Source organism: Eschrichtius robustus, unplaced genomic scaffold, assembly GCF_028021215.1.
Source record: "Eschrichtius robustus isolate mEscRob2 unplaced genomic scaffold, mEscRob2.pri scaffold_81, whole genome shotgun sequence".
Lineage (NCBI taxonomy): Eukaryota > Metazoa > Chordata > Mammalia > Artiodactyla > Eschrichtiidae > Eschrichtius > Eschrichtius robustus.
The window spans coordinates 275,540-347,628 of NW_027175690.1; the positions used below are offsets into that span (position 1 = coordinate 275,540).

Here is a 72,089-nt window from a genome sequence, read left to right on the forward strand (position 1 = left end):
AGCACTAATAGAGCTTTCAAGAAAATACGTGATTCTAAAGTTCAAAACACTCGTGAAAACAACTGGATACAGGACGGATGCGATAACCATTTACCTCCTCTTTCTTTTGAGTAGAATTCTCTACTTTTGCATCAGTACAGAGCCACCTGCAATAGACAATGTATCTACCAAACTTGTGACTAAGTAGAAGTCAATTGCGTATAAGGAGAACTGGTATGTGTTAATTCCAGAATGTGACCTTAAAAGGAAGAGGTGTGTACCTTTTCTGTTCTTTCTTAATTTCTTGTCTTTGCAATGCAGACATAATCTTTGGATTTTCACCAGCCATCTTGGATCATAAGTGGAAATTAAGTTTGAGAATGACAGAGAAACAAGGCAAAAAAAACTGCGGTCTCTAATGATTTTGGTACCAGGTTTGAGTTCAACCTGGAAGTCAGTTTGCTGGAAGTCAGTTTATCTAAGAAATACATGAATTTCTGTCACAGTTAAGCCATTGTTATTTTTGTTTTATTTTACGTGCAGCTGAACTAATTCTGAGATTGAAATAAAATTGTATTCTTAGCTATAAAAGTGTTTAGCATGAACAAATTGCACTACCATTAAAACTACTGGTTGCATTCTATGATACAAAAGCTCAAGTCTTTCTTCTATCATCCTGGTTTTATCTCTCTCCCACTCTGTTTCTTTCTATTCTTCACAGTATTTGGTTACATAGTAACTAATCAACAATAGGTTCACTGAATGAAGGAATGAACAAAGCGCATCTTGCACATAATGAGCTCAGAGAGACACATGCCTCCATTATGAATAAGGATTTCTAGCATACAATTGAAATTAAAAAAACTAAAATAAAATTGTGTACTGAAATTAATATTTTATTAAAAGGAGTGTTAACTTGCAAAAATAAATTCTTATATCCCCTTTTCCCTCTCATGAGATATGTGAATTTGAAAACAAAAAATGAAATTAGAGAAATGACATCAAAGCATTGACTCTTTTTTTTTTTTTTTACATCTTTATTGAAGTATAATTGCTTTACAATGGTGTGTTAGTTACTGCTTTAAAACAAAGTGAATCAGTTATACATATACATATGTTCCCATATCTCTTCCCTCTTGCATCTCCCTCCCTCCCGCCCTCCCTATCCCACCCCTCTAGGTGGTCACAAAGCACCGAGCTGATCTCCCTGTGCTATGCGGCTGCTTCCCACTAGCTATCTATTTTACATTTGATAGTGTATATATGTCCATGACACTCTCTCACCCTGTCACATCTCACCCCTCCCCCTCCCCATATCCTCAAGTCCATTCTTTAGTAGGTCTGTGTCTTTATTCCCATCTTGCCACTAGGTTCTTCATGACCTTTTTTTTTTTTCCCTTGGATTCCATATATATGTGTTAGCATACTGTATTTGTTTTTCTCTTTCTGACTTACTTCACTCTGTATGACAGACTCTAACTCCATCCACCTCATTACAAATACCTCCATTTCATTTCTTTTTATGGCTGAGTAATATTCCATTGTATATATGTGCCACATCTTCTTTATCCATTCATCCGATGATGGACACTTAGGTTGCTTCCATGTCCTGGCTATTGTAAATAGAGCTGCAATGAACATTTTGGTACATGACTCTTTTTGAATTATGGTTTTCTCCGGGTATATGCCCAGTAGTGGGATTGCTGGGTCGTATGGTAGTTCTATTTTTAGTTTTTTAAGGAATCTCCATACTGTTCTCCATAGTGGCTGTACCAATTTACATTCCCACCAACAGTGCAAGAGTGTTCCTTTTTCTCCACACCCTCTCCAGCATTTATTGTTTCTAGATTTTTTGATGATGGCCATTCTGACCGGTGTGAGATGATACCTCATTGTAGTTTTGATTTGCATTTCTCTAATGATTAAGGATGTTGAGCATTCTTTCATGTGTCTGTTGGCCATCTGTATATCTTCTTTGGAGAAATGTCTATTTAGGTCTTGGGCCCATTTTTGGATTGGGTTGTTTGTTTTTTTGTTATTGAGCTGCATGAGCTGCTTGTAAATCTTGGAGATTAATCCTTTGTCAGTTGCTTCATTTGCAAATATTTTCTCCCATTCTGATGGTTGTCTTTTGGTCTTGTTTATGGTTTCCTTTGCTGTGCAAAAGCTTTTAAGTTTCATTAGGTCCCATTTGTTTATTTGTGTTTTTATTTCCATTTCTCTAGGAGCTGGGTCAAAAAGGATCTTGCTGCGATTTATGTCATAGAGTGTTCTGCCTATGTTTTCCTCTAAGAGTTTGATAGTGTCTGGCTTTACACTTAGGTCTTTAATCCATTTTGAGTTTATTTTTGTGTATGGTGTCAGGGAGTGTTCTAATTTCATACTTTCACATGTACCTGTCCAATTTTCCCAGCACCACTTATTGAAGAGACTGTCTTTTCTCCACTTATATGCTTGCCTCCTTTATCAAAGATAAGGTGACCATATGTGCGTGGGTTTATCTCTGGGCTTTCTATCCTGTTCCATTGGTCTATGTTTCTGTTTTTGTGCCAGTACCAAACTGTCTTGATTACTGTAGCTTTGTAATATAGTCTGAAGTCAGGGAGCCTGATTCCTCCAGCTCCATTTTTCGTTCTCAAGATTGCTTTGGCTATTCGGGGTCTTTTGTGTTTCCATACAAATTGTGAGATTTTTTGTTCTAGTTCTGTGAAAAATGCCTGTGGTAGTTTGATGGGGATTGCATTGAATCTGTAGATTGCTTTGGGTAGTAGAGTCATTTTCACAATGTTGATTCTTCCAATCCAAGAACATGGTATATCTCTCCATCTATTTGTATCATCTTTAATTTCTTTCATTAGTGTCCTATAATTTTCTGCATACAGGTCTTTTGTCTCCTTAGGTAGGTTTATTCCTAGGTATTTTATTCTTTTTGTTGCAATGGTAAACGGGAGTGTTTTCTTAATTTCACTTTCAGATTTTTCATCATTAGTATATAGGAATGCAAGGGATTTCTGTGCATTAATTTTGTATCCTGCTACTTTACCAAATTCATTTATTAGCTCTAGTAGTTTTCTGGTGGCAGTTTTAGGTTTCTCTATGTATAGTATCATGTCATCTGCAAACAGTGACAGCTTTACTTCTTCTTTTCCGATTTGGATTCCTTTTATTTCTTTTTCTTCTCTGATTGCTGTGGCTAACATTTCCAAAACTATGTTGAATAATAGTGGTGAGAGTGGGCAACCTTGTCTTGTTCCTGATCTTAGTGGAAATGGTTTCAGTTTTTCACCATTGAGAACAATGTTGGCTGTGGGTTTGTCATATATGGCTATTATTATGTTGAGGAAAGTTCCCTCTATGCCTACTTTCTGCAGGGCTTTTATTATAAATGGGTGTTGAATTTTGTCGAAAGCTTTCTCTGCATCTATTGAGATGATCATATGGTTTTTCTCCTTCAATTTGTTAATATGGTGTATCACGTTGATTGATTTGCGTATATTGAAGAATCCTTGCATTCCTGGAATAAACCCCACTTGATCATGGTGTAGAATCCTTTTAATGTGCTGTTGGATTCTGTTTGCTAGTATTTTGTTGAGGATTTTTGCATCTATGTTCATCAGTGATATTGGCCTGTAGTTTTCTTTCTTTGTGACATCTTTGTCTGGTTTTGGTATCAGGGTGATGGTGGCCTCGTAGAATGAGTTGGGGAGTGTTCCTCCCTCTGCAATATTTTGGAAGAGTTTGAGAAGGATAGGTGTTAGCTCTTCGCTAAATGTTTGATAGAATTCGCCTGTGAAGCCATCTGGTCCTGGGCTTTTGTTTGTTGGAAAATTTTTAATCACAGTTTCAATTTCAGTGCTTGTGATTGGTCTGTTCATATTTTCTATTTCTTCCTGGTTCAGTCTCGGCAAGTTGTGCATTTCTAAGAATCTGTCCATTTCTTCCAGGTTGTCCATTTTATTGGCATAGAGTTGCTTGTAGTAATCTCTCATGATCGTTTGTATTTCTGCAGTGTCAGTGGTTACTTCTCCTTTTCCATTTCTAATTCTATTGATTTGAGTCTTCTCCCTTTTTCTCTTGATGAGTCTGGCTAATGGTTTGTCAATTTTGTTTATCTTCTCGAAGAACCAGCTTTTAGTTTCATTGATTTTTGCTATTGTTTCCTTCATTTCTTTTTCATTTATTTCTGATCTGATCTTTATGATTTCTTACTTTCTGCTAGCTTTGGGGTTTTTTTGCTCTTCTTTCTCTAATTGCTTTAGGTGCAAGGTTAGGTTGTTTATTCGAGATGTTTCCTGTTTCTTGATGTAGGCTTGTATTGCTATAAACTTCCCTCTTAGAAATGCTTTTGCTGCATCCCATAGGTTTTGGGTCGTCGTGTCTCCATTGTCATTTGTTTCTAGGTTGTTTTGATTTCCCCTTTGATTTCTTCAGTGATCACTTCGTTATTAAGTAGTGTATTGTGTAGCCTCCATGTGTTTGTATTTTTTACAGATCTTTTCCTGTAATTGATATCTAGTCTCATAGCGTTGTGGTGGGAAAAGAAACTTGATACGATTTCAATTTTCTTAAATTTACCAAGGCTTGATTTGTGACCCAAGATATGATCTATCCTGGAGAATCTTCCATGAGCACTTGAGAAGAAAGTATATTCTGTTGTTTTTGGATGGAATGTCCTATAAATATCAATTAAGTCCATCTTGTTTAATGTATCATTTAAAGCTTGTGTTTCCTTATTTATTTTCATTTTGGATGATCTGTCCATTGGTGAAAGTGGGGTGTTAAAGTCCCCTACTATGATTGTGTTGCTGTCGATTTCTCCTTTTATGGCTGTTAGTATTTGCCTTATGTATTGAGGTGCTCCTATGTTGGGTGCATAAATATTTACAATTGTTATACCTCCCTGTTGGATCGATCCCTTGATCATTATATAGTGTCCTTCTTTGTCTCCTGTAATAGTCTTTATTTTAAAGTCTATTTTGTCTGATATGAGAATTGCTACTCCAGCTTTCTTTTGATTTCCATTTGCATGGAATATCTTTTTCCATCCCCTCACTTTCAGTCTGTATGTGTCTCTAGGTCTGAAGTGGGTCTCTTGTAGACAGCATATATACGGGTCTTGTTTTTGTATCCATTCAGCCAGTCTGTGTCTTTTGGTGGGAGCATTTAAGCCATTTACTTTTAAGGTAATTATTGATATTTATGTTCCTATTTCCATTTTCTTAAATGTTTTGGGTTTGTTATTGTAGGTGTTTTCCTTCTCTTGTGTTTCTTGCCTAGAGAAGTTCCTTTAGCATTTGTTGTAAAGCTGGTTTGGTGGTGCTGAACTCTCTCAGCTTTTGCTTGTCTGTAAAGGTTTTAACTTCTCCATCAAATCTGAATGAGATCCTTGCTGGGTAGAGTAACCTTGGTTGTCGGTTTTTCTCCTTCATGGCTTTAAGTATATCCTGCCACTCCCTTCTGGCTTGTAGAGTTTCTGCTGAAAGATCAGCTGTTAACCTTATGTGGATTCCCTTGTGTGTTATTTGTTGTTTTTCCCTTGCTGCTTTTAATATGTTTTCTTTATATTTAATTTTTGATAGTTTGATTAATATGTGTCTTGGCATTTTTCTCCTTGGATTTATCCTGTATGGGACTCTCTGTGCTTCCAGGACTTGATTAACTATTTCCTTTCCCATATTAGGGAAGGTTTCAACTATAATCTCTTCAAATATTTTCTCAGTCCCTTTCTTTTTCTCTTCTTCTTCTGGGACCCCTATAATTCGAATGTTGGTGCGTTTAATGTTGTCCCAGAGGTCTCTGAGACTGTCCTCAGTTCTTTTCATTCTTTTTTCTTTATTCTGCTCTGCAGTAGTTATTTCCACCATTCTGTCTTCCAGGTCACTTATCCGTTCTTCTGCCTCAGTTATTCTGCTATTGATCCCGTCTAGAGTATTTTTAATTCCATTTATTGTGTTTTTCATCGTTGCTTGGTTCCTTTTTAGTTCTTCTACGTCCTTGTTAAATGTTTCTTGCATTTTGTCTATTCTATTTCCAAGATTTTGGATCATCCTTACTATCATTATTCTGAATTCTTTTTCAGGTAGACTGCCTATTTCCTCTTCATTTGTTAGGTCTGGAGTGTTTTGACCCTGCTCCTTCACCTGCTGTGTGTTTTTTTGTCTTCTCATTTTGCTTATCTTACTGTGTTTGGGGTCTCCTTTTCACAGGCTGCAGGTTCGTAGCTCCCGTTGTTTTTGGTATCTGTCCCCAGTGGCTAAGGTTGGTTCAGTGGGTTGTGTAGCCTTCCTGGTGGAGGGGACTATTGCCTGTGTTCTGGTGGATGAGGTTGGATCTTGTCTTTCTGGTGGGCACGTCCATGTCTGGTGGTGTGTTTTGGGGTGTCTGTGGCCTTATTATGATTTTAGGCAGCCTCTCTGCTAATGGATGTGGCTGTGTTCCTGTCTTGCTAGTTGTTTGGCATAGGGTGTCCAGCACTGTAGCTTGCTGGTCGTTGAGTGAAGCTGGGTCTTGATGTTGAGATGGAGATATCTGAGAGATTTTCGCAGTTTGGTATTACGTGGAGCTGGGAGGTCTCTTGTGGACCAGTGTCCTGAAGTTGGCTCTCCCACCTCAGAGGCACAGCCCTGATGCCTGGCTGGAGCACCAAGAGCCTTTCATCCACACAGCTCAGAATATAAGGGAGAAAAAAATAGAAAGAAAGAAAGAGGATAAAATAAAATAAAGCTATTATAATAAAAAATAAGAAAAAAAATTATTAAGAGTAAATGTATTCAGAAAAAAATTTTTTTTAATTTTTAAAAATAGATTTATTAATTTTTATAGTAAAAAATAAGAAAAAAATTATTAAGAAAAAAATTTATTAAGAAAATTTTTTTTAATTTTTTAAAATAAAAAATATGAAAAAACTTATTAAAAATTTTTTTTAATTTCTAAAAATAGAAAATAAGGAAAAAATTATTAAGAAAACAAATATTAGGAAAAAAATTTTTTTAAGTAAAAAAAAAAAAAAACGGACGGACCTAACCCTAGGACTAATGGTGAAAGCAAAGCTATACACACAAAATCTCACCCAGAAGCATACACATATACACTCACAAAAAAAGGAAAAGGGGAAAAATTAATATATCCTGCTCCCAAAGTCCACCTCTTGAATTTGGGATGATTCGTTGTCTATTCAGGTATTCAACAGATGCAGGCACATCAAGTTGTTTGTGGAGTTTTAATCCGCTGCTTCTGAGGCTGCTGGGAGAGATTTTCCTTTCTCTTCTTTGTTCGTACAGCTCCCAGGGTTCAGCTTTGGATTTGGACCCGCCTCTGTATGTAGGTCACCTGAGGGCGTCCGTTCCCCGCCCAGACAGAACGGGGTTAAAGGAGCAGCTGCTTCGGGGGCTCTGGCTCACTCAGGCGGGGGGAGGGAGCGGTACAGAGGAGGCGGGGCGAGCCTGCTGCGGCAGAGGCCAGCCTGACGTTGCAGCAGCCTGAGGCGTGCCGTGCGTTCTCCCGGGGAAGTTGTTCCCGGATCACGGGAGGCTGGCAGTGGCGAGCTGCACCGGCTCCCGGGAGGGGCGGTGTGGAGAGTGACCTGTGCTCACACACAGGCTTCTTGGTGGTGGCAGCAGCAGCCTTAGTGTCTCCTGCCCGTCTCTGGGGTCCGTGCTGATAACAGCGGCTTGCGCCTGTCTCTGGGGTCCGCGCTGTTAGCCGCGGCTCGCACCTGCCTCTGGGGTCTGCGCTGATAGCCGCGGCTTGCTCCCGTCTCTGGAGTTTGTCTAGGCGGTGCTCTGAATCCCCTCTCCTTGCGCGCCGCGAAACAAAGAGGCAAGAAAAAGTCTCTTGCCTCTTCGGCGGCTGCAGACCTCCTCTCGGGCTCCCTCCCGGCTAGCCGCGGTGCGCCAACCCCTTCAGGCTGTGTTCACGCCGCCAGCCCCAGTCCTCTCCCTGCGATCCGACCGAAGCCCGAGCCTTGGCTCCCAGCCCCCGCCCGCCCCGGCGGGTGAGCAGACAAGCCTCTCAGGCTGGTGAGTGCTGCTCGGCGCCGAGCTTCTGTGCGGGAATCTCTCCATTTTTCCCTCTGTGCCCCTGTTGCTGTGGGATCCGCGCTGGTAGCCGCGGCTCGCGGCCGTCTCTGGAGCTCGTTTAGGCGGCGCTCTGAATCCCCTCTCCTTGCGCACCATGAAACAAAGAGGCAAGAAAAAGTCTCTTGCCTCTTTGGCAGCTGCAGACTTTTTCCCAGACTCCCTCCCGGCTAGCACCGAAGCCCAAGCCTCAGCTCCCAGCCCCCGCCCGCCCCAGCGGCTGAGCAGACAAGCCTCTCGGGCTGGTGAGTGCTACTCAGCACCGATCCTCCGTGTGGGAATCTCTCCGCTTTGCCCTCCGCACCCCTGTTGCTGCGCTCTCCTCCATGGCTCCGAAGCTTCCCCCCCTGCCACCCACAGTCTCCGCCCGCGAAGGGGCTTCCTAGTGCCTGGAAACCTTTCCTCCTTCACGGCTCCCTCCCACTGGTGCAGGTCCCGTCCCTATTCTTTTGTCTCTGTTATTTCTTTTTTCTTTTACCCTACCCAAGTATGTGGGGATTTTCTTGCCTTTTGGGAGGTCTGACGTCTTCTGCCAGCGTTCAGTGGGTGTTCTGTAGGAGCAGTTCCACGTGTAGATGTATTTCTACTGTATCTGTGGGAAGGAAGGTGATCTCTGCGTCTTATCTTCCGCCATCTTGCCCCTACCCTCGACTCTTTTATTCACAATACAGAATACTTGTAATCAATAAATTATCATGGCCACAGGAAATCAGGTTCTTGCCTACCAGGAAAAATCTAGAATTACAAGCAAATGTCACAATAGCCATATATTTCTTTCTATTTCTCCTTTGTGTTCCTTACATCATAAGTCCTTACCCTTGGAGTCTAGTTTTAAAGATTTTTATATATGTGAAAGTATTCATGAACTACACATATATTTTTCTTTGACTTATTATTTTAAATTTACATATATTGTATCATACTGACATATCCTTTTTTTAACCTTTCAGCATTTCATCTTTCATAGGTTTATGTGACAAAATTATATACTGTGCTTAGGAATTCTATTTTTCCATAATGGTGACCTAAGTCATTTGGACTAATCACCCTCTAAAAAGCAACCAAGATAACTGCTTTAAAAAAATTAAAAATTACCTTAAAAACCATGATGAGCCAACAAAATAGAGTGGAAATTACTAGAGAAAATTCTAGGAGAAAAACTGAACCCAGAAAAGACAGGGGAAATACCAGTAACAAAATTAAATTTGCCCTAGGGTAATTTACTGATACCAGGAAATTTATGTTTATCATTTTTAATTTCATGGAGTAAGAGGAACAGAAGTCAATGCCTAGGACCCATCCAAGGTGGAGAGTTTTTTCAGAGGTGGTCCCAGCATTGCAATGGACATGAAAAGTACTCTACCCTCAGGCTTCGAATGAACCAAAAGTAAAACTGCCTTTTCTGAACCCAACTCCAGAAGACTGGAGGGAAGGTTGCCATAGCATTGCATGAAGCAGAATAAATTAAAAAGGAATAGAAATATAAAAACTTAACCCCGAGAATTTGTGGCCACTGCCCAGTCATTGTGAGGATTCACAGCCCAAGTTCCCATGACCTGGGTGTGTCAGGAAACCCCATGCTCTAAACGTAATTTAACGATATTGCCAAATAAAATGGTAGATGAAAAACTAAATTATCCCTGGAGGGAAGTATCTCCACTCTTTGCTTTGGGGAATCCTAATAAGTAATTTTACAAAGAGGAATGAGCAGCAAAATCAAAGGCAACCAAGTACACAAGGAAATAAACCCTTCCGAATGAGAACCTGGAGAAACAAGTGAAAGAATGACGTGGTGGCTAGGAGGCAAAGAAACAACTTAGGCTTGAGAATTCTAGTAAATTACTTGGCTGTGGCAACTGTCCCATGGTGCACACTAGAAGCAAATAGATCAGAAGCCTACTGAGTTTTTGAGGGAATTATATAGTCAAATGAAGAACCTGGACTTGGAAAGCTTTCAACTGTTCAAACTTTGGGTGCCCCAAATTTCATGTGCAGTAAGTGAGCTATGAAAGCTGTACATCCCCCAAAGAAAACATAGCCCCTAACCTCCATTCATGGTCATTTTGGAGTGGCCATGGAAGAAAATGAACAAGGAAGAACCTCCCTGGGGCAGATCCACAATACTAGTGACAAATGGTGTTGGCTACAATGAGACCTAGAGCAATGTAGAAATCAGAACATACAGGATTCCTAAGCCCTTACTGATATTCCACAGGTAGATATCAGCAGAGTTGGGCCAGCAGAGTTGGAAGTGCCGTGAAAGATCATTTAACACAAGAAATCTCACTCCAGCACCACTTTACATATTTATAGATTGATCTAATGGACAGTATGGAACACCAGTGTGACAAAGGTTTCCATGATTCTTTTTGAAATATCTATTCTTAATCATCTCCACTTTGGGTGAACCAGGTTTCTTTGTGTCCATGCCATCAGACTCCTTTCAAAAAGCTAAAACCATCTGCTAGCCACTACCTTAATCCTTTCAGAGGTCTTAACAAAGTGTGACGACATCACCCTTGAGTTAGTCTTTGCCCAGTGACTATGTCTTAGATTGACTCTAAATCCAAGCTTTTCTTAATTTTAGCTTCTATTATTGTTATTTGGAGAGGAGAACTAGTTCCATTTTCCTACCCTGAAAGTTTTGGACATTCTGGGCTCTCTATATTCTTTTCCAGTTCTATGTGCACACTGGTCAGTTATATTCTGAGTTTATCCCTTGTCTCTTATCAAACGTAAAAATAGGAAGCATTTATACTATTAAAATTCTGCCGCGAAACCTCTTTGCTCAGGGCCACAATTTCAATGGGTATATATCTGCCTTCCAAAGTATCTCAGGCAAGAGTGATATCTAATGTTTCACCACTGCAGGGTTGCCATTTTTCCAGCCTCCTTTAATAGATACACATTTTAGGATTTTTCACTTCTAAGTATAAATTTCTTAGTCAATATTTGCTGTAATAATAACTGTAAAACCTTAGTGGCTTACAAAAGCAAATATTTTCCTCTCTCTTAGGTTTGGAAATCAGCAGGAGGTTGGAAGGGGTTTTGCTAGGATTAGCTTCAGGTCTGGCTCAGGTTTCTTTCCCATGCCTTCTCTCATGCAGACAACTGGTGCACACTCCTCTCACGGTTGCTTACAGGATCAGAAGAGGCCATGCCAAATCAAGTAAGACATTTAAAGCCTCTACTTCCATTATGTTTGATAACATTCCATTGGCTAAAGCAAGTCATATAGTCTATCTCAACATCAGTGGAGTGGGGAAGTTTATTATGCCTCTTATACTGAGAAGTCACCTAGCAAAAGGTGTCCAAGTAAAACCTGTGAAATGGAAGGGGTGAGAATTATAACATTAATACAATCTATAAGAGAATGAAACAAAAACAAATATCCACTTTTAAAAAATTGCTGCCTCTCTGGCAGCCTGTTCCCAGCATCCCTTCCTCTGAGATTGTTCCTAGCATCCTTTCTCTGATGGAAAGTTCCTAGCAACTCTCTGACGGATGTTCCCAACATCCTTTCCTCTGAAAGTGTTCCATGGCATCCCTTCCTCTGAGAGTATTCCCTAGCAAGACATGGCCAGCTCCATGAAGGAGCCATATTCTTCTAGTGCTTTCTTCTAAATAGCAATAAACTTTTCAGTTCAAGAGTCTTTTCCAGGCCAACCCAGTCTCTGGTATCTCCCAAACAATGACTCAGAAGACAGTAATGGCCAGGGTCTTCCTAGAGGGGTTGTAGCAGGGGGTCAAAAGATGCCCACAATCCAACGTGGCAAATGAGTCAAGTGAACAACAACAATGGTGGGACCAACTTGCCTTGGGACAGATAATACTCCATGCTACAGACAACTTTATGAGGTAGAAATTGTTGTGCCCATTGTACAGGTGAGAAAACTCAGGCATGGAATGTTTAAGTAACTTGACAAAGTACTAGAAGCAGTCTTCAAACATAGACTGCAGTTCTAGAAAGTGCTCAGATGAAAAAGCCAATCTCAAAAGGTTACATGCTGTGTGACTCCATTATATAACATTCTTGAAATGAGAAAGTTGTAGAATGGAAAGTAAATTAGTGGTTGTCATGGGTCAGGGATGAGGAGGCAGGGAGGGGTAGCAGGAGGGAGATGGGTGTGGTTGTAAAAGGACAACAGGAGGGATCATTGTAGTGATGAAACTTGTACTGTATCTAGATTGTGGTGTTAAAGATGTGAACCTACACATATGATAAAGTTGCACAGAACTAAATAAATATGCAAACAAATTAGTACAAGTAAAACTGAAGAATCTGAATAAGATGTATTAGATTGTATGTTAATATCTTGGTTGTGATATTGTACAATAGTTCTGCAATACGTGACCATTGGAGGAAAATGGGTAAAGGGAACAGGGGGTCTCTCTGTGTTATTTCTTCAAAAAACTTGTCAATCTACAATGATCTCAAAATAAAAACTTTAATTTAAAAAAATAGAGTAACATATCAAATTTAGTATTTATCTAGAAGGACATTGGATATGTTGTAATGTAGTATGCAGAATTTGTTGTTGTTTCAATTTATCTAACAACTTTTATAAATTGTATTTTAAGGTGTTATACATGCTGTGAACTTCAACTAAAAAGTAAAAAAATAGTAAAAGTAAATGCATTTTAACTTTCCATAAAAAGAGTGTTCAGAAATTTAGAGAGAGAAACTCCTTCTTGCTGTTAGATCAAGGGAGGCTATCTTTTTTAAAAAATTGCAAATCACAAGTGTAACATATGTTAAAAAATGTAATGTTATAGGAAACAGCCAATGGAAATCAACATTTAGACAGGAATTCGCTATGGGTGAAATTTTTTAAAATAAAGAACTATGATAAAAACACCAAAATAAGTATTTTGGGAAATTAATGAAGTATAAACATGCATTAATAACTAAACTAAAATAGGGCAGGTATGAAGCACAGACTGTTAGATATAAAACAACTAGAAAACTTGGAAATGGATAATGGAATCATTTCAAATTGCAATCTCAATTAATTGTATTACCTCTATGGTGGACACAGTTTAAGAGAGAATCAGTGGATTGGAAGACCATATTTCATAGCAAAGAAGAAACAGATTAATATAAAATAGTTAAGACTTGTGGAACATTGGATTAGCCACATTTCAGTGCAGAAAACAGAAATCCCTTTGTTTCTTTAAAAAAAAAAAAAAAGCTGGGAAGGCTAGAAGTCAGAGAACCATTTTTGGACTATTGACTTCAAAGCCACATCACTGAAGTCATGAGCTGGAGCTCAGGAAGCTGCTGCTATACCACTATCTTTCACAACAGAGTTTTATTCCCATGAAGTTTGTGACTAGATAAGGAAAGTGGAAAATGGCCACCACAAACATTTACCTCTGTCCGCTCTTAGCTTTCTAGAAGTAGAAGCAGCAGGAATTTGGCCTATGCCTTCATTCTGACCCCCAAATACTGCTTTTACATGGTAGATGTCATTTGCCTCCAGACTCCCAGCTTCAGTGGAAACTGAGAAATACAGTTCTTTGGTTTCTGACCTGTTTTTAAGAATAACACTTTGAAAGAGGGTTAAGAGAGGAAATGTATATTTCTAATATAGATTTAGGATCAGTTTCTTAAAATCCCTGCTGGAATTATAGATTGATGTGTGAAGAACTGACATCTTATAATTGTGTCTTCCAATTCATGAAAATGATATATCATTTGTTCAGACCTATAATTTCTCTCAGCAAAGTGTTATAGTGTTCTCTGTAGAGTTCTTTCATATGTTTTGTAAAATGTATTTCTAAATATTTCATGTTTGGGATGCTAATGGAAATGGATTATTTTTAAATTTTCTTTTTCTAATTGTTCATTACTTGTACATAAAATTATAATTGTTTGTATATTAACATTGTATCCTGTGACCTTACTAAATTCATTTATTAGTTCTAGTATTTTCTATGTAATCATATCATTTGCCAATAAAGACAACTTTACTTCTACCTTTCCAATTCATTGACTTTCATTTCTTTTCCTTGCCTTATGGCACTAGTTAAAACCTCCAGTAAAATATTGAATAGAAGTAGTAGCGCAGATATCCATTCTTTGTTCCTTTTCTTAGGTAGAAAGCATTGAGTCTTTCACTGTTTAGTACAATGAAAGTTGTCGGTTTGTTAAAGATGTCCTTAATTAGATTAAGAAATTTCCCTTTTCTTAGCTTGCTGAGAGATTTTATCATGAATTGGTGTTGCACTTTATCAAACTTCTTCTGCATCTATTGAAATGATCATATGGTTTTTTCTTTATTTTATTAATATGGTGAATTACACTGGTTGATTTTTGGATGTTAAATCAACCTTTTACTCCTGGGATAAACTCGATTTGATCATGATGCACCATATTCTTTTATATATTGTTGGGTTTGTTTTGCTAAAATTTTGTTAAGGATATTTGTGTCTATTTTCATGAGGGATATTGGTGCATAGTTCTTTTTTCTGATGTCTTTGGCCTTATAAAATGAGTTTGGGAGTATTCTCTCTCCCTCTATTTTCTGAAAGAGTTTGTGTAGGATTGGTATAATTTCTTCCTTAAATGTTAGAATTTACCAGTGAAGCCATCTGGGCATAAGATTTTCTTTTTGGAAAGATTTTAAATGAAAACTCAAGTTTCCTGAATTAATATAGGGCTATTCAAATTTTGTATTCTTATTGGGTCAGGCTTTATAATTTGTGTCTTTCAACTAATTTGTTCATTTCATCCATTTTTTTTTTGTTGAATTTATTGGTATAAAGTTGAATTTATTGGTATTATCTTATTTTTCTTTTAATGACCACGCTCTGTAGTGAGTGATGTATTCTATTACATTATGATACTGGTAATTTTTGTCTTCTGCTTTTACTCTTTATCAGCCAAAATGGAATTTTATCAGTTATATTGATTTTTTTTAAAGACCTAACTTTTGATTTCATTTTTTTCCTATTATTTTTCTGCTTTCTATCTCAAAGATTTTTGCACTTATCTTTATCATCTCCTTTTTTTTTTGGACTTGATTTTCGTGACCTTAACACTTTGGAAGTATACAGGCTAGCTATTTTGCAGAATGGCCCTCAAACTGTTTTTTCTGATGTTTTCTTATAACTTGATCTAGATTATATATTTTTAGCAGGAATACCACACCCAAATGATGCTGAGTTCTTCTCAAGGTGTTCTATCAGGATCAACTTCATGTTATTTGTCCCATTATTGGTAATGTTACTTTTGATCAGTTGACTAATGTAGTGTCAGTAAGATTTCTCTTTCAATCTAGGCATTTACCCACAACCACTGTACTGAAAGAATTTTGGACAAGGCCACCAATAGCCTCCATATTATAAACCTGAAAGTTGAATATTCGTCTTCATCTTTCTTTCTTGGGTTCCCTGACACATGTTCTCCTATTGACGACTCCCAAATATATCAAGCCTGGACACCTTCTCTGAGCTCCAGACTTGTATTTTTGACTATTTATACAACATGTCCACTTTGATGTCTGAAAGGTATCTCAAATTTACCATGTCTAAAAACAAAAAAACAAACTGATCTTTCTGTTACAAAGTCTTCCCCTGCTCTGTAAGTGGCAACCTCTTCCTTCTTGTTGCTCAGGCTAAAAATCTTGGTGTCATCCTTGACTCCTTTCTTTTTAACTGCACACCTAATGCTTTAGCAAATCCTGCTAAACTTAACTTCAAAATATGCAACTTCAAAAGATGCATTCCCATCACTCATTTCTGGGTCCTTACCTCCCCACCCCAGAAACCCTCAGGATGCTTGGCTTGGAGACTTTGAGATTGTGAGCAACATCTGTCTTCTTTGTTGTTTACAGGAATCTTCTCTCTTCCTGGTTCTGCTTCTACCTCCCTCTCCACAGCTTAGTCTATGATGAAAGCATAGGATTTCAGAGAAAAAACAAAAAACAAGGAAGAGAGCCGTCTTTAAACTTCTTTAAGTTTTCTGCTTCCATTTTGTCATGAGGTTCCCATGGCAAGGAAGACCAAAATTTGGCTAGCTGCTTGGAATTGGGAGAGGAAAAACTACAGGGAAAAAATTTTAACATTTTAGTAAATTAATTACCCTACCGGAGTAAAAGAACAATTACTCTTTTTAAAGAATGTATAGGAGACCTGAGATGCAAGTAGTGACAAGGGGAAGCCAGGAAAACACCACCACCACCTCTCAACACTGAGGCATCTGAAGCCTGAAAATGAACCAGCCACCACTGGAATGGGCTGCAAAGGAAGCATCAACTTTAGGGAAGAGGCTGCTTTTAATTTAGGCAAGGGGGTGGAGGGAATACTCAAGGTGGGTGGGTGGAAAATGAGGCATTTCCACTTTGGGCATTAACCAAAAAACAGTCTCAGGGTGTGATAAGACAAAAACTACTAATGTTTAAGTGTTCCAAGAAATTTGATAGTAATTGTGGGTTAACAATTATAAAATGCAAATTTCTGTGGTGAGCAAGTATAATTTCTTACAACAAATAATTATCAGTCTCTAGAGTAAAGGCAATACAATCTTGGCAATTAAAGTATAATATTTAGGGGACTTCCCTGGTGATCAAGACTCCACGCTCCCAGTTCAGGGGGCCTAGGTTCAATCCCTGGTCAGGGAACCAGATCCTGAATGCTGCAACTAAGATCCTGCATGCCGCAACTAAAAGATCCTGCATGCAGCAACTAAAGATCCCACGCAAGGCAATGAAGATTCCGCATGCTGCAACTAAGACCCAGAACAGCCAAATAAATAATTTTTTTTTAAATAAAGTATAATATTATAGGAGAGCTTACCTTGGGAAAATATAGAACTATTCATAACAGGATACAAATAACAAGTCCTACAAGAAAATCCCACTACCCCTAACATACCTGTTCCTATTATTATTTTCTTCAAGGTAACTGGTTGTTAGATATTTTTTCAGCTTTTACCCTTATCTAAGTAATAAGATACAAAGGCTAACTCAATGTATTTTATTGTCAAAGTTCAATGCTTCCCAATATCTAAAATTCTTGCTACCATAAATTTTGACCATTGATTCCAACTTTTAATTTAATCACAGCAGAATAAACTATTTGGAATTTATAATTTTACTTTTACACTAAACACATGACATACCATAGTCCTCTCTCCAAGCCTTTCCTACTTTGAGCTTGCTGCACTATCTGCAGTCCCCAATCCTGCCATGTGAATCTCATCTACTTGTCCTTTGTCAATTTTCATCCTGTCCTGAATGGCTCTCAGCCCACCACTCAACCACTTAGCAAAGACAACTTAGGCACTCTGTATATTCTGTAAAAGTGTAACACTTACAACTCTACATTCTTTCTCTCAATAGGTGTTATCATTTTGGTCTTATAAGCAACGTGTGGGTAGATACTGTGTGGTAGTCATTTGGTAGCTTCAGCACCTAGCACTATAATCCGCACATAGTGGGCTCTCATGTATTTTTCTGAGTAACTGAATCAGTGTTATCCTTGCTACTACCCCAGGAAGCAGCAGATTGTCACAGAGTAAGCAGAGTAGGCCCTCCTAATTAACAAACGAATGAATTAATAGATGGATGTGCACCTATTTGCAGAACTCTTAAGGAAGTTAAAAGAATTTCCTAAAATTAGAAACTATTAGGAAATTACCATTAATCTTGTTAGTTGTGATGATAGTGGTTAGGTAGGAAAAAAAGTCTATTGTTAGAAATACATATTTAAGTATTTATAGTGAAATGCCATGATGCTAATGGAATTTATTTTAAAATACTTTAACAACAAAGTAGATGAAGCAATATGACAAAATAATTATTGTTAAATTTAGTTATGTATATATTCTAGTCTATTCCAACACAACATGTAATTGGCAAGATGACAAGAGCATATTAAGTATCTAGAAATTGATGTGATTGCCGTTTGGTAAGTCAATAACAAGTGATACATTAAAAGTAACTGAAAATGATTCACACTAGGATAACCAAAGGGCAGCGTTCTAAACTACTTATGAAAGGCAGGAAGGGACTCTCTTATTTATAAGTAAATTATTTACATTTAAGAAAATAAATGTCAAATACCACCTGAGACAAAAATGTGATCAATTATTTCTATTTAGGGAAAACAAATTTTTCTTTACGTATCTTCTTGAACTTTTTTGGTATACATGTAAAATCTAAATAAATATAAATTAAGTTTAATATTACAAAAGAATAAGATTTACAATTTGAATATGAACATCTCACTTCAGAAATATAGAATCTTTTCTTATATTAATATTATAATATATCTGGAGACCTTTAAAGACATTAAGTCAATAAAGACACCTTTCACCCTTTCACGGGGCTGTTTTTTTTTTTTTTTTAATTGTCTTAAGAACAAAATTATAGCTGATCTATCTGACAAATAAGGAGCTAATTCACTATCTGTGCTTGTATGACAAAGGAAGAATTATTCCTTCATTCTGTATTCCTCCTTTGTCACCAAATAACCCAAGAAACTCAACATTCTTGGGTGATCGGCATGCTTTTCCTTTAAAAAATTTTGCCAACTGATTCAGACTCATTTTAATGGAAAAAGAAAAGATGAAAATGCCTTTTTGTCAGGAAGGATTATTTTATAATGTTTCATCACTCTTGGGCAATTTTCCTTAGAAGAGAGTGGTTTATTTGTTTTCAATATCCAATTAATGTTTTTAATTTGTTGTGTCCTTTGTAAGTAAAAATAACATTACACATTTGGTGAAAAAAAATTCACTTTTTTCCTTTTCTTCTTGCTCACATTCTAAGTATCAACAAATCTCTCCACTTTCCCACACTTTTATGAAAGTAATCACTCTCAATCTTGTGAGTTCTTCTATTTTCAAGAGTCTTAGGAGTGCTGAGAACGTGATTCCAGGACAGATTCGTTTTTCCTTGCTTCGTGGACATTCTTATGCATCTTAAAGACAAGATAACACGCAAAACGAAGAACACTACCACATATACTGTGTCCACTCCACCAGAAAGTTCTACAAAACTAGAAATATTCTGTGTACTCATGTGCACTTTCTTCTCAACTCTTCTTTGGCTCAGTTAGCCAATGGTTACTAGCATCATAAGCAAAACTGTCAATGTCATACATATATGTCCTGAAAGTTAAAAAAAAGTTTAAATCAAAATAATTGTATTTACTGGTGATAAACATTAATTTTTTAGTTACTATGTGATAAACCATGAAAAAGAATTAGTTGGGTAATTTGGGGTGCAAAACAAATGCAAAATTAGTAAGTTATAGAGTATGGACAACCTTGGCCAGCACAGTATAGAGTTCGGTAGCTATAGCAATACCAACTAAAACATGACACTTAAGTTTTTAGTTTCTTGAGATTAAGTGGCCAAGCTGGATTCAACTAAGATACTTTCAGATTAAAAGTCAGTGAAAACTCCCTGGCATAGAAGAAAGTTTAATCAAAAGAAGACACCTAGAAGGTTTCACGGGTACATACATATTAAGTTAGTTTTGTGTGATAATTTTGCCTAACAACGTAAAACAGATAAGATCTGTAAACTTGACTTAGAAAAGACAGGTTAAAATAGATTTAATATTTCTTAAACACTGGAAACTTTAAAAGTCACCAAGCAAGACGGAGAAGCAAATACAATATGGGCCAATCATCTCATGATGCAAGTAGTCACAATGAAGGCATTCCTATTTGTAAGCCCTAATGTATCAACCTTTTGTTTTTTCCAGATATTTGTAGCATTGTGAGCATCCAATCATTTCAATAAACTGAGTACAAAGCACAGGATGAGATAATGAGTATACTGCTGAAGAGTGGAAGACTGAAGACATGTCATATTAATGAAAGATTCAATGTGTTAGTCACTCGTTCAACAAAGAAAAACAATTCTGACAATAACAAAGGTTTAAGCCTCTATTGTTCTTTAATAGTCACAGATAGATATCAAGCTAATTGTGTTAATGGACATTTTCCAAGATACAGAAATTGATTTTATTGAACCATATACCTGTTGTAAATTACTAGAAGGTCTTACTTCCGTAGCATCACCAGTCACAGTTAAATTATGAAACTTAACATTAAGTGCTTTGTTGTTCTCATGTGTGTAGTAAGAGCTGAATAGTAGAGAAGGAAAATACTGATTGAATTATAAAAGTTTAAGTTCACTCAAAAAGCAGTATCAGCATTTGCTTACAATCACATTCTTTTCATAAACTAAAATTTACCATATATATCCAACACTTCTAAAAGACGTAAATAAATCCTTTGATAGGCAAACACAAAGGATCACCAGGTGAAGGTACATTACACCTTCACATGCATTAACTTTTTCTCCTGTCTCATTAAGATCAAATTTTAATTAAATCAGTATGAAATTGAGAGAATAACCAGGAATGTATAAAGTTAGCTCTTACCCTCAACATCTTATACTTCCAAAATAAGGCAAGTGGAGTGTTTTTAAGTGCACATTAAAAAAGGCAAATTCTTTCTTAGAGGTTTGCATGAATTTCCTCTGATTCAGAAATAGATTAGGTTTACTGCAAAACCCCAATAAAATATAAAACAAATATTCCTTCCTTCTACATTTCAGCACTTTTCATTCTATTAAAAATATGATGGTCTATTATTTTACCAAAGTATCTAAAGAAACTAATGATAGCCAAGAGAGAGCCAAGAGGGAGCCAACTCATCACATTCCACCCCCCTCATCTACCAAGCCCCAGAGCAATGGTTTTAGAAGTAAATTAATAATGCTCCAATTCAAAAGGAGAGCTGGACCAAATGTAAGGAAGTAGAGAAGATTGGTGGTTTATTCTTTTTTCCAGAGTAGTTTTGCTGAGACTTCTGTACCAACCTAACTCACTTTATATGACTTAGAATTCTGTTCATTTATGCTGGGCTCTAAACCACATTCTTTAAAAGTTTCTGAAAAATCTGAAGAGAAAGTTATATTTTACTACATTTGCTCTTATAGCATCTAGAATATTTTATTGGCAGTAAACAAATATCTGTAAAAGCTATTAAAAAAAAAAAAAAAAACCCAGGACCTAATGGTCAAATATTTTTAGTAAAAGACTGAACCATTTAGTGATTTAAAGAACGTTTACATACTTTAGGTTATAATAGGCTTAAATAATATTGTTAAAGAGAAGGGAAAGAGCCATGGAGGGTAAATAGTAGATACCTCACATCAGCCAAAGAATTTAAATAGGCAATTTAGTGACAGCATTAAAATATAGTTGTTCTTAATTAAGTAATGAAAAAATAGGTATTAGGGCACTTCAGAAAGAATTCAAGTTTATATGAACTCCAGAATTAGTTTTCTGAGCAACAAAATCTACAAAACATAAGAGACTCAATTTAAATAATACTCTGTCTACAGGATACATCAGAGCCAACCATGACTTTATACTTAACACATGTAAATTCAATGCAGATCAGATGTTTCAAATACTGATTTTTTTTTTCTGTGTGTTGTTGTTTTATCACCTGAGTGCTTACCATGTGCCAAGTAAGGTTCTAACCTCTTTACAGATGGCAATTCATTTGATCCCATGAAATAGATACTACAATCCCATGAAGTAGGTACTATATTTCCCCCATTTTTACAAACGAGAAAATTGAGGCATAGAGAGGTTAAGCTGCTCACAGTCACATGGCATTTAAATAGTAGACCCGGAATTGGAATCAAGCAGTCAGGTTCCAGAGCCTGCCCTCTTAACCACTGGGCTGATTTTGGCTAGACTGGCATCTGTTAATAAATGCAATTTATTAATAGGCCTAGTCACAGGCAATTTAACAATATGTTAGAGTTTCTCTTTCTAAATTTTTTCACTTCTGTACAACACACAGGTACTCTCATAAATTGTACTGAGTAGAGAAAAAGGTGAGTTGATTAATAGATTGCAATGAGACTTTGGCTTTCAAATCAATGTCCTCATATATAATGAGAAATCTAAAAATTTTTTAAGACAAAAAGTCTGTTCATCCAGGATAGTAATCATAGACAAAAGGAATAAAGAGACAGCATATCAAAAAAATGCAATTAAGCTAAGAAAGTTATCTACTGGCATAGTGTCAAGTTTTACTGGAAAGAAGCTAAGAATAAATTTTTAAAAATCATCAGAATTTCTGCTCACCCTGATTTTCCACTGCCCCAGAAAATTTTGACTAGAATTATGGTACCAATTATTATAGTACCAGCAACACATCCTTGAGGGGGAAAAAATTTGATAAGACAGTTAATATAGAAACATGAACAATTATATATACAGTAGTTCACAGTGACAAACATATTGATTATGAGGCAAGTTAAAGAAAAAATAGGAGACATGAATTATATTTTGCTTGCTAGCTTATGTCACAAGTCTGACAGTAAAAACTGCATGTTATTTATCCTGTTTTCTTTCAAGGAAAGATGAAATATTTAGAATGAATTATCACAATGCTCAAATAAAATTTGACAGGTTTGAGAGAATTCTAAAGTGTTTCAATCCCACCATGCTTAATTTTAAATGATTTGATCATTGATTTAAATATGATGACTGTATTATATAATTTCAGCACTAGAAGGCATCTTGGAGTTCACGCTCATTTTGTAGATAATTAAATTGAGCCTCAGAAAGGTGAAGCGTCCATATGTGGTTAATGGGAAGGCCATTTACTTAGTTCATAAAGGTAACAGAGATGTAGGTATTTCTCCATCATAGGAAAGGTATCATCATCTGAGCACCGAGAGTAAAACATACTTTGCCTATCGAAATGCTTTTCAGTGTTTAGTCTGTTGCAGATAAAATTTCTTTTAGGAAAACTAATATTTACTTTCAAGATTAAATGCACTATTTTGAGTTGAGCAACAGAAAATAATTGGTTAAATAAGTTGAATAACAGCAAAAAACTTTTATACCTTGACTTTTACACATAAACATTCTTCTTAAAACCACCCATTGCCCTTTCCCCTCACCACCTTGGGTCTCCCTTTACCTCCCCACTCCACCCTCTAAATCCTTGAACTCTACTCTTTTGATCCGTACTACAAAGAAAATTATAGATGACACTTGAAAAGCAACTGAAGGTAATATGACTAACAAGTGTATCTGGTTCCAAATCAGCAAAATACTACAGATGTCGCACAACTGAATGGCCATGTCGATACATAATTTTAAAAACAGCTGTTTCCACCACAGGTTTTACACTATTTTACCCAATCAATTTCTTTATTTGATCCCTTAGCACCATAGCATTAGTTTGAAAAGACTGTACTCATAAAATAAATCACGGCTCCTCAAAAATTTGGGGTTTCTTTTCCTTTCACCACTTCCCATTAATCCTACCATTTTCAAATGATGCAGAAAAAACCCATTTTCAGTTTGAATGATAAATGAAAATAGAAAATTTTAAAGTGATCCAGAATGTCTGGATGACATAAGTTAGGAATATTCTTAGAACACTTATCAGTCCATATAAGTGATTCAGGAAGAAAGTGTGTGGAGGTTGATGTTTTAACAGAAAACCAGTGCAAACTACAGAAATTGAGAAATATAATTCTAAATAAATGATTCTGCAATAATTAATAATTAATGAGAGTATTATTTTGCAAATTAGAAACAAAGAAAACTTTAAAGTATAAAGGCAGTGACCTTAACATTCACCCAAAGGTGAATCAGTGTTAATTTAAGATTGGCACAACTTGAGCTACATGAAACTATAAAATATATATAAAATTATAAATGAAATTATGATTATGATTCCAATGTCTTTAATTATTCATTGAAGAGATCATAGGTAGGAAAATTACATAATTTTAGAAAATGCAAAAGGAGTGAAAGGAGTAGTTTAGTAATGTTCCCCATTATGTAGAATCATATTTACCTAGTACTTAAAACACTGCAAGGCAGTTTGTCACCTATTATCTCATTATCTCCCATAACTGGCATGGTACTTGTAAATAGTAAAGAGTGTTCAGTAAATATTTATTAAATTGCATTGCATGATATTCTTTTCGCAGATTAGAAAACTGAGACTGAAAATGAATAAGACAAACAGTTTATCACCAGAGAAAACTTATTTCTAACCTAACCCCTGGTTCACGGCATGATTTTAACTGTTCACAATATTCTCAATAAAAATACCTGAGATTACTCAAACAAAATTTGTATTAGATGGGTATTACATTAATATATAGAGTATCATTTCCATTCCCGAACAACCCAAGTCAGAACCTAACTACAAGATCTGGTATTATCAGATGAGGCTTGTCTCCTTTTCTGAAGAAATGTGGATTCATCCAGTCATTTCGAAAGGTCTCACTTATACATCTCATAAAGTGGAAATACAGTCTATATACTATGAAAAACTAAGAAAGCTATGAATAGGTTTTGTTCTTCCTTATAATCCTATTTAACATAAAAATATGTCAATAAGCATGTGATATTTAAAAGAAAGAGTATTTTAGATATTTCACTGAGCATTCTCTAATTTTTTCTTTAATATTCCTCCAATTGACCTATTATTTCTCACAAGGGATTTATGAATGTCACAGTATAGGATTTCAGCAATGGAGGGAAAAAAAGCAATACTTGTAAAGAATCAGGACTATCTTAATTGTCAAATTTGAGTTGTGCAGCTCTAGGAGAAGAATTTTTCTATCCTTTCAAGTACTTAGTGCTGAAGAAGCTAGTCATCTGCGTCTATTTAAGAGCCTAATAGCCGTGTGACCTTGAGCAAGTTAAGAATCTTGCAAAGCCACAGTTATCTCAGCTAAAAAGTGGGACATAGCTACATTATAGGATTGTTGTGAGAAGTAAATGAAATAATACATAGGCATATTTCAGTACAGTCCTTGTCACACACCAAACACACAAATATTGCTCTAATAAAGGACTGTTCTTATTCTTTGGTGTGGCCAGAGAGAATGATAAAATTATCAGAAATCCATCTTAGGAAAATAGTGATAAAATAAAAATGAATTCTTAGAGCTAGGATTTATTCAATTTTTAGCACTATGCTAGTAGTTTTCACACCCGTTATCTCATTAAGCTTCCAAGACTTTAAATAGGAATCATTATCACCATCTCATAAATGAGAAAATTGGGAGTCAGAGAGATTAAGTAAATCACTTGGGTTGAATTATTACTAAATGAAAAAAAAAATCCAAAAGAGGATTGAAACCAAGGTCTGACTGACTCCAAAGCACAAGTCTTTCTTTTATATGATATTGTTGACAAAAACAAAAACAAAAACCCCACAACTATATAGAGCATGTATTCTCAATGGGGTTGCTATCATCCCTAGAGGGGAAAAAAAAAATCTCACTTTTTTATGTATAAAGTACAGATGTGCATACAGTACATAAATAGATTTATATTACATCTGTAGTATTAATATTTCACAGGGATGATTAAGAAAAAATGCCTTAAAAGCTCCTTGAGGGGGAGAGGGTAATAATGAAAAAAATTTTTTTTTGAAAAACACTGATACAGAGCCAGCAGAGAATAGCTTTAAAAATCAAAATGCAAGCTTCACTGACATAGCAGATAAGAAAGTTCTGGGAAGAGCCGTCAGTCTCTACTTCTTAGCAGAATTAAATAGGAAAAATATTAAATACTTGCAAAGTTCTAATATCATTTGTATCATTCATGTGCACTGCAGTGCAATCAATAAAAGCAATTTCCTTGCAATAGAGTTTATCTTTAAAATGAGAAAAGTGACCTCATTCACAGAATACATTTAAGAAGTAAAAATATCAATAATTTTCAGGTTTATATTTTACAAGTATAGGATCCTAAAGAAAAATATTGTCATATATCTAAGAGCGAAGGAGTTCCTCTTTATTTTTGAGCACATGTTGGAATTAAACCTAACCCTAAGGGAAGGTTTCTGGGAAAACACACAGTATACACTTAAAGAATTTCAGAGAAAATAATAAGCACCTCAAACCTTCATTGAATGTCACTGAGCTTGTAAGAAAAAGCTCACCTATTAAATTTTTAAGCTCATCTATTAAAAATGTCATCAAATCATTAAATCATGAGATTTTCATTTAGAATACATTTATTGTTGTTTAAAATATAGAATGAACAAAGTGAATTCCAACTGTTGGAATCTTTCAAGATAAATCTTTTAGCTTAAAAGAGGTTCATTTAAAATATAAAAACTATAATAAATAACAATGAAAATAATAAAACAAGTACCTGCTTTCAGTTGTATAGTCCCTTGGCTAATTCATGCATGCATAAGATAGGAGACTTCAGCTTATTAACACATAGATCAAAAAATTCACTTTTTTATATTTTCCATTAGACATTACTTATCAATATATGCCTATTTATCTGTATTGCTTCTTAACAAACATTTCTTTTACCATCTTCTTTAGGAGTTTATTAATCTTCTTGTTAATGCATAACATCAAATAATTTATTTACGAACAAGAAAAGGACTAGACCAAGTGCTAGAAAACCAAGGACTAGACCAAATGCTGCAACACAGGTATGTTTTTGGCCTCATGCCTATAGCAACAGAATACTTTTTAAAGATAACTTTAAACCATTGACAGGGAAGGGAAAATAAAGAGGATATAACCAAAGGTAAGACCCTTTGTTTTACTTGGGATAAGACAGACATCTAGAAATGGTCAAGGAGTAGTTTATGATTAATTATAAAATACTTGAGGATAGAAACTGTATTGATAACTCTCTCCTCTTGTGGTTCTTTAGCCACTAGAATGAGATGTATTGAGACAACAGGCACGCAATAATACTTGATCAATTGGCCAAATGATTTGAAGTTGTCCTAAAATCCTTGGAACAAGAACATGGTGGGGAATACTTAGGAACATACCAAGTACCTGATGGTAGTACAAAACACATCGATAAAATGCATTTACCTGTTTTCTCTTTGGCACCCATAAACACTGTATTTTAATAGTATTCCTAAGACACTTAAAAGACAATATAATTTTCCAGGAACATAGATTACACGTCCGAAAGCGAGGACAAGTTCTGTTAACTGCCAGAGAGCCACACTTACCCGATGCAATGATGCTAGCAACTAAAGAAAAAAAAAGGGAAAGAATTACAAAAATAAAAATATTTTAAAGCATTGATTTGCTAGCAATTTAACAAATATATAAATTTATCAACAACTGTACTTGAAAGTTCAAAAGTAACTCAGATTTTCATAACTAAAAGAAATAATTTTAAATAAATTGATGAAAACAATTATACGTTATTAACTTAATCAAGTAACATATAAAGCAGTGCTATCTCTATTAAACAGAGTCAACACAATAAACATAAAATACGATAAAGAGTTATTGAATACTGAAACAAACACCATGTAAATTTGGTTGTATGACTTGATGGCAAGTCAAGGTTATTGTAAGGATTAATACTAACAAATGGAAGGTGCATGGTACATGACACTATGGAACACACTCAGTAAGTAGTAGCTACTATTATTTTTTCAATAAGAGCAAAAAAAGTAAATGATATTTAAAGGGTAAATTAATTGTATATGAGAGAAATTTGATCCCAAATATTTGTTTGCATTTTTATCATAATAATTGACTCAGGTTTAGGTTAAATTTGTTAAATTATCTTGTACTCTTGCAGAAAAAAATATTACAAAGTTAGCTCTATAACAAATTAATATAAAGTGAAACTTGTTTCTCTTTGCCTTGCCCTATTAAAAATTGGATGTATTCAACCTAAAACTTTTAGGCCCAGAGATGCCATAAAATTTTAAGAAGTCAGTAACCACATATGTGTTAAAATTAATGAACTGAATCTAAGTATATCAATATAAGCCACAAAAGCAACGTTGAGTGCAAGAAGTCAAGTTAAGTAATGAAATATATGACATACTGTTTAAATTATAAAAAATATACAAAACAATAATATGTACTACTTATGGTGATGTACATGTAGCATAAGAACAAAAACAGAGAGGAAACTTGCACAATGAGGTATTACCTCACACCAGTCAGAATGGCCATCATCAAAAAATCTACAAACGATAAATGCTGGAGAGGGTGTGGAGAAAAGGGAACCCTTCTACACTGTTGGTGGGAATGTAAATTGGTACAGCCACTCTGGAGAACAGTATGGAGGTTCCTTAAAAAACTAAAAACAGAGTTACCATATGATCCAGCAATCCTGGGTCTAGATCCAGAAAAGATGAAAACTCTAATTCGAAAAGATACATGCACCCCAATGTTCACTGCAGCACTATTTGCAGCCAAGACATGGAAGCAACCTAAAGGTCCATCAAAAGATGGATGGGGCTTCCCTGGTGGCGCAGTGGTTGGGAGTCTGCCTGCCAATGCAGGGGACACGGGTTCGGGCCCTGGTCCGGGAGGATCCCACGTGCCGCGGAGCAGCTAGGCCTGTGCGCCACAACTGCTGAGCCTGCACGTCTGGAGCCTGTGCTCCGCAACAAGAGAGGCCACGATAGTGAGAGGCCCGCGCACTGTGATGAGGAGTGGCCCCCGCTCGCTGCAGCTGGGGAAAGCCCGCGCACAGCAACGAAGACCCAACACAGCCAAAAATAAATAAAATAAATTTATATTAAAAAAAAAAAAAAAAAAAGATGGATGGATAAAGAAGATGTGGTACATATATATAATGGAATATTACCCAGCCATAAAAAAGAATGAAATAATGCCATTTGCAGCAATATGGATGGACCTAGAGATTGTCATACTGAGCGAAGTAAATCAGACAGAGAAAGAGAACTATCGCATGATATCACTTATATGTGGAATCTAAAAAAATGATACAAATGAACTTATTTACAAAACAGAAACAAACTCACAGACTTAGAACATAAAACTTATGGTTACCAAAGGGGAAAGGTTTGGGGGGAGGGATAAATTAGGAAGTTGAGATTAACATATACACACTACTATATATAAAATAGATAATCAACAAGGACCTACTGTATAGCACAGGGAACTCTACTCAGTACTCTATAATAACCTATATGGGAAAGGAATCTGAAAAAGAATAGATATATGTATGTATATAACTGAATCACTTTGCACCTGAAACTAACACAACACTGTAAATCAACTATACTCCAATATAAAATAAAAATTTAAAAAAAAAACAATAATATATACTACTTATGGTGACATACATGTAGCATAAGAATAAAAACACAGAGAGGAAGCTTGCAGTGATTGCCTTAGAGCAAGAGAAATGGGAGCAGGGAAATGTGCAAGGAAACTTTAACAGTAAGATCTGTAATGTTTAAGTTCCTAAAAATATTCAGGTAATGGCAAAATAGGCCTCAAGATAACGATTATTAAATGTATGAAATCATTATGAAAGTATGGTCATAATGTATAAAACACGATTCTAAAAAACACAACTATCTGATGCCACTGAAGAGTGATCAAAAGCAGGCAGGTTCTGTGACAAACCATAATGGAAAAGAATATGAAAAAGATATATATATGCATATATATATATATATATATATATATAACTGAGTCACTTTGCTGTACAGAAGAAATTAACACAACATTGTAAATCAACTATACTTCAATAAAAATTTTTTTAAGAAAGAAGGCAGGAATTGAAGTTCCCCTTTTAAAGAAGGGAACTCAATGGAGTGAGAGTTTGTGTATTTGTGGGTATTTGGCCTTTTACCTAAAGGAAAAAAGAAACATACAAAGGAAATTTCAACAATAATACCTGTAATGTTTTAAGTTCTTAAAGATTCTGGATAATAGCCAAATGAACTTGAGCATGGCAATTATGAAATCTGGACAAAATATTAAAAAAACAACAATAACAATGATTTGAAGGCATGGAAGAGCAAAGTAACTCAGACAGAAACTAATCAAAGCTGAAGAGCTCAGGCAGGGGGTAAGCTGCAGGGAGTGAGATTTGCATGGATGCAGCAGGGGGAAATCCCTAGGCCACTTGGTGCAGGGAGCAGAAAGCCACAGTCTCACTGGTTGGAGAAGTCAGAGAATAGAGTTCAGAATCGACAGGGCATCTGGAAAGTGAGGGGCTACCGATGCTCTATTTCTTGACATATGTGGTGGTTATACCAGTATTTGCTTTAGAAAAGTTATTAAGCCTTATATGTATATTTTACACAGACCAGGTGGTCTGAAACAGCATTAATTAGTAAGAGGGGTTTCATTCACTCAACAGGTTTTTCTGAAATCTACAGCATATTTTACTCTGCTTTCATGAAAACTGTCATTTAAAGAGTTAATATGAACTATTTCAAAGAACTCTTGTTTTTAATTACTTAGAAGACACTATTAAGGTGCTTTACCAAATTAGCAACTCTAGGGAATCTGGAGAGTTCCTTTAGCATGCTTGAGGGATGGGTCTCTGTCAATGAATCAGACCCAGAAATAAACCTTAAGGATTATACTATTTGGTTCTTTGAGGGGTCTTGAGGAATTCAGTGACTCCCTAAAGCTAACATAAAAAACAGAATTTCTTCACCGACCTTAATTTAGCATTGCTTTTATGGAGCCACAACATTTGTCTATATTACTGCAAAATGTTTCTTTCTTAAATGTGTGCCCTAGCACAATCCAAGTCTGCCTCTGAAGAAAGTCAGAACATCAGTATGAAGAAACTCTGCCTACAATAAACCAGAGACTATATAATCTTATAATCCCAATCAATTTGAAATTTCCACCATAGCACATAAAATCCATACTTGGAAACCTGAACAGAGTAGCCAACTGACCTGAAGGAGAGCTTCCTCCTCCTTTAGGTGGGCTTGTTGCATGAAAACGTGTTGTTGCCCTGGGAACAGCTGGACTCCTTGTTGCTGTAACATGAGCAGAGGTCAATCTTTGTGTTGCATGGAGACTCTTGGTCACTGGGGTATGTACAGCAGTGGACTTTTGTGTTGCTCTAAGATTCTGTGTAAGTGAAGATTTTGCCATGGTGAATCTTTGGGTTGTTGGTGTGGCCTGTGATGCAGAAGCATTTGCCATGATGGGATTCTGAGCTGCTGTAGAGACAGTGTTTGATATGGGGGAATTTGGGGCTGTTGTGGCTGAATCATTTGCTGTGGAAGGTTTCTGAGGAGCTGATGAGACTTCTGTAGCTGGAACATTTACAGTGGTGGGTTTCTGAGAAACTAGTGGGGACTTTGTAGCTGAAGAATTTATTTTGATGAGTTTCTGAGGAGTTGGTGGGGCTTCTGTAGCTGAAACTTTTACAGTGGTGGGTTTCTGAGAAACTAGTGGGGACTTCGTAGCTGAAGAATTTATTTTGATGAGTTTCTGAGGAGTTGGTGGGGCTTCTGTAGCTGAAACATTTACAGTGGTGGGTTTCTGAGAAACTATTGGGGACTTTGTAGCTGAAGAATTTATTTTGATGAGTTTCTGAGGAGTTGGTGGGGCTTCTGTAGCTGAAACATTTACAGTGGTGGGTTTCTGAGGAGTTGGTGGGGCTTCTGTACCTGAAACATTTACAGTGCTGGGTTTCTGAGGAGTTGGTGGGACCTTTGTAGCTGGAACATGTACTCTGGTGGGTTTCTGAACTGCTGGTGTGACTTTGTAAATTTGAAAAGTTTCTGTGGAGGAAAAATGTTATTTAAAAAATTAGCTAAATAATGCTGTCCAAGTTAAAATTTAGGAACCAATTGTTTGCTCTATGACTCTTCTCTTTCCCCACAAACAACTAAATATGATTTTTAGGAAACCAAGTATTCTCATGTATTTCCCAAAGAACTGAAATGCTATATTGTCTTTGCTTTGAAATAAATTATACCTTTAGGCAACTAAAGTGAATTTACACCCAAGTAGTGTTGAGGTTCTTAAAACTGTTTTCTATGTGAAAAAGGAAACCAAAGTCAGAGTTGGCAGTGATCTCATTCTGTGACACAACCCAAATAAAGATACTTTTTCTCATAAATTGTCTTCTTTCCCTCATGCCAAGACCAAAGAACGGCAGGATGCTACCTTGAACCAACAAAGATAATCACAACATAGTTACTTTTTCCAAAGCTTTCAGGACATGTTAGTGACCTTGGGAACTTGTTTTGTTTCACTTCTTTTTTAAAGCAATAAATTCAATTAGAAAAAAATAACGCCCTTTTTCTCCTCTTGTGTTGGTTACCAACTTTACATAGGTTAGTTTAGTTCCTCTTTGGATTTTAGGTGAGATAATAAATATCTGAAGTGAAAATTCTGTGAAGATCCTATTCTGAGAGTCACAAATCTAACATTAAAATTTTAGATCAGTGCCTGTTTGACTTTGGGTTGCTTATGCAATCTCCATCATAAGGCAGTAGTGAGCAGTGCCTAAGCCTGTTTGACCACATACTAGAGACTGTTGTCAACTTCTCTAAGCTTGTTTTCTCATTTGTAAAACGAGAATTGAAAACAATGTCTCTTAGTGCTTTTATCATTGCTTTAAGTTGCCAAAGTTTTGCTATGAGGTGCCTGGAAGTGGTTTTGGTTTTATTCTGCTTAGAGTCTTGAGAGCTTTTGGAATCTGTTGGTTGATGTATTTCATCAGTTTGGGAAAATTCTCAGTCATTATCTCAGAGTATTTCTTCTTTTTCCCTCCCTCTCTCTCTCTCTCCCCTCTTTTTTATCATATGTTAGAAGAGTTTAACATGTCTCAAATGTCTCTTAAATTTGATCTATATTTTACATTCATTTTTCTCTTTGTTCTCCAGTTTTAATTAACCTTTCTTTCAGTTCCCAATACTGTCTCCTGCTACATCCAAATCACTGTTAAACCTATCTATTGCGCTCTTAATTTTAGATATTATATTTTCCCATTGCAGAATGTCTATTTTACACTATTTTTATAGATTCCAATTCTCTGTTGAAGTTCTCTATTTATCTTTTCCATTAGCATCTTAAATATATTAATCACTTATTTTAAAGTCCTTGTCTGCTGACTCAATTATCCAGATCTTTTTTATTTGATTTTCATTTCTCCTAATTTGGTTATAATTTCTTGCTTCTTTCCATATCTAATAATTTTTTATTATATGCCATACAATTCAGATGATATGATCCACCAAAGGGAGGGTCTCCTTTTCTGATAGGCAGATTGGTTTGAAGTGATCACATCCTCAGCCTATGAGGGACTCAGCCTATGAGGGACTGATTCTGTAAGACTCAGTCTACTTCTGCTCTTGTCTCTGCTCCTTGGAAGTGGACCTTCTGGGTTTTTGATTTGACAGCCTGGTGGATCTTTGTTTCCTCAGCCCTGAGAGACTGCAGGAGAGCCAAGTCTGTCCTTCAGCAGTGCCCCAGTCCAGCAACGTAGGCTCCTTCCCCACACAGCTTCAAAATGAGCTTAAATGTCGTAAGGAGGACACTGGCTGTATGCTTGATACAAGCCTCTTCCTGTGATGGGTTTGTTGTCCAAATACCATAAGCTTGGGGTCTAGCTCCCCAGTCTCACCTGCACTCCCAGAAATCAGCAAATGGCTCTTGGGAAAAACTGGGTCAGCATTTGAGGACTTCCAATTTCCAGTGCATTATCCTAGCTCACCACAACTATTGAAAGCTTTGCTAGAGTCTCTCTTTCCTGGCAATGGTCTTTTATCTGGGTCAAGATGGATCCTCAGCCCAGATGGGCCTCAGAATGGTTTGCCTTCACTCCCTACCCCCAGGAATTTTAGTTCATTCAGCCCTAGTTGTTCCCCTGAGGGAACAACCTATGCCTTTAAAATATGATCTAAAAAAAAAAAATCTACCCAGGTTTTGTAGTTATTGTCATGGGAGCACTGGCCTGCCATGACTTCCTTGGGCATTACCATAGAGCTGTAAGCTCTAAATAACTGATGATTTAATAAAACAGGGGAAAGTAAACATGAAGTGGATCAAATGGCTAAATTTTAAAATATCAAAATTTACTCACAATTAAATGAATTCAATTAAATGAAATTTTCACCACTTATACTATCACATCTTCATATCATAATAACCATTTTCATTAATGGTGCAGAGAACAAGGATACAGTATTGGTGGGACAGTAAATTGGTACAGTTTCTTTGGAAACAATATTGTTAATGTTTCAAAAGTTTAGTTGCATATACCTTTGATATACAGTAATTACACTGCAAGGAATTTATTGTAAAAAATGTACTTGCACACATGTACAATGAACAGATATACAATAATATTTACTGTAGCACCTTTTGTAAAATAATTTTTTAAAAAACTAGAACAAAAACTAAATTCCCTTCAATAGGAGACTGGTTAAATAAATAATATATCCATACAATGAATATGATTTAAAAAAAGAAATATGTGTATGTATATTTATTTTCTAGAATAAAACACAAAAATTTGTAAACAGTGGCTACTTCTGAGAGTAGGACTGGAGGAGACTTTTACTTCTCATTTTATACAATCATCGACATTGTTTTAATATTACTTCACTATATTTATGTATACCATTTATATGAAAAAACTATTATTAACAAGCAATAGTATTTAAAAATTCATGCTAATAGAATTCAAGTATAATTATAAAAGTAGTATTTGCTTGAATTATATTGGCATTCAAATATGACACTGCTTAAATAAATGCCACCTCCTGGTCCTGTGCAATGTTATAACCCAGCTTCATTGATCTTCTAAATATCTCTTCAAAAATATACTTAAAAAGCAGTTCTAAAGATTCTGAGAGTACAGCCTAAGTATCAAAAAGCACTGAGGGAAGAAGAGGTCTAGAAAGATGAAGAAGAGAGCATTCTCAATAAGACAGAAATTCTGGAGGCAGAAAACAAATATAATATAATTCAATGAAGTCAACAGGTAGGCAAGAGTTTCTCTGCGTTGTCACACATATATAATCATTATCTAGATCCCTTAGTTCAATCTAAGATTCTCTCCCAATTAAATAAAATAAACCACTTTATACACTCTTTGTATAAACAAAGAGATATCTATATTAACTTACTGAAAGTAACATGGTAAGAAACAGCAAATTTAAGCTAATTCACTATAAACTTGAGACATATAATGTGTATGTGTGTGTGTGTGTATATACATATTCATAAAGGTCATGTGTATATTTATTTATTTATATGTTACCATATGTTCTCCACATCAGTGGTTCGTCCTTTTTGGAAGTCATAGACCCCTTGTAGAGTCTGATGAAAAACTGTATCCCCCAGAAGAATGCAAATACGCATACGTATAACATTTTACATTCATTTCTCAGGGAGTTCATAGATTCTCAGATGCCCATATATAGACCTAAGGGCAAGAATAAATCAGAAATATAACTCTGCAAACTGATTACCTTTGCATTCAGGTGGGGGGCCACTCCACTCTCCTTGGTCATCTTTTACAGTACAATAGATAGAGCTCTCTCCATGCAGGGTGAAGCCTTTCATACATTTATATGTTACAGAGTGTCTATATGCATAACTGTTTTGTTTCTCTTCAATCATTCCATGGTCAACTTCTGGTGGTTCTGGACATAAAATTTCTTTAAAAAAATCCCAACATATTTTAAATTAATTAAACTGGCAAAGTATTTTTATAAACAAGTAAGACTAAAATTTGTTAAAGATTTTATTTACAGAAAAAACTTATTCTTCTAAATTAAACATTTCATCTCAGAGGTGAGATGAAAGCAAGCCAGAGATTTCCATTTAGGGAGTAAATGGACTTGAGTTTAAACCTAAGATGTACCCTTCTTCTTAGAGCAGAGAAGAGGGCTCTGCTTTTCATTCCAAGGAGAAACGATGCCAAATGAAAGGAGTTGGGAATGTAAGTGGCAAGCTTGGGAAACAGGAATTTTGGATAGAGCAAAAGATTTTAAATGTCAGGATTAGACTTTGACTTTCAGGGTAAAATTTTTTAAGCATGTGTTAACTCTTGGCCTTTTATTTAAAGTAAATCTTACTAAGCAGCTGAATTTGTAAAACAAATACAAGCAGAGTATTGCTTGTTATATTATAAAAAGAAGCCTCTCCCTGGCAGTTACCCTGATAAAAAATTAAATGGTTCCACATTCTCTGGAGCCATGAAGTTGTTTTTCTTTCTCTCTTTTTTTTCCTAAGCAGGAAAGCAATGTGATCACATGTGAACATCAAATTATATTACACAAATACTCTTAAGTACCCAGAGAATACTAGCAATTTACGAATTACTTTTAGGCCATTGATCAAAGCAAGGAACAAGAACAAGTTAATCTGATTTACACTGGGCTGGGTGGGCGATGACAACACATATTACCATCAGTTCAGTTCCAACATTTTCTGAGCACCTAATACATACCCGGCATTGTTCTATAAATAGAAGTGCAAAACCGAATAAGATACAGTTCTTCTGTCTTAAAATACAGTGGAAAAAGACATTCAAAGAGATCATTTCAATACAAAATGGTGAGGATTATCACAAAAGCATGCACAGTGGTGTGGAAAGAGAGAAGAGGGACAGTTAACCAGCCTGGGGGGTCAGGGAAATCTTCTAAGAGAACTACAAGAATAGACCCTTAAGAAAAAAAAAAAAAAAACCTAAGCAAAAAAGGGGCTGAAGGACATTCCAGGCAGAGGCAGTGTCACAAGGAATGATGGGGGGCATGAAGAAGTCTGAGGTATCTGGACAGCTACAGAAGTTTGCAATGGATGAGGGCAAGACATAAGCATGGAGAAGCAGGTAGACCATGTCTAGCCTTGTACACTATATGAAGGAGTTTAGACTTTGTACACGATGAAGAGACACTAATAAGCTTTAAGAAGGAAAGAGACAAGTCACATTCGTGTTTTAGATGGATCACTGGGTAGAGTATAGATGAAACATTAATGGAGTGTAAGAATGGAGGCTGGAGGCCACTGCAATCAGTATCACTTTTGAACTTGAGCAAATGGGACTCCTGCCTTAGCTCCCACATCTTAAAAGGCCATGCTCTGGCCCTCCTCTGGCTGGGCCTCTCTCTACTAGATGGGGAATCTGCAGGCTGAGGGGGATATGTTCAATGAGAGCTCCTCCCCCACCCCATTCTAAATCATGCTCCAGGAACTGGCACCCAGAACTCCCTGTGCCAACACCCCTTTCAAGTCTTCTCCTGGTCCATATTCTTGAGGATGGTCTATACTGTGGATGTGTTCACCTTTAGGCCAAAGTTCAGTGGAGTGGGGATAAGGGTTACAGGGGACGTGACTTGGGTGTGTAGGCCGAGCTATCCATTTACACGCATCAGAGACCCCTCACAGTGCAAGAAGGGGGCGCTGACATGAGAAAGGCTGGGTCTTAGGCCAGCGACTTCCATTTATACCCTTGTCCTGGGCCCTGAAAATGTTAGGCGTGGCCCTTATTGCAATAGTCCAGATAATGGACTATAAACTATATTAAAAGTGTTATAGGTGGAAGATAAAACACAGGTTTGAGAAATAGATTAAGGAGTAAAGGAAAATGATTTAGTGATTAGAAGTGAGAAGATAAAGAGAGGGGCCCGGGACGACAGATATTATATAGCAGGGATTGATTCCAGGCTAGCATGTACTAGCAGTCTACTAAAATTATTTTTGAAAAAGAAAATACTGGCAGAGAGAGAGGAAAACAGATCTTTCTGATACTGAAGCTTTGTTCAGACGTGAACAACTATCACTCTTGATTGATGTATAACCAAGGATAATTTTTGAATATGTCCATTGTTCATTCATTCTTTATATCCACACCTCCATATCCACATCCACACATGGACATCAATGCTGTCTCATGTGTTCATAGAGGCCAGGGATGCATACTTGAGGTAAAACAGCTCATTGCTTAAGAATTTATACTTTCCACTTGATGTTTTTGGTATTGTCAAAACAGAAAAGTTATGTGGAAAATCAACCCTAGGAGAAGTAGGGCTTTAATAGGGATAATTGAAGACACTGGGGTTGCTGAGGAAAAAGGGCTCTTTCCTGCAGGGTTCAGATGTCAGTGGTTGCTGAGTTGCAGAGACAGATAAAAGAATCAAAGAGGAAAGTATGAACATCAGTATGTTCACCACAGAGTTGAAGATACCAGACAGAGAGTAGGACCCGGCCTAGCCGTGGGCAAGCACAAAAAGAAAGTGGGTTTGCAGTGCAAAAGCTCTTCTGTGCTGGAATACGTGCTTGGTGTCCACATTTCTGACACTCATGACAGCAATTGCTTGTAAAGATATTGGCCTCAACTGGGAGACCGCTTGTCCAGGCTTTGTGACAAGTTGTTGCCTGTGTTAGAAAAAGATACGGTCCAGCTCCTGCTTGCTTTCCATATTTGGTTCAGTATCATTTACAGCATCCCTTACTGGATGGTGGAAATAGGAAAGGTGATGGTGGGTAGTAATGATGGATATTTGAAAATAATAATGAGAAAAAGGGAGAAATAGTAGCTATAGGAGGGCAGGGCGCCAGATGGGTGTGGCTGGAGTAAACTCCTGGTTGGCAAGGCTTCATTTTATTTGTCTTCATATCAGTTGACTCCACACATTCCCTACCATAGAGTGTCAGTCAATAAATTCTTGATAAATTACACTGCATCTACTCTAGTTTCCTGCTCCTAATAACCCCCAAAACTTGCACTTAGCAATAACTTTAATGACAATGAGAGAAATAAAGCCTACTTTTTAGAATATTACATATATTTACTCCTCTCAATTTTCAGGTAGACACATGTCTCTAATGCACATACATTTAACTTGATATATCCATTTAGGAAATTATCTCTGTGTCCTATTCCCCCCTTGAGAAGATAAGATTTTCAAGTGCAGAAACCATACTTCTTCTTTATTATATAAGGTTATTTCTCTAATGATAAAATACCACTTTAAAACACTTCTACATAACTACCTCAGTTAATAATCCTAAAGGAACACATAGGTAACACTAGGTGTTAGAAGACTTATGGGTTTGAAATCAAGAGATCTGGGTTAAATGCCTTCTTTTGCCACTTATTTTGGCATACAGGATCAAGTCATACACACCCTCTGGTCAACAGTATTTTAATCCATAAAATTAAAAATTATGGGGGAAAAAAACCCATACTTATTTTACTTGACTGTTAGAAGGAATGGTAAGATGACCAAGCACAATATAAACCTTAGTTTGTTTTTAATCCTTTATCTGCACAGTTAATAAATTAAGAAGCATTACTAATAGAGATCTTTAAATTAGATAAAACACACACACATTGGAAGGTGAGGGCACTACAAATACATACTGTGGGTTATTCTTAAAGAGCAGAAAGCAATTTATTATTAATTATTCAGTCCCACACCTGAGTGCTTAGAATTTTTCAGTCTTACCTTGGCATTCTGGAAACGGATCACTCCACTCAACAGTACTTCCCGCAAGAGAACAGTAACTAGAAGTTGCACCAACTAATTTGTACCTAAAACAATGAGGGAAGAAAAAAAGTTAAGTTCCATTCACACATATTTGACTTCCCTTAAATTCTCCAGAATATCATCTTAAAATATTTATGACACCAGTAGATAGAGACAAAACAATAGTTGATAAAAGTCCATGTGGCAGTTTAAAGGAAAAGAAAAAATTATATCTAAAAGGGTGACGTTAAAGAATAAAAAAGGGCGGCTTTGGAGGCGGCTGCGACGCTAGGGTGAATGCCCCTCCCACTTTCGAGTCGTTCTTGCTCTTTGAGGGCAAAAAGAAGATCACCATTAACAAGGACACCAAGGTACCCAATGCCTGTTTGTTCACCGTCAACAAGGAAGACCACTCTAGGAAACATCATTAAATCGCAGCTGCTTATGGACCCACAGGTGCTGTTTGCTGGCTACAAAGCACACCCTTCCCCCCACCTTGGAACACAAGATCATCATCTGCATGCAGAGGGACTACAGCCCCCAGGAGGCCTTCGCCAATGCCATCACAGATCTCATTAGTGAGCTCTCCCTGCTGGAAGAGTGATTCCAGGTGGCCATCAAAGACAAGCAAGAAGGAATTGAGTAGTGGGCCGCACCTGGCCGTTTTCCAGGCACCAGGTGGACAAGAGAACTTCTTCCAGCTGTGGGCCTCCTTGTAGAAATTCCAGTGAGCCCCTCACCCCCGACACCGACGTGGCCTGTACATAGTTTTATCTTCCTAATAAAATGTGGCAGGAAAAGACCCAGCTGTGGGCTGAAGCAGAGGTGACTTCAAAGCAAATGGACCATCAGTTCAGTGGAGGTTGCGGACCTGTTCCAAAGCCACTCAGGGGCCTCATTTCAGGACTGGCCCAGAGACCCAGATTTCTGTCTGAGAAGGTGGCAGGAACAAACTCATTCTGGACAAAACCTGGGAACCTGGGGCTGCCAGGCAGCGTCTCAAGCAGAAGGAAACTGAAAACCCATGTGCTTCCAGGAGTCTCTACTCTAGAAGCCTCAGCTGCCGGGCCTGCCTCCCGGCAGCTCTCCCCAGGCTTCTCTTACATAGTAGAGTTTAATAAAAATATTCACCGACTAAAAAGAAAAAGAAGAATAAAAATGTATAAGGCAAAATATTTTTGATTTGGGTAGGGCACATGTTAGAAAATAGTAAAGTGTTTTAAAACATTTTTAAAAGATACAGATGCTTAAATATTTTATATTTCTGAGTTCTAAAAGATCACTACAGATGCCATAGAATAATAGAATGGGTTTAAAGGGTTCAAAGTACCCCCAGATTTAATATTAATGATACTAGTGATCCAAACATCTATGTTTAGTACAGGAGACAAGTGATACTGATAGTTTTATAAAGAACAGGGATACACATACAGAATAAAATATCATAATTCAATTTGCAGATATTAAATGAGAGAATGAGTATACAGGTTTTAGCAGCACCTGAGACATTGACAATACTCAATGAGTAAGTTCCTTTTCCCTGCATAGAGAACTTATAAAAGATCTTAGGTCAGAATGATATTTTCACACTAGGAATAATTGTTTTTAACCCATGATATTTTATAACAGATTGTTCGCATACAGAAAAAGCAAATGCAAATTCATTATTTAGGTAAAGATTGGTTTCATATTTAACACTGAAAGGATTTAATTTCTCCAAGGATCATCAACTTATCACAAGTTTTGTCCTATACAAATCACTCTTAAAATTTTATAATGAATCACATATGTACTGAAATCTAACCATTGAGAGAATTTGGTGGTATTATAAGAAATCTTCCTTTCTTGCCCCATTTTACTAAATTTAACTGTGATGAGTTCATGATAAAGGATCTTTGAACAGAGGGGTGGTTTTATTGCTACTAGCTTGTAAACACTGGCCACAAATCTAAAAGCTTCTATCTTAAATCCTAATTTGTTTTTCCATTTGTTAAATATACTGTTTCATATATCCAAACTTACCCTGTATTACATGAAAAATGGATGGACGATCCAAATAATAGGTCATGTGTTATATTGACATGACCATTTTTTATTTCTCTAGGGTTAGCACATGATTTTTCTAGAAGAGAATACAAATTGATTTTTTTAATTAAATTTTCAGACACATCTATGCAAATTCATCATCTGAACCATTGATATTACTTATCTTTAGACTATTTAAATCACACCTTCATTTTATCAGTTTCAAGAAAGCAACATATTTAGACTATACACTATTTCATTTTAGGTAACCTTAAACTAATTAAATGTGAAATCAGTGAGTAAAGTAATATTTGTAGCTCACAAGTATTTAGTTTCCCTAATTTAAAATAAAATGGTTCCAATGGTTCATTTAAGAATCATTCTAAATAATAACATGTACACATAGACTTCCACTATGAGTGAAGGAAGAAACACTATTTTCCCCAAACACCATATGATTAAGAATACTCTTTAAAAATTATACTCACTTTTACAAAATTCATCAGGTTTGGACCACGTAAAATTCTGAAGGCAAGTTAGTTTTCCTGAGAGAGAATGGTCCCTTATGTAGCCCAAACGGCAATCATATTCTACAGTGGAACCTTCTGGGAAATAATTCTGTTTGGTATAAGACTTTTTGAGAGATGCAAAAAGTAGCCTGCTTGGAACATCACAGCTACCTAAAATTATTAACAAAAGCAACAACAAAAAAATTAATATCACTTTATTTTATAACCTATGTTTAATTATCTGGTCCTATATCACTCCTTTTTCTATACTTCTTTGTACATATTTGGTATTTATATTAATGTCACTATGGCATTGACAGTGTATCAAGCATATTCACATATAAATTTTCATTTCCTAGTTACTAGAGGCCTGTGAAGTAGATTTGGTACATAGAAGTCACTATGCCCACAATTTAGAAAATATGACTCATTTAAGTTACCTGGCATAGTTCTGGAACTGACTCAATTAATGCCAGTTCCCTTACCCTGCCCCATGTAGCACAGGGGTAGATGAGAACTGGTATTTCCAGATCCCTGGGCTAGTGTCCTAGACAACGATAATAGTTAACAATAATAGCTAATATTTATTGAGTGCTTCTAAATGTTTTACACATATAAACTCATTTAATCCTCAGAACAACCTATGGGGACAAGGATCAGATGAGCCAATGGTGTACCTGAAAGTATTTACAAACTGTAAACATCCAGGCAAATGTGAATTTATAGTGGCATGGTATAGTGGAAGGGGCACTGGATTTATAGTCAAAAGACTCAAGTTTCCACCCTGCATAAGGGAGCTCCTGATCTCAAGGAAGTTGTTTAACTGGGGGCTGCTTTCTCAACTGTAAAATGTGGATAAGTCCCTAACTCACCTCAGGGAGTTGTCGGAAGGATTAGATGAAGTACTATATGCAGAAGAGTCATAAACTCTAAAACATGATACATGTGCAAAGACTTATGTACTTCAACCTCCTGCCTTGTATCATGGATAGATAAAAAGTTAAAGCTGATCTCACACCTGATTTCAAAAAATACTTGTGGCAGTTTCTATCTTTACTGTAGCTTCCATTGCTCCAAGTTGTTCAAAGGCAGGAATCAAGTCTTACCTTTATCTTTACTTGTATATGTCAAAGCTAATCTAGGGCTATGCCTATAATGATAGATTTTGAGATAAAAATTGAGAATTTAAAAAAATATCACTACAGAGTTGTATTGGGTAAGTCCTACTTTACAAAATGAAATTTAAGAAAACAGAGGATCTCTGTTATGTGTCTCAAGGTAATTGCCAAACGTAGTTATATATAATTTACTCCCTAAACAGTACCTATTGTTTATTTTTGCTATTAATCAGTTCAAGAGTTACAGTGTTAAGGGAAAAAAAAAAAAAAAAGTTAACGAAGGGCAGGACCTATTCCAGAAAGCAATGCCGTCAATTAGCTAGATTGTGAAGTGCCAACAGGTATAACCTGGCGATTAATAATGCTAGAAAACTATCAATTACCAGTCACTGCAAAGAGGGATAAAATTAAACTTAAGAAACATTCCATTCCCATAACTTTTCTAAAATGAAATGAAAAACTTACGATTACAAAATTCTGCAACCTCTGACCATTTATTATTCAGACAGACCACTGAGTCTGCCTTGCCAGGAACTTTTACAAAGCCTTCGTTGCATTTGTATGTTACTGTGCTTTGTTTGAGAAAACTTGTAAGAGCTCCCAAAGCTGGTTGGGCATTAGGTACATCTGGGGGAAGGCCGCAGTCACCTAGGGAGGAAAAAACAGAACTGAAGGAAATACCACTTTTCAATTCATTGCAGCATTCCTTTCCCAAGACGAATAAGGGAAGCAGCAATGGCTTTATATGCCCACATAACATTTCCATCCAATGCTCAGTTGACATACCGAGAACTTGCTAGGCTTCCTGTCTGTCAATTAATTCAAAACTAAAATAGTCGAAAATAAATTCCTGCCCTTAGTTATCTAATATATACATATATATATATATATATACACACACACACACACACACACATATATATACATATATAAAATATATATAGTGTTTTAGACTTTCACATACATAATGTTGCTAGGCACACAATAAAGACAGACGCCCCCTTGGAACGTTACACCTGGAGGAGATGACGCGCAAACTTGTAGCGCCACGTCTGTACACGACTGGACCCTGTTGAGAGGTGAGAGTGGTCAACTATTTGGCCTTCCACCCTTAAGGAGATGCTGAGGATTCACTCTATTCGAGCCCTACCTTTCGGCTTCCGGGTGTTTGCTCCCTCTACCCTCCACGCCTCACTCCTAAAACCCTGCCAGCTGGGGTCCAGCACAGCAAGCTTCCTAACTGCCGGCTAGCAGCGGAGAGCTTCTTCCCGTCCCCAGGGATCGTGCCAGTAGGAGCGCTGATCCTTAAAGGTAGAGGATTACGGGAACAATTAGGGATACCGACACTCCTCAGCTACCCTGGTCCGCCGACTTTTCGGTTGTTGTAGAGACGGGCCCTGCCCCTCCCACACTGCCTAAAGGTTTAGCCTGAGGGGTGGGGTGGGGGGTCCCCGTGGGGGGGTCCCCGACCCCCACTCACCCGACGCAGCCGGAGGACGCAGGAGAAGCAGCAGCAGCGGCGGGGCCAGCCTGCCCAGTAGGCGCAGCACGGCGGGGGCGCTCCGCCGCGCGGGACTCATAGCGCGCGGGGACGGGGATCCGGCTTCGGGTTCTCCGCGGTCTCTGAGGTTAAGACCAAGCAGGCTCGAGCCAGGAGCTGGAAGTAGGAGCAGCGCCCGGTAGTTCTGCAATTCGAGTTAAATTAGCGCCTTGGGCGGGGCCAGGGCTCTGAATCTCCAAAAGAGGTGGGTGGAGAAGGGCTTTGCTCACACCAGGTGCTGGGCCGGGTAAGGGCGGGGGCTCCATCGTCACTGGCCTCAGGGGACCCAAGCAGAGGAAAGAGGGATCCTGGGCAAGGAGAGGAGCTCTCCGGCGCTGGACGCTGCGGGGGGGGGGGGGAGGGGCGGGGGGGCTGCAATGAGCCGCCAAGTGGAAATGTAAATATCTGCTTTCTTAAGTAAACAAAAAAATGGGGGGAACGGAAGAGAGAGCAGAATGGTTAAGTGGCGCAGGCTTTGCTCCCCGGCAATCTGAATTAGCTTAAGTGGAAATTAAGCGCACTTGAGTGCTGCAAAGCTGAGCTGTAGGTGCGGTGGAATTTGTTTGCTCCCGGAGCTGAGAAATAGGGCCCACCCAGGGAAGTGGTGTCTTCAACTAGGAGGTCTGTCAAATGCCAACAGGAGGATGGAAGAATAAACACCACAGTGTGCTGTCTCCTAGGAAACTCTGTAATACGAAAACAGCAAGTGGGAAACGACCCCAGAAAACAGGTCAAGAAACACAGCAGGGAGTGAGCATTGTTTTTACCATGTTTGCATGAGAATCGCTTTCGTCTCCAGGGTTCTTCTTATATACCAAGGACACCTCTTGAATTCTACTTAGGGACTATTGTAGTGTGACTGCAGATAGAAAGTCACCATCCTGTGGAGTATGCCTGTGTGTCGGGCCGGGAGAAAGATGACAAAACAAAAACCGAGCGCCATAAAGCTAAAAAGCTAAATGGTAGGATGGTGGATTTTAAGAGGAAGGTTTGTTAGAAGGCCTTAAGTATATGCCAGGGGTTTGCCAGGCTGGCCATACCTTAGAATCGCATGGGGTGTATGGGGGGGGGGGGCAGGGGAGGCGGTGTTTTTAAAATCCAGATGTCAAGCTAAACCTGACAAGTTAAATTAGAATCTCTGGAGATAGGACCGGGCATCAGGATTATTTAAAGCGCTCCAGGTAATTCTACTTTGCAGCCAGGTTGAGAACCACAGAGCTATATGGTGCTGGTCAGAGTGAAGATCCACCCAGCCCAGGACTGTCTCTGTCAAAAACACTAAAGGACACTGATGAGAAGGCCACTTACTCATCTTCAAGGAGAGTGACTCAAAGTACATGTTTCCCTTAAGTAATTTACCTGATCTGGTTAGCAGAGTCCTAGCCTAGGTTTCCTATGCCCTCAAACACTTTACCTAATTAAATGGAATCCCTAACTTGGAATTATGCCTTGGTCCACAGACCAGCTGTGGAATCCATGCCTCCTATCCTTTCCAAAATGCTTCCTGATCACTCGTTATTGGTTTGTATGAGCTTTATAAGGAGGAAAACAACAGTTTTGATGACAGCATTTTCTCTAACTCATGCTTACTGTACTGAACGGAATCTTGTGTCACCCAGTGCTGGAACCAGTCCTGTACGGATTCCAGGAAAGGAACTCCTATAGGCTTTCATGACCTATCAGTATTAAAACATTCTAGAGTTTAGAAGGGGGGTAGGGGAGGTGCTTTTAAAACCATCTAATATGATCTTCATATTTGATATTAAAACACCTTATTTTTACTCCCATATTTGAAATAAAAACACAAAGTATATCAGGGCCCAGCAGTGTTTTAGAAGTAATACCAGGTCTTCATTTATTCTTCCAAAGAGCCTCCCATGACCTTAACTACCACTCCCTTCTGCCACACCATCATAGGCAGGTAGTGTACATTCCTGCTTGAGCTCACAGAATTGGTGTGAAAGGCAAGGTGGCATCATAAAAAATAGTTGAAGGCCAAGTCCAGTTATGGAACTGTTAGAAGACTTCACTTTGAGGCCTAAGACTTAACTTAGAGCTCTCTAAGTTTTTATTAAGTGAATATAATAGCTTTTTATCCAAAGAAAACAATGAGGTCTGCAAATATTAAAAAAAAAAAAAAAATATGTCTCTCACCCAGCTTAGCCACACTAAATGCTCTAAGCATTTACCTTCCAAACTACTTAGTTGATAATACATTATTTAAAGGAACTTTTATGAGCAATAACTGGGTGGACTCTTTAGTAACACTTTTAGTAATACCACTCCCAGGAAATTTCAACATTTCCTCAGAATGTTGCAAAAAGAAAAAAAAAAGAAATCCAGTATCCATTTATTCAATTTAGAAAAAGGTTCTATGACAAAAATCTATACATGATTAAGAAAAATTAAATATACAAACATAATTTACTGAAGATTGTTTTGGCCTCAATTTGTTGTGTTCCAGTCACTTCATATACATTATATACAATTTTTCCAATACAACTTCATGAAGTGGAGATAACTGTCCACATTTTATAGATGAGGAAACAAGCTGTGTAAGTAAGCAATTTACCCACATCTGTGCAGCTACTAAGTGACCAGGCCAGAATCTAAATCCAGTTTGTCTGATTCCCAAAAGTACACTTACCTATCTTACCCTACCACACTACATTCTTTTTGTTGGAATCAGTCAGCAAAGGTTTCTTCTGTGTGGAGGACACTGAATTAGGCAATTTGGGGAGGTGATTTGAGACCCAGCTGCATTTGGTGTCAGCAGTGGTGCTGAGCCTTAATACTTGACCTACCAAAAACCAGCTATGTATTCTCAGGGACTCATGTACCCATTGATTAAGAAAGAGTTTGGGACTAAAATAGTCTCTATAGAGCTCTCCAATTCCAAAACAATGTTTATATAATTAAATTGAAAAACATTCAACAAAATAGAAAATAGATCTATGATTTTGGCAGAGGTTAGGAAACACGGCTCCCACCGCTGTCCCAGGAACCATCCAATGACTACATCAAAGGTTTTTAATAAATTGAGGGCCACTCAGAAGCACACTAAAAAAGGGCCAATACTTGTGTTCCAGAATCTGTAACCTAGGAGAGAGTTTTTACATGATAAATACTGTGAGCATGCCACAATCAATGTAGTATGGGGGTTCAGAAAAGAGAAAAAGGAACATGTCAATTGGGGTGGAGGAGGCTAACGGCCTAGTGATTCAGCTAAATATGACAAATGAATATCAATGCAATAGGGAAAATATGAGAAAAGATAAGAATGGTATGAGCAAAGGTTTGGGGTCAGGAAAAGCTCATTTGATTCCACGAATAGTAAGGAGTTTCCTTTAGGGAGAGCTTGGGGAACTGAATTGGACTAATGGAAAAAAAGGCTGAAAGATAGGCTGGCAACAGACTTGAGAGAGCCTTAAACAGAAGGCTTCCACATTTTATGCTATTCAGAAGCATTGGAGGCCAGTTGAAGATTTTAAGCAGGAAGTATGAGGTTAATTTGGCAGTTGTGTATAAGATGTTGCAGTGGGAATGACTGTGAGTAAAGACTCAATTTAGCTCACTATGCAATGGTCCAGTGACTTCATATTGGAGGACAGAAACATCTTTAATTTTAAAATAATAAATCTATATTAAGGAAACAATCTTGTTCCTCTGAAAAACCACTGACACAATTATTATAGCCATTTCAGTTTCTATGTTTGCTCCAACCAAATACATTTCAATGGAAGAACTCAGAATTTGGTGACTGATAAGAAACAAGGAAAAAAAGCGTTAAAGCCGGCTCAGTGGTTTGGTGTCTGTGAGACTAGAGGCCCTATTTGAAAGAATTATCTATTCCAAAGTCAAGAGGTAATTTAGGGAAGAAATAAAAATTTGGCTGAGCACTTGTTGAATACAAAATGCCTGGGCACGGTGTCCATTTGGAGATGTACAGCATGAGATGAAAATGTAGGAGAGATTAGGCTGGAGCGTGGATGAGACATGGCTTGAAGGCGAGGTAACCAAGGGAAGGAGTGTAAACAGAAACTCAAAGAGGCCAGAGGAGTGAGCCTTGCTACCTGCCCTCCCTGCCACCCCCCACATTAGAGTACAAGTAATAAAGGGGAAGGAGAGGATAGTGGAAAGAGAAGAGGAAAACGTAATTTCCCGAAAGCCTAGAGACACAAAACCATGAGCCAAATATTATCACCCTAGTTATAAGTGAGACAGTTGGTGTTTAGGGAAGTAACTAGCCTCAAATCACTTGGCTTATGAGGGGTGGAGCTGGGGCTTAGGATCTTAACTCTCTGTTACACTGCTCAGCATCACCTCCTCTGGGAAACCTCCCTGACCACGACGTCAGACCTAGTACCAAAGTACCCCAGTCTTTCAGTGTCTTTCAGTTCCTCAATTCTAGGAAATCGGTCTGTTTCATATTTGCATTCATAACTCAGCCTAGAATTATCCCCAAACAGTCTTAAGATGGCCAACACAAACAAAAACTTTTTATTGAGGTATTTTATCATGCAGCTGCAAACCAGAGCAGCTGTGCTGTGCAGAATAAGTAAAGTGTATTCTTAAAAAGTAAGTGAAAACAAATGAGCAGACTTCCATTTCTTATAAAGGGCATCAGTCTACTACATCAGATATAGCTTTCTTTTTTTCCACTGGGTACAGGTTTAGCAGTACCCAGTAAAAGTGGCCTAATACCGTGAGACATTTTCACCTGGCACAATGGCATCCTGCCCTGCCTCTGGCTTCCTTGTGTGTGAGGAAGGGCTCAGCAGCCAAATGGAAGTGTGATGCTTGACTCACATAAGCAAATGTTTCTTTGCCGAGCCCTAATTTTGTGAGACAGCATGAATTTTTGCCAAAGTGGAGGTGGTGGCAGGAGCCAGAAACTTGTGTGAGGTGTGTGTGTGTTTGAGTATATGTCTATGTGCATGTATTTATGTGTATTAATGTGTGTGTGGCTGTGCATCTGAGAGGATGTGGATGTGTGAGTATGTGTGGTATATGTACATCCATGTGTAGGTATGTAAGTATGTTCATGTGTGTGTGAGTATATGTGTATGTGTATTAGCGTGTGTGTATGAGTGTGTGACGGGAGACAACATAGCACAAAGACTGAGTGGGCAGGCTTGGAAGTCATACTGACTTAGTCTCAAATACTGACTCTATTGCTCCCTTACTTTCTGTGTGGGCTGGTATCCAACCGCTCTGTGACACAAATTGCTCATTTATAACTCAGGTGTGATAATGTTGCCTACCTCATAGGGTTTTTGTGATGGACAAATGAGATGATGTATGTAAAGCATTTGGTATATTGTTTGACCCACAATAAATACTCAATAAATATTGGCAACAATTGATGGCAATGACAGGCATGAATGAACACTTCATATACCAGGATGTGCCCACTTTTCATGTAATTTATAAAAAAGAGCATGTCATGACAGACAGTTTGAAAAATCTATAAAAGAAATATAAAGGAGATGCTAATAGTGTTGAGATCATTCAGTTATCCTCCTTATTCTTTTCCCACCCAGTAGAATTTCTTCTTTGGCAAAGATTAGGTCATTTACAAAGATCCAGATTTGTTTAAACATTGTCCTCCTTCCCTTCCTCCCCTGTAGTCCCATCTGTGTTTTGTTTGCCTTGATTTATGATCTTGCAAATTAAAAAGCAGAACTTCAATCTGAGCTCATTAGAATTGCATAAGGGTAAGAAGAGAAGAAAGAAATTTGTATTTAAGGATCACATAATGTGCTACTCTTAGTTTGAGGCTTAACCTCACTGCTTAACCATCACAGCAGTGCCATGAGTAAACTACTATTACGTCCATTTTCACATGATAAAACTGAGGCTCAGAGGAGAAAATGATCAGACCAAAGGATACAGACGGCAAAGCCAAGATTTGAATCCAGGTCTAAGTAGCTTTAAAATTATGCTACTTCCACTACACATTACTTTATATTTGTTGTATATAATTAAAGCTAACTGTTCCTTGATATTTCTCAGAAGTATTCATTAGTGGGTAAATATTTTCCTACCACTTCTCTTTTAGTTGTCAAATAAAACCCAATTACCTAAAGATGAGCATTTCCTTGGGATAAATTGCACTTTTTTGTATAAAGCCAAATAGTTTGCTATAAAGAAGGCAATTTACCTCAAACAAGCATTAACTGCAATCAGTCAATGCTCTTTCCTCAAGGTCTCCATCTATTACCACCTCCTCTAAGACTTCCATGGTATCCTTTCTTCCCCTCTCCTACACATTAATCCTTGTGGTTCAAAGCACTTGGCCTCTCCCTGCTGGTACTTTCTTAGTCCGTTCTGCCACATATGGGCTAATTGAGGGACAAGTCTAAACTGCAAGGAGATTTGAACTTACTGAGGGCAAGTATAAGATCTAATTTATCATTTTATCTTTTATTCCCTAGTGCAATTCCATGCACAGAATAGGCACTGAATAAATTGTAGTTAAGTTGTATTTACCGGTCTATCTTCTTTATGACCCTGGAATTTATTGACTTGTTTAATAAGTACTGCAGATATAGTAAGTAAGATGAGGACTGAAAACATTATTTCAACCTTTGGCCATTTCTCCCTCGTAATTCATAGTTTAGGTAAATCTTCCCTGACCTCTGTATCAGATTAGAACTTCACTAGGTAGAAAAGAGAGGAAAGAATTTTCCAGGATAAAAGAACTATAAAGAAGATTTTGAGTTTATTTGAGAACTATATGGAAGTGAGCTCAGTTTTATATCCAATCAATCACCTCTCTTTCTACTTCAAACCTGCTTCATTCAAAGAATGGTATCTTTATCCACCCAGGTTTAGGTGTCTCGCCATCTATTGCTTTCATCACTTGAAGATATTTTACAAAAAAAAAAAGGTATTGGAATGGCCAAAATAAGCACAGGGGGAAAAAAAGCTCAATATCATTATTCATCAAGGAAATGAAAAGCAAAAGCAAAAAAGCAATAAGCTACTACTAAACACCCATGAGAATGATTAAAGTTTAAAAAGACCTTTTATTGGTGAGGATAGAACACCTGGAATTCTCATACACTGTTAATGAGTATGTAAAATAGTGCAACCACTTTGGGAAACACTTTGGTCACTTCTTATAAAGTTAAACAGATACCTTATGACCCTGCAATTCCAATTCTAAGTATCGACCCAGGGAAAATAAAAACATGTCTACAAAAGACTTGCACATAAATGTTCTTAGCAGCTTTATTCTTAATTAGCCACAACTGGAAACAGTTCAAATGTCCATCAACAGTGGAATGGATAAACAAATTGTAGTGCCTGCATACATTGGTACTTCCATATTTACTCAATATTGAAAAGGAACAAATTAGTGATACAAACAACAACATGAATGAATCTCAAAAACATGGTGAGCCAAGAGAAGCTAGACACGTAAGAGTACATACTATATGATTCCATTTGTGCGAGGTTCTAGAACATACAAAATCAATTTACTGTGATAGAAATCAAATTGGTGGCTGTCTAGAGTGGGCACTGCAAAGGGGTAGGAGGACTGATTGTAAAAGGGCAACAGGGAACTTCTGAGGGCAACAAAAATGCTCTGTATGTCGATCAGGGTGGTGGTTATGCATGTTTGCATTTGTCAAAACTCATCAAACTGAATACTTTAAATGTTTCCATTTGGCTTATGTAAATTGCACCTCCATAAAGTTGATTAAGAACCATAAAATGAGATCAAAGTTTTCAGTTCTGGAGTTGGTGGGCTTTAGCAACAAAGGACCAAGTAAGTCATTATATCGAGGACAGCACAATCAAATGTACCTCTTCCCTTTTTGCCCCCTAATTTAGTAGATCAGTTTTAATTAAGTAGAGTTAACCTTGGTTGTGCAATAATCTTAGCCTATAATGAACAACAGTAGTGGCCTCTGCTGACTTCCAAAAAACTGAGTTATTATATATGAGAAAATTGACAACATGACAAAAAAATTTTAAGCATGTTGGATCAATCTTCTGATTTGGGTAGTATAATCCTGGTTGTTTACTATATTCTGAGAGGTCCAGGGTCAAATCAGAGGGCTCACCATTACCAGAACATCCGTGGGAACTTCCAGCGTGACTTACCATCAAAGGGAAACCAGGAAGATTCCATTAACTGTACAGTTTTGACCCCTGCTTGTTCTTACTGTTCCATCTGAGGAGCTGTGAGAACAAGCCACTAACTTGATTTCTCAGAGCTAGTGAGGAGAGTTTCTGGCTCTCCTCCAATGACCTCTCCCATGTAGTGAATCCCCACTAAACCCTGTGCCAGCATAATGTGGGGGACAGATGTGATGACAGCAACAATTCAGATGCTTGGAGGGTCTCGTTGCCTCTAGGGTGCTCTTCACTGATATCTCAGTTAGTCCTCCATCCACTCCTTGAGATAGGTGTTATGATCCTCCCCTAAGTGAGTTTCAAGGATTACCTAACTAGTCCAAAGTCATACATGTGGTAATGATCAGGGCGAAACTTGAACCCAAATCATCTGACTACAGATTTTTCACTTGGTCCATCACACCACTCACAGGTCACAATATACGTCCTGCAAAATGAAACGGCAGCTCCTGCAGGCACCACTCCAAGCACATGATTTTCACTCTAAGCGTCAGTGAGTACTAACTGGATCAGATATCTCTTTTCCATAATCTTTACTGTTTCCATGAATTCAGGATTTTTAAACAACAGTAGGATGAATTAGGAGAATAATTATACCCACACTTAAGAACGTACTATGTTCATTTTCCCAGTTAACTTAGTAAATACCTGTAAATGTAAATGCAATATAAAAACACATAAATATAGGCACAACTAGAGTGTGCTTCTGATGTTAATTATCAGACCATAGTTGTGCCTACTTGGATGTTTTCTATGAGCTATTTCCCATGTGTCATTATCAGTTGTCCTTCAGGGGCAGCAGTGTGGTTAAAACAAACGGTCATTTTGTTGTCTCACTAAGGTTTTGCAGTTTAACTCTTTCACCTCCACCTAAATAGAAGTTATGTTTAAACTGGCTGCTCATTTCATACTCTCTTGTTTCTCCTAAAGATCTTTATCTGGAAAACTAGCCTAAGGAAGTAATTCACAATTCAGAAAAAAAGACTTTAAGCAAAAAGATACTATACTTATATTAAAAAAAAATTTTTTTAAAGTACTTAAATATCCAATGATATTTGGTTATATACCTTTTGGTATGTATACCCACAATACTGAATGTTATGTAGTGATTCAGTTATATATACAAATAAATTTGTAACAGAATATGAAATGTTTTATTACAATGTTATTCAAGCAAGATAAAAATTATAAATTCTATACATATTATGATCATCAATCTGACTATGTATCAACATGAAAACAAAGTTATATATAAAAGAGATTGAAAAAAATAAACCAAAATGTCAGCTAAGGATATATCTGTGGGGTATGCTTACTGATTTTTTCTTCTTTCTATTTTAATTTATTTTCTCTATTGAGCATACATTACTATTAATTCTAGAAATCCTTACACTCATTTTAAAAGAAATCCTATCAACTGATTCAAGATCATAATCGCTCAGTATTTGATTGTTCTGGGTTGTAACTTGTTTGAATCTAGTGATCTGAACTTATTTACTTGAACTTCTTGCAATTTAATTCCATTAGAATCATATCAGTTCCATCCTTTCTAGTTTGAAAAAATTTCTCCTTGGTAGAGAAGACAAAATCCAACATTTTTTGGCAAGTCTTGATGGTTTTTCCCATCCAGAATCCAGCCCTTTCTCAGCACTCTCACTAACCCCAGTCTGATCTTGAAAACTCTCATCCAGCCTGTCACAATAAGCCCTTCCCTGTTCTTCCCACTTCCTCTTCTCCTATCCATTGGTTATGGGTACCATGTCCAGATTAAGCTCCCACCTGCTCAATGATGACTACCCATTTCTACAGGATCAAGTTCAGTTTTCTTAGCCTGCCGTCAAGGCCCTTTGTAATTTGACATTAGGTCCTTCCTGCCTTGTTCTCACTGGTCTCGTGTGTAGATGAACAAAACTTGCAATGCCCTGGTCAAATCACCTTCCTTGCTGACCTCTGGCATCCAGTTCCCACCTCCACATCCTGACTCACTCACAAGGAATGCCCTCCCTGCCCAGCTTGGTCCAAGTAAATTCTTCCTTGACCATTAGCCTGAAGGGTTCTCACTCTCCTCTGAATCTTACAGTAATACACTTATTTTCCCTAAAATATGCTTACATGCATTTGAGACATCTCTTCTAGCATTATGTCGAACTCTTTTAAATCTCATAAGGTCATTTAGTTCTGTTTGTTCTTCTCAACTAGGACATAAAGCAGTGTGACACAGTGGATAACAACATCAACTCTCAAGCCTTCTACTTGGGTTTGAATTTTGGCGCCATCTCTTACGAGCTCCATGACCCGGATAAGTTACTTCATTTTACTGGGCCTCAGTTTTCTCATCTATAAAGTGTAGATAATAATAGTATCTAACTCATAGAATTTAGTGAGTTAATTTAAAGTACTTGGAACAATGCTTGGTGTGCATTTTACACCAATTAAAAATTAGCTGTCATGGCTATTATTTTAGTGTGAGGATTATGTTTCATAGTTCTTTATATCTTCCACAACTCTTAGTAAAAAAATGTTTTACTAGAGAATGATGAGTAAAGATGTACATGTATTTGCTGATTATTCTGTTAATGAGACCACCTTTATATTACAAACTGGTAAATCTTAGGAATTTATTAATAATCTATGATGTATCAACACTATATTATGTGTTGTACACACATTATTTTACTAAATATTAACAATAAATCTTTTTTCCTACATGGCTTTATATGTGACTTTTAATATAAATTTTAGGCTATATGTGTGTGTATGTGCAATTTAAAAATCCAAACAGTACTTTTTAAGGGCATGAAGCAGTAGTTCCCTGACCCAGCATCCTCCTAAAAGGTAGCAATTTTCAGCATTTTTAACTATATCTTCAGGTATGTACCTCCATAACTCTATTCTTCATGTCTTACTATTTCTTTATCAATTTTAGACCTTATCTGTTGACTTCTTCTTATGGAAGATTAGAATTTAACTCTCTTACACCCCTACTCTCCCCACATACTTCCCGTCTCTCTCCCATGCTCTCAATATAGTTATATAACAATCCTTACTTAAAGTAATATTCAGTATTTATATATTAGTACTATAAATATTAACAGATTAGTATGTAGTGCATTAACTTTTCTTTTTGCATTAATTTTTAAAATATTTCTTTCCATTGATAATTGCCTCATTCTACTGTTTGCTCAGTTTTTCTATGTACCTCTCACTAACTACACAGAACTGTAAAACTCCCTAAAATATGGTCAGACATTAAATAAACTATGAGTTCCATTTTTTTCTTCCTCTTGGAGTACAAACTTTTGTAGTCTTTCATTATCTTATACCAATCTGTACCTCTGTCATCTTGGGACTTCCTTTTATCATGATTCTGAGAATTAACTTTGCCTTTTTTGTTATTATTGTTATTGGATTTCCTGCTTCCTGCACCTCTGTCTTCTTGTCTTGTGTTTCTCCTCATTTTGATAGCTTCCTGAAAGGGGGAGGGGGAGTATTGGAAGTAATTTTCTCTTTTTAAATTTTTTGAATATTTGAAAAATCTTGGTTTTACCCACAAACTTGACTGAAAGTTTGTCTAGGTTTTTAAAATCTAAGTTGAAATTTCTTTTCCTTAGAATTTTGAAGGTATTTCTTTATTGTCATCTATCTTCAGGATTACTAACTTCCAGAATTTAGATGTCATTCTGACTCCAAATTCTTTATGTTTGGCCCAGTTTTATTCTCTATAACGCTATACTTTCTTCTCTTTGAGCTTGGAACTCTGAAATTTTATCTCAATATGCCTTGTATTAGACTTTTTCATTCACTCTGCTGGACAAGTCAATTTAGAAATTCATATCCTCCAGTTTTGGGAAGTATTCTTATATTATTCTTTTGATAATTTTTTTCTGTATTCTCTTCCTTGAACTCCTATTAGTTAGACTATTAGTCCTAAGATTCCTATTAGTTCTCTAAACTTTGTGTCTTTTTTTTTCTATCTTTTATCTCTTTGTCCTTTTGTTATATTTCCTTAAAGATGTCCTCAATTTTATCATTTAGTCCTTCTATTGAACTTTTATTACTGCTATGATCTTTTCAGTTACCATTAGCTCTTACTTAGTCTCTGAATATTCTTTTGCTTTTACCAGCATCCTTTTCTCGTTTCATAGATATAATATCTTTTTTTATAGATAATGATATTAATTATGCAGGTTTTGTTTTGTTTTGGTGGTGGGTAACTCTTCCACTGCTTGCACTGTCTGCATGTGTCTTCTGAGTTGCTTTTTTTTTTTGTCTCTGTTTTTTTAGTTTTGGCCTCTGTTTCTCATGCTGGAGGCTTTTCTCAGCTCTCTTTTTTTTTTTTTAATTTTATAGCTACTTTATTTATTTATTTATTTTTGGCTGTGTTGGGTCTTCGGTTCGTGCGAGGGCCTTCTCTAGTTACGGCAAGTGGGGGCCACTCTTCATCGCGGTGCGGGGACCGCTCTTCATCGCGGTGTGCGGGCCTTTCACTATCGCGGCCCCTCCCGTTGCGGGGCACAGGCTCCAGATGCGCAGGCTCAGTAGTTGTGGCTCACGGGCCCAGCTGCTCCGTGGCATGTGGGATCTTCCCAGACCAGGGCTCGAACCCGCGTCCCCTGAATTAGCAGGCAGACTCTCAACCACTGCGCCACCAGGGAAGCCCCTCTCAGCTCTCTTATGATTCATAATTTTCCTTTAATATTGAAGAGTAAGGCTCCAAAAAGTTGGTACAGAATTCTCTGTGTGTGTATGGTCCAGGTTGGTTTCCTCGTTGGCTTGACTGTAGAGTTATTGAGAGTAGGAAGTAGCTCCATATATTATTGTCTGAAAATATTTTCTCTTAGGTCTATCTGTTTCTCTAGAAAGAAATCCTCCAAAGCCTTGCCTGGGATGGAACAGAGAGGTATAAGCCTGGCTACTAACATCCTGGGATCTTAATATTTGTCTTTCCTACCCCTCTTCTTTTGCTTTCTGTTATCTTAGAATCGAGAATTACTCTGCCTTGATTTTTCCACTTAATACCCCCTTCCTCCTGCCAAGGTAGTCACTTGGATGCTCTGGATATGAGAAGGATCCTTGGAGGTCTATATACTTCACGTATATTTTCAACCCATTCTCCTAATTTCAGTCCAAACCCTCATTCCCCCATCTTCAGAGGTTCTTGGTGCCTCCAGTTTCTCAGCTTTTGTGAGGTTCTTCAGCATAAACAGGCCAGCTTCTCCCTCTGCAGGCAGTTAGGTTTTAGCTTCCTACCCTCTGCTAAATTAGTTACCGTTCGGACACCCGTGTGCATCTCCTCACCCATTGTCATTCTCTTGTGTTTTTCTGCCTTAAAAAAAATTCCTTTCCTGAGCTTCCCTGGTGGCGCAGTGGTTAAGATTCCACCTGCCAATGCAGGGGACACGGGTTCCATCCCTGGTCTGGGAAGATCCCACATGCCGCGGAGCAACTAAGCCCGTGCGCCACAACTACTGAGCCTGGGCTCTAGAGCCCGTGAGCCACAATTACTGAGCCCGCGTGCTGCAACTACTGAAGCCCACGTGCCTAAAGCCCATGCTCCGCAGCAAGAGAAGCCACCACAATGAGAAGCCCACGCACTGCAACGAAGAGTAGCCCCTGCCCGCGGCAACTAGAGAAAGCCCGCGCGCAGCAATGAAGACCCGACCCAGCCAAAAATAAATCATTCATAAATAAATAAATTTATTTTTAAAAATTCCTTTCCTGTCACTTTAGTGGCATTTTGGGAAAGAGTAGTAATAAACATGAATATTCATTTTTCATCATTTTAAACCAGAAGTCATTGTGTGTATATATCTTTTTTTTTTTTTACTGCTTAACTATTTCGTGTGATGCTATTATCACTTAAAGAACAGAAACATCTTTATCAGCCAATATTTATTTAGCATCTGGGTAGGAACTTTGAGAAAACTGGATATATCAATTAAAAATAGAGAAAAGAGGCAAGAGTTTAAAAATCTTCTTTGTTTTTAGGACAGAAACATCCAGCAAGTAAGGCAAACTGGATTAGTTGTTTCCTTTTAAATGGCTTAGAGAGTAGGCTCTTCTTATCCAAAATATTACCTCAAATGCAACAAAGTGTGTCAATACATGTCCTCCAAAGCCAATTAACTTGTGAATTATTAAAGAAAATCTTCAGGTTCTAGTCACGTTTCCTAATAAAATCATTTGACAAAGTGCTATTCACCATGGATAAAGTAATGGGGCATGTTGACCCAAGGAGAGCCTTCCTTCTCAAAGCAGCCAATACAGAAGGGCTGCCAAGGATCACAGGTGCTCAGTCTGCACACAGAGCACTAATGTTTTTACTTCTAACTGAAGTACTGTTTCAGAAATAAAGTTTTTATCATTTCAAATATGTGACAAGTCCAAGCTTCCAAGAGGAGGTCCCCAAACTTAGAATTTTTCTGTGATAATATCAACATGCATTTAAAAGACAAATCAGATTCTTGGAGAGATGTCAGTGGTTTTAATCTAGGGGCTGAAATTATGTGGCTATCTGTTCCTGGTGGACTAAGACCAAAATGTTAAAAAGAAATGTAAGTAGTTCTAGTGTGGATGATGCAATTTGAAATCAATTCAAGCTTTATTTCTTCATTTCGAACCCAAATTCAGCTATTTCCAGAGCACATGATTCCCTCAAAGTCCCACTAATTATGGGCAGCAGCTTTATCTTGGCAATGTTTACAATGAGGAAAATCTGAACGTTGGTGATGTTTCCAAAGAAAGCCTTTTCTGCTGTGAAGGACCCACAATGTCCAGTATATTTTCAGGATAAGCAGATAAAATGTGCCAATGTTGCAAACTGGCAGCCTGCATGCTGGACCCAGGACTCAGTGCGCATTGTTGTCTAGGCTCCAAGCCTCCACTCAGGCCCTGTATCCCATCTTTACCTCTCCTACTCTAGGACATTCTTCCAGCAATTGTCTCCCCTCTCACCTGCATCATCAGTTTTTTCTCTCAATTGGATCTTTCCTGCAAACATACACACATACTGTTAATTCTCTGATTTTCAAAGAAACAGAAGTCCTCTCTGGACCCACTTCTCCCTTCAGCCACTGTCCCATTTTTATTTATTTATTTATTTATTTATTTATCTATCTATCTATCTATCTATGGCTGCGTTGGGTCTTTGTTGCTGTGCGGGCTTTCTCTAGTTGCGTCGAGCAGGGGCTACTCTTCATTGTGGTGTGTGGGCTTCTCATTGCAGAGGGTTCTCTTGTTGCAGAGCACGGGCTCTAGGTGTGTAGTCTTCAGTAGTTGCAGCATGCGGGCTCAGTAGTTGCAGCATGTGGGCTCAGTAGTTGTGGCATACTTGGGCTTAGTTGCTCCATGGTATGTGGGATCTTCCCAGACCAGGGATCGAACCTGTGTCCCCCTCCATTGGCAGGTGGGTTCTTAACCACTGTGCCACCTGGGAAGTCCCACTGCCTCATTTTTTATTTCCCTTAGGGCTCTTCAAAAGATTTGTAAGTAATTTCTGGGTCTAATTTTTCTCCTCCTTGAACTTATTTCAATGAGGATTTTGCCCCTCCCCCCATCGCTTTACTAAAACTGCTTTTATCCAGGTCATTAATGATGCTCACATTTCTTAATGGTCGTTTCTTGGCACTGGCAGCAGCACGTGGCACAGCTGACCACTTGTTTCTTCTTAATGCACTTTCTTCTCTGGGATACCACATTCTCTTGGTTTTTCTTCTATTTCTCTGGTTGTGTCTTCCCAGTTGGCTTTGCTGCCTCCTTTGAATTTCCCCCAGTCCTAAAGACATTGATTTAGTGCTCAGTCCTTTGACCTGTTCCCTTCTCTATCAACACTTACTTCCTTGATGACATCTAGTCTAAATGGTATGATTCCTGAAATTATGTGTCCAGTCTGAATCACTCCCATGAATTCTAAACATATCTACCCAATTGTCTAATTGACAACTCTGCTTGGAGATCTAATGGGCATTTCAAACCTACCAGGTAAAAAACCGAGCTCCTATTTTTCATCCCACCTCCAACATCACAGTTTTCCCCATCGTAGTTAATGACAACCGCATCCTTCCAGATCAGGCCAAAAATCCTGGGAGTCTTATTTGATGCTTCACTTTTTTGCACATCCTGCGTAGAATCTATCAGCAAATTTTGTTGTCTCTACATCCAAATACATCTCAAATCTGACTCCATCTCCCCACCTCCACCCTTTATAGTCTTGTCCGAGCAGGCTTCATTTCTAGCTTGGGTGACTGCTTCCTCTCAGGTCTCCTGGTCTGTCCTGACTCTGTAGAAGTATGTTCTCAGCATAGCAAGCACAGACTCTCTCAGCTTAGACATACCAGTGGTTTCCTGTCTCTCCCAGGATAAGAGCTCAGACCCTGACGATGGCCAGACAGACCTTGTAGGGTTCATGGATTCAACCATTTGCAGACTTAACCATCATGTACTACTGTAGTATTTTTTTTTTTATTTTTAACATCTTTATTGGAGCATAATTGCTTTACAATGGTGTGTTAGTTTCTGCTGTATAACAAACTGAATCGGCTATACATATACATATACCATCATATCTCCTCCCTCTTGCATCTCCCTCCCACCCTCCCTATCCCACCCCTCTAGGTGGTCACCGAGCACCAAGCTGATCTCCCTGTGCTATGCGGCTGCTTCCCACTAGCTATCTATTTTACATTTGGTAGTGTATATATGTCCATGTCACTCTCTCACTTCGTCCCAGCTTACCCTTCCCCCTCCCCTTGTCCTCAAGTCCATTCTCTATGTCTGCGTCTTTATTCCTGTTCTGCCCCTAGGTTCTTCAGAAACATTGTTTTTTTTTTTTTTTTTTTTTAGATACCATATATATGTCTTAGCATACGATATTTGTTTTCCCCTTTCTGACTTACTTCACTCTCTATGACAGATTCTAGGTCCATCCACCTCACTACAAATAACTCAATTTTGTTTCTTTTTATGGCTGAGTAATATTCCATTGTATATATGTGCCACATCTTCTTTATCCATTCATCTGTTGATGGACACTTAGGTTGCTTCCATGTCCTGGCTATTGTAAATAGAGCTGCAATGAACATTGTGGTACATGACTCTTTTTGAACTATGGTTTTCTCAGGGTATATGCCCAGTAGTGGGATTGCTGGGTCGTATGGTAGTTTTATTTTTAGATTTTAAGGAACCTCCATACTGTTCTCCATAGTGGCTGTATCAATTTACATTCCCACCAACAGTGCAAGAGGGTTCCCTTTTCTCCATACCCTCTGCGGCATTTATTGTTTGTAGATTTTTTTTTTTTTAAACTTTAGTCTTTTTTTTTTTTAATGTATTTTTTTTAAACGCATTGTTTACTTTATGTATTTATTTATTTTTGGCTGTGTTAGGTCTTCGTCTCTGTGCGAGGGCTTTCTCTAGTTGTGGCAAGCGGGGGCCACTCTTCATCGCGGTGCGCGGGCCTCTCACTATCGCGGCCTCTCTTGTTGCGGAGCACAGGCTCCAGACGCGCAGGCTCAGTAATTGTGGCTCACGGGCCTAGCTGCTCCGTGGCATGTGGGATCTTCCCAGACCAGGGCTCGAACTCATGTGCCCTGCATTGGCAGGCAGACTCTCAACCACTGCGCCACCAGGGAAGCCCTGTAGATTTTTTGATGATGGCCATTCTGACCGGTGTGAGGTGATACCTCATTGTAGTTTTGATTTGCATTTCTCTAATGATTAGTGATGTTGAGCATCCTTTCATGTGTTTGTTGACAATATGTATATCTTCTTTGGAGAAATGTCTATTTAGGTCTTCTGCCCATTTTTGGATTGGGTTTTTTGTTTTTTTGATATTGAGCTGCATAAGTTGCTTGTAAATTTTGGAGATTAATCCTTTGTCAGTTGCTTCATTTGCAAATATTTCTCCCATTCTGAGGGTTGTCTTTTCATCTTGTTTATGTTTTCCTTTGCTGTGCAAAAGCTTTTAAGTTTCAATAGGTCCCATTTGTTTATTTTTCTTTTTATTTCCATTTCTCTAGAGGTGGGTCAAAAAGGATCTTGCTGTGATTTATGTCATGGAGTGTTCTGCTTATGTTTTCCTCTAAGAGTTTTATAGTGTCTAGCCTTACACTATGGTCTTTAATCCATTTTGAGTTTATTTTTGTGTATGGCATTAGGGAGTGTTCTAATTTCATTCTTTTACATGTAGCTGTCCAGTTTTCCCAGCACCACTTATTGAAGAGGTTGTCTTTCCCCCATTGTATATTCTTGCCTCCTTTATCAAAAATAAGGTGACCATTTGTGTGTGGGTTTATCATCTCTGGGCTTTCTATCATGTTCCATTGATCTATATTTCTGTTTTTGTGCCAGTACCATACTGTCTTGATTACCGTAGCTTTGAAGTATAGTGTGAAGTCCAGGGGCCTGATTCCACCAGCTCTGTTTTTCTTTCTCAAGACTGCTTTGGCTATTTGGCGTCTTTTGTTTTTCCATACAAATTGTGAATTTTTTTGTTCTAGTTCTGTGAAAAATGTCATTGGTAGTTTGATAGGGATTACATTGAATCTGTAGATTGCCTTGTTTAGTATAGTCATTTTTACATGGTTGATTCTTCCAATCAAAGAAAATGGTATATCTCTCCATCTGTTTGTATCATCTTTAATTTCTTCCATCAGTGTCTTATTGTTTTCGACATACAGGTCTTTTGTCTCCTTAGGTAGGTTTTTTTCCTAGGTATTTTATTCTTTATGTTGCAGTGGTAAATGGGAGTGTTTCCTTAATTTCTCTTTCAGATTTTCCATCATTAGTGTATAGGAATGCCAGAGATTTCTGTGCATTAATTTTGTATCCTGCTACTTTACCAAATTCATTGATTAGCTCTAGTCATTTTCTAGTAGTATCTTTAGGATTCTCTATGTATAGTATCATGTCACGTGCAAACAGTGACAGCTTTGCTTCTTCTTTTCTGATTTGGATTCCTTTTATTTCTTTTTCTGCTCTGATTGCTGTGGCTAAAACTTCTGAAACTAGGTTGAATAATGGTGAGAGTGGACAACTTTGTCTTGTTCCTGATCTCAGTGGAAATGGTTTCAGTTTTTCACCATTGAGAACAATGTTGGCTGTGGGTTTGTCATATATGGCCTTTATTATGTTGAGGTAAGTTCCCCTTATGCCTACTTTCTGGAGCGTTTTTATCACAAATGGTGCTGAATTTTCTTGAAGGCTTTTTCTGCATCTATTGAGATGATCATATGGTTTTTCTCCTTTAATTTGTTAATATGGTGTATCATGTTGATTGATTTGCATATATTGAAGAATCCTTGCATTCCTGGGATAAACTCCACTTGATCATGCTGTATGATCCTTTTAATGTGCTGTTGGATTCTGTTTGCTCTTTTTTCTGTTTGTTGAGGATTTTTGCATCTATGTTCATCAGTGATATTGGCCTGTAGTGTTCTTTCTTTGTGACATCTTTGTTTGGTTTTGGTATCAGGGTGATGGTGGCCTTGTAGAATGTGTTTGGGAGTGTTCCTCCCTCTGCTATATTTTGGAAGGGTTTGAGAAGGATAGGTGTTAGCTCTTCTCTAAATGTTTGATAGAATTCACCTGTGAAGCCATCTGGTCCTGGGCTTTTGTTTGTTGGAAGATTTTCAATCACAGTCTCAATTTCAGTGCTTGGGATTTGTCTGTTTATATTTTCTTTTTCTTCCTGGTTCAGTCTTGGAAGGTTGTGCTTTTCTAAGAATTTGTCCATTTCTTCCACGTTGTCCATTTCATTGGCATATGGTTGCTTGTAGCAATCTCTCATGATCCTTTGTATTTCTGCAGTGTCAGTTGTTACTTCTCCTTTTTCATTTCTGATTCTATTGATTTGAGTCTTCTCCATTTTCTTCTTGATGAGTCTGGCTAATGGTTTATCCATTTTGTTTATCTTCTCAAAGAACCAGCTTTTAGTTTTAGTGATCTTTGCTATTGTTTCCTTCATTTCTTTTTCATTTATTTCAGCTCTGATCTTTATGATTTCTTTCCTTCTGCTAACTTTGGGGTTGTTTTGTTCTTCTTTTGCTAATTGCTTTAGATGTAAGGTTAGGTTATTTATTAAGTTCTTTTTTGTTCCTTGAGGTCGGATTGTATTGCTATAAACTTCCCTCTTAGAACTGCTTTTGCCATATCTCATAGGTTTTGGGTCGTTGTGTTTTCATTGTCATTTGTTTCTAGGTATTTTGATTTCCTCTTTGATTTCTTCTGTGATCTCTTGGTTATTTAGTAGTGTATTGTTTAGCCTCCATGTGTTTGTATTTTTTACAGATATTTTCCTGTAATTGATATCTAGTCTCATAGCGTTGTGGTCTGAAAAGATACTTGATACGATTTCAATTTTCTTTAATTTACCAAGGCTTGATTTGTGACCCAAGTTATGATCTATCCTGGAGAATGTTCCATGAGCATTGTGAAGAAAGTGTATTCTGTTGTTTTCGAATGGAATGTCCTATAAATATCAATTAAGTCCATTTGTTTAATGTATCATTTAAAGCTTGTGTTTCCTTATTTATTTTCATTTTGGATGATCTGTCCATTGGTGAAAGTGGGGTGTTAAAGTCCCCTACTATGTTTGTGTTTCTGTCGATTTCCCCTTTTATGGCTGTTAGCATTTGCCTTATGTATTGAGGTGCTCCTATGTTGGGTGCATAAATATTTACAATTGTTATATCTTCTTCTTGGATTGATCCCTTGATCATTATGTGGTGTCCTTCTTTGTCTCTTGTAATAGTCTTAATTTAAAGTCTATTTTGTCTGATATGAGAATTGCTACTCCAGCTTTCTTTTGATTTGCATGGAATATCTTTTTCCATCCCCTTACTTTCAGTCTGTATGTGTCCCTAGGTCTGAAGTGGGTCTCTTCTAGACAGCATATATACAGGTCTTGTTTTTGTATCCATTCAGCCAGTCTGTGTCTTTTGGTTGGAGCATTTAATCCATTTACATTTAAGGTGATTAGTGATATGTATGTTCCTATTACCATTTTGTTAATTGTTTTGGGTTTGCTATTGTAGGTCTTTTCCTTCTCTTGTGTTTCCTGCCTAGAGAAGTTCTTTTAGCATTTGTTGTAAAGCTGGTTTGGTGGTGCTGAATTCTCTTAGATTTTCTTGCCTGTAAAGTTTTTAATTTCTCCTTCAAATCTGAATCAGATCCTTGTTGGGTAGAGTAATCTTGGTTGTAGGTTTTTCCATTTCATCACTTTAAATATGTCCTACCACTCCCTTCTGGCTTGCAGAGTTTCTGCTGAAAGATCTCCTGTTAACCTTATGGGGATTCCCTTGTATGTTATTTGTTGCTTTTCCATTGCTGCTTCTAATATTTTTTCTTTTATTTAATTTTTGATAGTTTGATTAATATGTGTCTTGGCATGCTTCTCCTTGGATTTATCCTGTATGGGACTCTCTGTGCTTCCTTGACTTGATTGACAATTTCCTTTCCCATATTAGGGAAGTTTTCAACTATAATCTCTTCAAATATTTTCTCAGTCCCTTTCTTTCTCTCTTCTTCTTCTGGGACCCCTATAATTCGAATGTTGGTGCATTTAATATTGTCCCAACGGTCTCTGAGATTGTCCTGAATTCTTTTCATTCTTTTTTCTTTATTCTGCTCTGTGGTAGTTATTTCCACTCTTTTATCTTCTGGGTCACTTATCCGTTCTTCTGCCTCAGTTATTCTGCTATTGATTCCTTCTAGAGAAGTTTTAATTTCATTAATTGTGTTGTTCATCATTGTTTGCTCTTTAGTTCTTCTAGGTCCTCGTTAAACGTTTCATGTATTTTCTCCATTCTATTTCCAAGGTTTTGGATCATCTTTACTATCATACTCTGAATTCTTTTTCAGGTAGACTGCTTATTTCCTCTTCATTTGTTTGGTCTGGTGGGTTTTTACCTTGCTCCTTCGTCTGCTGTGTGTTTCTCTGTCTTCTCATTTTTCTTAACTTACTGTGTTTGGGGTCTCTTTTTCGCAGGCTGCAGGTTCATAGTTCCCGTTCTTTTTGGTGTCTGCCCCCAGTGGCTAAGGTTGGTTCAGTGGGTTGTGTAGGCTTCCTGGTGGAGGGGACTGGTGACTGTGTTCCAATGGATGAGGCTGGATCTTGTCTTGCTGGTGGGCAGGACCGCATCTGGTGGTGTGTTGTGGGGTGTCTGTGGCCTTATTATGATTTTAGGCAGCCTCTCTGCTAACGGGTGGGTTTGTGTTCCTGTCTTGCTAGTTGTTTGGCATAGGGTGTCCAGCACTGTTAGCTTGCTGGTCGTTTAATAGAACTGGGTCTTACCATTGAGAGGGAGATCTCTGGGAGAACTTTTGCCATTTGATATTATGTGGAGCCAGGAGGTCTCTTTTGGACCAGTGTCCTGAACTTGGCTCTCCCACCTAAGAGGCTCAGGCCTGACACCTGGGCCGAGCACCAAAACCCTGTTGGCCACACAGCTCAGAAGAAAAGGGAGGAAAAAAGAAATAAATAAAATAAAATAAAGTTATTTAAATAAAAATTTTTTTTTAAATTATTAAAAATAAAAAAAATTTAAATTAATAAAAGAAAGAAAGAAAGAAAAAAGAGAGCAATCAAACCAAAAAACAAATCCACCAATGATAACAAGCACTAAAAATTATATTTTAAAAAATAGACAGACAGAACCCTAGGACAAATGGTAAAAGCAAAGCTATACAGACAAAATCACACAAAGAAGCATATACATACACACTCACAAAAAAGAGGAAAAGGAAAAAAATATATATCTATATATTAAAAAAAAGGAAGAGAGCAACCAAATCAATAAACAAATCTACCAATGATAATAAACTCTAAATACTAAACTAAGATAAACCTAAAACCAGAAACAAATTAGATGCAGAAAGCAAACCCCAAGTCTACAGTTGCTCCCAAAGTCCACCGCCTCACTTTGGGATGATTCGTTGTCTATTCAGGTATTCCACAGATGCAGGGTACATGAAGTTGATTGTGGAGATTTAATCTGCTGCTCCTGAGGCTGCTGGGAGAAATTTCCCTTTCTCTTCTTTGTTCGCACAGCTCCTGGGGTTCAGCTTTGGATGTGGCCCCACCTCTGTGTGTAGGTCGCCTGAGGGCGTTTGTTCTTCACTCAGACAGGACGGGATTAAAGTAGCAGCTGATTCAGGGGCTCTGGCTCACTCAGGCTGGGGGAGAGAGGGGTATGGGATGTGGAGCGAGCCTGCAGCAGCAGAGGCCAACATGATGTTAGAACAGCCTGAGGCGTGCCTTGTGTTCTCCCGGGGAAGTTGTCCCTGGATCACGGGACCCTAGCAGCGGCAGGCTGTACAGGCTCCTGGGAGGGGAGGTGTGAATAGTGACCTGTGCTTGCACACAGGCTTCCTGGTGGCTTCAGCAGCAGCCTTAGCGTTTCATGCCCATCTCTGGTGTCCGCACTGATAACTGCAGCTCACGCCCATCTCTGGAGCTCACTCTGAATCCTCTCTCCTCGTGCACCCTGAAACAATGGTCTCTTGCCTCTTAAGCAGTTCCAGACTTTTTCCCAGAATCCCCCGTGGCTAGCTGTGGCGCACTAACCCCCTTCAGGCTGTGTTCACGCAGCCAACCCTAGTTCTCTCCCTGGGATCTGACCTCCGAAGCCAGAGCCTCAGCTCCCAGCCCCCACCTGTCCCGGCGGGTGAGCAGACAAGCCTCTCAGGCTGGTGAGTGCTGGTCGGCACCAATCCTCTGTGCGGGAATCTCTCCGCTTTGCCCTCTGCACCCCTGTTGCTGCGCTCTCCTCTGTGGTTCCAAAGCTTTCCCCCCACCCACCCCCGCCTCCTCCAGTGAAGGGACTTCCTACTGTGTGGAAACTTTTCCTCCTTCACAGCTGCCTCCCAGAGGTGCAGGCCCCATCCCCACTGTTTTGTCTCTGTTTTTTCTTTTTTCTTTTGCCCTACCCAGGTACGTGGGGAGTTTCTTGCCTTTTGGGAAGGCTGATGTCATCTGCCAGCGTTCAGTAGGTGTTCTGTAGGAGTTGTTCCACATGTAGATGTATTTCTGATGTATTTGTGGGGAGGAAGGTGATCTCTACGTCTTACTCCTCTGCCATCTTGAAGGTATCCTACCAGTACTGTAGCATTTATTGAAAAAATCCATATATAATTGGACCCACAAGGTTCAAACCCATGCTGTTATATGGTCAACTATATTTGCTGATGCCACCAAACCATGGTCTCTCAAGAATAAAGATTAGGAACTAAACACCTTTATGTTTCTAGCAACTAACTTTATGTTTGTCTAGCGGTGTATGACGTAGAAGATACATTCAATAGACATGTGAATAAATGGATAAATGAGTGAAGTTGCCAAGGACAGAGATTTGATTCAATTCTCTTTCCTTTCATTAACTCTCTTTGTCAGGGGCTGTGCACATAGTAGCCACCATCTCATGGACTTATAATAATAAAGTATCAGATCACTTAGCTGCAAATGAGTGATTAAATATCTCTCAATCTTTCCTAGGAATTGTGAGTCACAGGGATCTGGGTGTGGTACATGATGCGCTCTGTCATAATATACTACAGGGCTGTTTACTTTGCAAACAAGTCAACTCTTCTACCAGACACAGAGCAGAACAGATCCGTTTTAAGATAGCCTAAACTAGGATAAACTCAAGAGGCAGAAAACATGACACAGAAAATATACAAGCAAGAGAACAAAATACATGCCATTTACAAGATGCTATTTCATTTCCTATTTAAAATTTTCTAAAAGAAAAAGTTAAAAATGCCAACTCAGCCTTGCCAATTCTGTGGTTTCTATTAGTAAATAATACTTTTGTTCCACACTGTCAATTTCAGATTCTTTCTCTTCCACCATCTCTTTAAAAAATATCCAGCCTCTATGGAAACAGTTCCACTGAGCAAAACTATTCTATGCCTTCTGCTTGCTGTCAGCTCCTGACCTCTCTTCACCACTGCTCTTTATTTATGGAAGCCTTTGGCATCCTCAGAGGCTTCCTCTCCATCCAACATCAACCCATTTTTCAGGATGTCATCATATCCATGTTTAACATCCTAGACACTTATTTCCTTATTTTAAATGACTTCCCCTATTTCAGCCACCCATTTCCATAGACACACCCTGGAACTTTTCACCTAGAATTGTTCTAGCTCCAAAAATATTTTGTTAGACATCAGACTCTGAACATAACCTTTAATCAATTACTCTCAATCTACCATTCTTTGTCCTCAGTGAGACCTCCAATACATAGATTCCTCTACTTTCTATCCCTCTCTCAACTCGTATTTTCATTTCTTCCTTTCTGATTGAGATTTTCTGACCCATCACTCCTCCATTTTTCTTTTCAATGCCCTTAACTTTCTTACCCTGTTCTACCATTGTACCTGCCTGATCAAATACCAAGGGGATGAACCCCCGTGCAGCCCATTTCTAAATCCTCAGGCAATCTACTAGAGAAAATAAAGACAACCCAATGGCCACTAAATCATCTGGACTGTGTTTCTCCATCAAATCTCTCTGACATCCTCTATCTCACCTATTTCACACTTTTCCCACTTTTCTCAAGTATCTACCCTCTCCCCAACATATCTCTCTCTAAATCTCAGTGGAGGAGTTTCCCTAATTAGAGAAACACACTTTAAGGTTCACTTCACCAGTGTTTCAGGAGAAGGCAGGCTTTGTCTCTTGAGCCCTTCGAAGGTGCTTCACTCCACTGTCTGCTTCTCCTCACCTCTCCTAAACCCACCAGGAGAAAACCTTTCTTTGCTGCCAATCACCACCTGGAACACATGGACACAGCCTCTTCAAAGTCATGCTGGATTTCAGCAGAGGGGTAAATATAGGACAGGCCACACTTTTTAAAAAAATTCTCCATCCATTTATTCTTTGCAACATTATCATGTAAAGTTATCCTGATACATCAAATTTTCTGACAAGTTGGTGGTAGGTAAAGAGGTCCTACTGTGTAAAGGGAAATTAAAAAGATAAGCAAATCAAAACAATAACAACCAAAACTCTTGGCTAAACATAAATGTAACCATAATCCAAGAGAAAACAAGGGAAAAGGTCAAAGTATTCACAAGAAGTGCTCTCATGGCCAGACCCCATTTAATGGCTTTGGCCCCTTGTCCTATAGGGCTGCGAGTCAGTCCTCTCCCTACTTTTGGGCTTTGGTCTGGCCATGGGATCCAGTCCCCAGCTTCCAGGCAATACATAGGTGGAAATGACGAGAAGGAGCAACTGTCAGGTCCAGGAAGGAAGGGGCCATGTCTGTCTTGCTTGCTCTTGAAATCTAAGACCTAGCACAGAGCTCGAGAGATAATAAGATTTCAATAAATATTTGAGGTAACAGAGGAGAGAAAAGAAGAAGAAGATGTAAACAAAGACCATCTTGATATTGACTTTGCCTAAGTTGTGTACTGGGTATTTTTGTATTTTCTTCTGACAAACTCAGGCAATCTCTGACTTCATCACCTTTTCCTTAGTCTCTCATATAGTCCCTTTGGAGTTCTAGTGGACCTTCTATAATGTCCATTTATTCTTAGACTTGAAGTCCTTGGTCTACTTATGACTAGCAGAATAAGTGTGGATTATGTCATGTATCTAGCATCTTGATAGATATGTCATATTGCTCTTAACATTTATGTGGATCACACATTATGTAGCATCCCTTCTGTACCAATTTCTATTCTAGGTCCTTGATGAGGGCAGTAAGAACAAGTTCCACATATCAAGATGCTTATCATCTAATAGTTATAATAAAGTAATGAATTTTGTAAAAGATGACATAGCACACCCAAAAGCAATTTATACCTTTAATGCAAATGTAATTTATCCATTTAAAAAAGTTAGTCATGTATATTTTCCTTTATCCACATAATAAGGAGGTACAACATACATCCTTGTTGACAGACTCATTGAACAAAAGCAGTCAGAACCAAATTATAGAGACGCTGTAATTATTTCAAATCCAGTGCCTGCTAAACCTTGCCAGGGATACCTTGGTCTCTGTGGAAGTCTCTGTAACCAGGCAAACATGATATTGCTATGGCATTGTCTCTTGGAACAAAATAAAGCCCCAAGGTCTTTGGGGAGTTGAGGCCACTTTGGACTTTAGATCAAATTGGAGTCTAAAGAAGTCAACCATAAAGTACACCAGAAACATAGTATATGTTCATTTATACACTGATGCACCCACAAATATAAATCCTGGGTTCCCACTGTTAGTACTCTAAACATGTGGTTGGTTCTTCTACTAGGATGTCTATTTTGTCTTTTGACAGAAGAATAGAACTTCAACTTAAATATTTATTTTTGCAAAGCAAGATTGACTTATTTTAATAGAGTAAACAACTAAAAAGAAAGGAAGTAAGACCAAGAGGTGGAAAACTTTGTTTCTTTTGGTATGGGGAAAGCTTGAGTGTGGAGGAGTTTGAAAGAGAACTGAACAAACATGA

The 72,089-nt window shown here is 37.8% G+C and overlaps 1 protein-coding gene and 1 pseudogene across 7 annotated transcripts; one reads left to right on the forward strand and one right to left on the reverse strand.

Moving 5' to 3' along the window:
* Positions 1 to 15,923: 15,923 nt before the first annotated feature.
* On the reverse strand, positions 15,924 to 44,622 carry LOC137758355 (complement decay-accelerating factor-like). Of its 7 annotated transcripts, XM_068534461.1 has the most exons (11): positions 44,436 to 44,622; positions 43,421 to 43,603; positions 41,817 to 42,008; positions 41,326 to 41,425; positions 39,283 to 39,368; positions 35,299 to 35,487; positions 30,760 to 31,596; positions 27,070 to 27,090; positions 22,182 to 22,254; positions 20,051 to 20,156; positions 18,593 to 19,170 (listed from the first exon to the last, which is right to left on the reverse strand). In XM_068534461.1, exons 1-11 carry the CDS (start codon positions 44,533 to 44,535, stop codon positions 19,156 to 19,158), a joined length of 1,902 nt encoding a protein of 633 aa, XP_068390562.1. In that variant the 5' UTR covers positions 44,536 to 44,622; the 3' UTR covers positions 18,593 to 19,155. The 7 variants fall into 7 exon arrangements, 6 of the variants coding, with proteins under 6 accessions (XP_068390567.1, XP_068390562.1, XP_068390563.1 ...); XM_068534462.1 differs by lacking the exon at positions 20,051 to 20,156; XR_011072945.1 differs by lacking the exon at positions 22,182 to 22,254 and having other exon boundaries at positions 19,085 to 19,170.
* Positions 39,377 to 39,949, forward strand: LOC137758356 (DNA-directed RNA polymerase II subunit RPB11-a pseudogene; annotated as a pseudogene).
* Positions 44,623 to 72,089: the final 27,467 nt, after the last annotated feature.

Excerpts from the sequence above, each read along its gene's own strand:
- LOC137758355 (XM_068534460.1), bottom strand. The coding sequence starts at position 44,535 with ATGAGTCCCGCGCGGCGGAGCGCCCCCGCCGTGCTGCGCCTACTGGGC. Across the intron at positions 35,488-39,282 it reads TCCGTTTCCAGAATGCCAAG|AAATTTTATGTCCAGAACCA; the intron begins GTAAGACTGAAA and ends ATTTTTTTAAAG. Across the intron at positions 31,597-35,298 it reads CCCCCCACCTGAATGCAAAG|AAACTTTTCAAATTTACAAA; the intron begins GTAATCAGTTTG and ends TTTCCTCCACAG.